General features: G+C 36.6%; 5 protein-coding genes and 2 long non-coding RNA genes across 13 annotated transcripts; 3 read left to right on the top strand and 4 right to left on the bottom strand.

The window, feature by feature from the left end:
• Nucleotides 1-10,727: 10,727 nt before the first annotated feature.
• Nucleotides 10,728-17,525, top strand: LOC125223942 (mitochondrial inner membrane protein OXA1-like). Of its 2 annotated transcripts, XM_048127261.1 has the most exons (9): nucleotides 10,728-11,241; nucleotides 11,310-11,400; nucleotides 11,797-11,844; nucleotides 12,020-12,078; nucleotides 14,668-14,743; nucleotides 14,869-15,000; nucleotides 16,484-16,582; nucleotides 16,826-16,880; nucleotides 16,984-17,525. In XM_048127261.1, exons 1-9 carry the CDS (start codon nucleotides 10,883-10,885, stop codon nucleotides 17,310-17,312), a joined length of 1,248 nt encoding a protein of 415 aa, XP_047983218.1. In that variant the 5' UTR covers nucleotides 10,728-10,882; the 3' UTR covers nucleotides 17,313-17,525. The 2 variants fall into 2 exon arrangements, with proteins under 2 accessions (XP_047983218.1, XP_047983219.1); XM_048127262.1 differs by lacking the exon at nucleotides 11,310-11,400 and having other exon boundaries at nucleotides 11,805-11,844.
• Nucleotides 17,526-18,885: 1,360 nt separating this feature from the next.
• On the top strand, nucleotides 18,886-27,099 carry LOC125219371 (mitochondrial adenine nucleotide transporter ADNT1-like). Of its 6 annotated transcripts, XR_007176121.1 has the most exons (10): nucleotides 18,886-19,034; nucleotides 19,564-19,610; nucleotides 20,134-20,297; nucleotides 20,441-20,478; nucleotides 20,558-20,670; nucleotides 20,797-20,904; nucleotides 21,012-21,356; nucleotides 21,837-21,923; nucleotides 26,111-26,324; nucleotides 26,404-27,099. XR_007176121.1 is itself a non-coding variant. In XM_048121337.1 (9 exons), the coding sequence occupies exons 1-8, from the start codon at nucleotides 18,905-18,907 to the stop codon at nucleotides 21,918-21,920; spliced, it is 1,029 nt and encodes a 342-aa protein (XP_047977294.1). In that variant the 5' UTR covers nucleotides 18,886-18,904; the 3' UTR covers nucleotides 21,921-21,923; nucleotides 26,111-27,099. The 6 variants fall into 6 exon arrangements, 5 of the variants coding, with proteins under 5 accessions (XP_047977294.1, XP_047977295.1, XP_047977293.1 ...); XM_048121337.1 differs by having other exon boundaries at nucleotides 26,111-27,099; XM_048121338.1 differs by lacking the exon at nucleotides 21,837-21,923 and having other exon boundaries at nucleotides 26,111-27,099.
• On the bottom strand, nucleotides 22,179-27,060 carry LOC125219370 (COP1-interactive protein 1). Its single transcript, XM_048121334.1, has 2 exons — nucleotides 26,812-27,060; nucleotides 22,179-26,712 (listed from the first exon to the last, which is right to left on the bottom strand). The coding sequence occupies exons 1-2, from the start codon at nucleotides 27,020-27,022 to the stop codon at nucleotides 22,481-22,483; spliced, it is 4,443 nt and encodes a 1,480-aa protein (XP_047977291.1). The 5' UTR covers nucleotides 27,023-27,060; the 3' UTR covers nucleotides 22,179-22,480.
• An 8,591-nt stretch (nucleotides 27,100-35,690) lies between the features above and the next one.
• On the bottom strand, nucleotides 35,691-37,594 carry LOC125223146. The gene is made up of 3 exons (XR_007176675.1): nucleotides 37,525-37,594; nucleotides 36,583-36,660; nucleotides 35,691-36,087 (listed from the first exon to the last, which is right to left on the bottom strand). It is a non-coding gene; the product is annotated as an uncharacterized LOC125223146 (long non-coding RNA).
• Nucleotides 36,062-37,540, top strand: LOC125223145. Its single transcript, XR_007176674.1, has 2 exons — nucleotides 36,062-36,856; nucleotides 37,320-37,540. It is a non-coding gene; the product is annotated as an uncharacterized LOC125223145 (long non-coding RNA).
• A 260-nt stretch (nucleotides 37,595-37,854) lies between the features above and the next one.
• Nucleotides 37,855-42,655, bottom strand: LOC125223142 (leucine-rich repeat receptor protein kinase HPCA1-like). The gene is made up of 19 exons (XM_048126145.1): nucleotides 42,471-42,655; nucleotides 42,077-42,197; nucleotides 41,940-42,011; nucleotides 41,793-41,867; nucleotides 41,646-41,717; nucleotides 41,415-41,576; nucleotides 41,241-41,315; nucleotides 41,101-41,172; nucleotides 40,932-41,003; nucleotides 40,788-40,856; nucleotides 40,640-40,714; nucleotides 40,490-40,561; nucleotides 40,277-40,414; nucleotides 39,708-40,189; nucleotides 39,480-39,641; nucleotides 39,079-39,215; nucleotides 38,788-39,007; nucleotides 38,477-38,718; nucleotides 37,855-38,402 (listed from the first exon to the last, which is right to left on the bottom strand). The coding sequence occupies exons 1-19, from the start codon at nucleotides 42,550-42,552 to the stop codon at nucleotides 37,947-37,949; spliced, it is 2,856 nt and encodes a 951-aa protein (XP_047982102.1). The 5' UTR covers nucleotides 42,553-42,655; the 3' UTR covers nucleotides 37,855-37,946.
• A 2,428-nt stretch (nucleotides 42,656-45,083) lies between these two features.
• On the bottom strand, nucleotides 45,084-47,705 carry LOC125223143 (probable inactive receptor kinase At4g23740). Its single transcript, XM_048126147.1, has 2 exons — nucleotides 46,225-47,705; nucleotides 45,084-45,871 (listed from the first exon to the last, which is right to left on the bottom strand). The coding sequence occupies exons 1-2, from the start codon at nucleotides 47,468-47,470 to the stop codon at nucleotides 45,267-45,269; spliced, it is 1,851 nt and encodes a 616-aa protein (XP_047982104.1). The 5' UTR covers nucleotides 47,471-47,705; the 3' UTR covers nucleotides 45,084-45,266.
• Between the last annotated feature and the right edge of the window lie 4,236 nt (nucleotides 47,706-51,941).

Here is a 51,941-nt window from a genome sequence, read left to right as displayed (position 1 = left end):
GAGCTCCTCTTGTGAATGTTATCAAACGAGACTCAGCTCGCGCACGATTCAATATAATAGCAATCCTAGGACCTCTAGATATTAATCTACACTACCCAATATGCCAGGATTCTTGGGTTACGAAAATCGATTACATAATAATCATGATCTATTTAGCAGATTATTTATATAAATTCTATTCGCGCAATTATCACATGTATCATGCTCATAACTTGAATTCATACACGTTTTAGCATAATTGAAATTCTAAAACATGTTTCTACGGTGTTAGCCAATTTACTTTTCTGATTCTCCAAAGAATCGAAGATGGCTCGCGCCTTCTCCACGTGAAGATCTTGATTAATAGACCACGGATCTTCTGACTGGTTCCCGGACAGTACGTTAATATCAGTGTGGGCTGATCTCACCAAAGTACAAGGACTCGAATAATGGAGGATAGAAAGAACTGCTCACGGAGGGAGCTGGAGGACGAAAATTTCGTTCTCTCCTACACACTGAAGGGGGTGAAATTTTAGTCACTAAAATTATGTGTCTTCTGTCTCCTTTAATACATACTTATATTCGAATATTACGAACAGCCACTACAGAAGTAATATTGCACTCCCCATCCAAATCTGATATTACAAGTAATTCGGGTTTCCAATATTTATTATTATTTATTTCCCGCGCTTAAGATAGAAAAGTTCATTAATTAATTAGTGTCTGCTATGAACTTAATTAATTATCATATTAACTCCAAGAGTGGACTCAACAAGAAACACTTATTTATTATTCATAGAGTAATCAAACTCCAACTAGCTAGGTTCCGAATAATAACGCCCTCGTTTCGAGCTCCTCTTGTGAATGTTATCAAACGAGACTCAGCTCGCGCACGATTCAATATAATAGCAATCCTAGGACCTCTAGATATTAATCTACACTACCCAATATGCCAGGATTCTTGGGTTACGAAAATCGATTACATAATAATCATGATCTATTTAGCAGATTATTTATATAAATTCTATTCGCGCAATTATCACATGTATCATGCTCATAACTTGAATTCATACACGTTTTAGCATAATTGAAATTCTAAAACATGTTTCTACGGTGTTAGCCAATTTACTTTTCTGATTCTCCAAAGAATCGAAGATGGCTCGCGCCTTCTCCACGTGAAGATCTTGATTAATAGACCACGGATCTTCTGACTGGTTCCCGGACAGTACGTTAATATCAGTGTGGGCTGATCTCACCAAAGTACAAGGACTCGAATAATGGAGGATAGAAAGAACTGCTCACGGAGGGAGCTGGAGGACGAAAATTTCGTTCTCTCCTACACACTGAAGGGGGTGAAATTTTAGTCACTAAAATTATGTGTCTTCTGTCTCCTTTAATACATACTTATATTCGAATATTACGAACAGCCACTACAGAAGTAATATTGCACTCCCCATCCAAATCTGATATTACAAGTAATTCGGGTTTCCAATATTTATTATTATTTATTTCCCGCGCTTAAGATAGAAAAGTTCATTAATTAATTAGTGTCTGCTATGAACTTAATTAATTATCATATTAACTCCAAGAGTGGACTCAACAAGAAACACTTATTTATTATTCATAGAGTAATCAAACTCCAACTAGCTAGGTTCCGAATAATAACGCCCTCGTTTCGAGCTCCTCTTGTGAATGTTATCAAACGAGACTCAGCTCGCGCACGATTCAATATAATAGCAATCCTAGGACCTCTAGATATTAATCTACACTACCCAATATGCCAGGATTCTTGGGTTACGAAAATCGATTACATAATAATCATGATCTATTTAGCAGATTATTTATATAAATTCTATTCGCGCAATTATCACATGTATCATGCTCATAACTTGAATTCATACACGTTTTAGCATAATTGAAATTCTAAAACATGTTTCTACGGTGTTAGCCAATTTACTTTTCTGATTCTCCAAAGAATCGAAGATGGCTCGCGCCTTCTCCACGTGAAGATCTTGATTAATAGACCACGGATCTTCTGACTGGTTCCCGGACAGTACGTTAATATCAGTGTGGGCTGATCTCACCAAAGTACAAGGACTCGAATAATGGAGGATAGAAAGAACTGCTCACGGAGGGAGCTGGAGGACGAAAATTTCGTTCTCTCCTACACACTGAAGGGGGTGAAATTTTAGTCACTAAAATTATGTGTCTTCTGTCTCCTTTAATACATACTTATATTCGAATATTACGAACAGCCACTACAGAAGTAATATTGCACTCCCCATCCAAATCTGATATTACAAGTAATTCGGGTTTCCAATATTTATTATTATTTATTTCCCGCGCTTAAGATAGAAAAGTTCATTAATTAATTAGTGTCTGCTATGAACTTAATTAATTATCATATTAACTCCAAGAGTGGACTCAACAAGAAACACTTATTTATTATTCATAGAGTAATCAAACTCCAACTAGCTAGGTTCCGAATAATAACGCCCTCGTTTCGAGCTCCTCTTGTGAATGTTATCAAACGAGACTCAGCTCGCGCACGATTCAATATAATAGCAATCCTAGGACCTCTAGATATTAATCTACACTACCCAATATGCCAGGATTCTTGGGTTACGAAAATCGATTACATAATAATCATGATCTATTTAGCAGATTATTTATATAAATTCTATTCGCGCAATTATCACATGTATCATGCTCATAACTTGAATTCATACACGTTTTAGCATAATTGAAATTCTAAAACATGTTTCTACGGTGTTAGCCAATTTACTTTTCTGATTCTCCAAAGAATCGAAGATGGCTCGCGCCTTCTCCACGTGAAGATCTTGATTAATAGACCACGGATCTTCTGACTGGTTCCCGGACAGTACGTTAATATCAGTGTGGGCTGATCTCACCAAAGTACAAGGACTCGAATAATGGAGGATAGAAAGAACTGCTCACGGAGGGAGCTGGAGGACGAAAATTTCGTTCTCTCCTACACACTGAAGGGGGTGAAATTTTAGTCACTAAAATTATGTGTCTTCTGTCTCCTTTAATACATACTTATATTCGAATATTACGAACAGCCACTACAGAAGTAATATTGCACTCCCCATCCAAATCTGATATTACAAGTAATTCGGGTTTCCAATATTTATTATTATTTATTTCCCGCGCTTAAGATAGAAAAGTTCATTAATTAATTAGTGTCTGCTATGAACTTAATTAATTATCATATTAACTCCAAGAGTGGACTCAACAAGAAACACTTATTTATTATTCATAGAGTAATCAAACTCCAACTAGCTAGGTTCCGAATAATAACGCCCTCGTTTCGAGCTCCTCTTGTGAATGTTATCAAACGAGACTCAGCTCGCGCACGATTCAATATAATAGCAATCCTAGGACCTCTAGATATTAATCTACACTACCCAATATGCCAGGATTCTTGGGTTACGAAAATCGATTACATAATAATCATGATCTATTTAGCAGATTATTTATATAAATTCTATTCGCGCAATTATCACATGTATCATGCTCATAACTTGAATTCATACACGTTTTAGCATAATTGAAATTCTAAAACATGTTTCTACGGTGTTAGCCAATTTACTTTTCTGATTCTCCAAAGAATCGAAGATGGCTCGCGCCTTCTCCACGTGAAGATCTTGATTAATAGACCACGGATCTTCTGACTGGTTCCCGGACAGTACGTTAATATCAGTGTGGGCTGATCTCACCAAAGTACAAGGACTCGAATAATGGAGGATAGAAAGAACTGCTCACGGAGGGAGCTGGAGGACGAAAATTTCGTTCTCTCCTACACACTGAAGGGGGTGAAATTTTAGTCACTAAAATTATGTGTCTTCTGTCTCCTTTAATACATACTTATATTCGAATATTACGAACAGCCACTACAGAAGTAATATTGCACTCCCCATCCAAATCTGATATTACAAGTAATTCGGGTTTCCAATATTTATTATTATTTATTTCCCGCGCTTAAGATAGAAAAGTTCATTAATTAATTAGTGTCTGCTATGAACTTAATTAATTATCATATTAACTCCAAGAGTGGACTCAACAAGAAACACTTATTTATTATTCATAGAGTAATCAAACTCCAACTAGCTAGGTTCCGAATAATAGCCCACCTCGACTGCTTAGATTTCAAGTAAGTTTCTCTTTTCCTTTATCTGACTTTGCAACCGAGGTTTCACCTTTTAAAAAAAAAAACACATAGGCACATACAAATCAAAATCACAACTCAAAGTCTAATTCATGCATGCCTCGACGTTTTTTTTTTCCTTTTTCCTAATGACTTAACTTAATATGGTCAAACATAAACATGTTCTATATATATATAATTCGTTCGCATAATAAATCTAGATCTAGCATTAATATATATCGCGCATGAGTATTTCACCAACACACAACACACACACATATTCGACACACACACACATAACACACACACCACATGCATACATATTTTCTATGTCCTTTTTATCCCACTCTCGCTTAATTAATATGCATGAGGGTTCAAGAGTACCGATTAATCGGTTAGAAGAAGAAAAAGAAGAAGTGGAAGAAGAACAAGCATAACTCTTAAACAATAATACCTTTTTGAGGAAAACGATCGGTAGAAAACAAGTATTAGCCTTGATTCTTCAAAGTTCTTGGATTAAACTTCAATTCTTCTCCAAAAGATAGCAAAATATTGGAGAGTAGAAGAAGAAAATTTGAGAGAGTGTATGGGAGGGTGAGGGCCGAAAATTATGGGGGCTAGGGTTGATGTTTCTCTTATTTATAGTGCTCAACAAGATCTTTAGGTAATTAGAATAGAATATTTGGTAAGATCTCATTCTCCCCAAATTAAATCAATAAAATAATATTATGAAGTAGGGAAGAAGAATTAACAAAAATAGAATAAGGCAAGGATCCATGATTTTCGAAAATTAGGCCTTCCAAATAGCCAAGATTTTGTTTTTGGTATTTTTCCGGAGTAGAATAAAATATCACGGGGCAAATTAAATAAACAAATAAAATTCCTCCAATTTGGAGAATGGAACTAGGCGTGTATTAGCCTATTAAATAAGGAATGAGTTTTTTTAATATTAACTAAAATAGGATATGACAAGATCTCTTGAGGTATGGAAAGATTTGGTAGAATAATTAAATTCTAGGTATGGAAGGAAATCAAATAAGGAATCAATAAAATAAGCAAAATATTATTTCCTTCCCAACATGGTGATTTTCGAAAATCACTATTAAATAAAAGGGGGTTTTTTTTCGATTTTCTCTAGAGATAAGGAATAATTGGGTCTTGGATTTAATTTGGATAAATATCCCAAGAATTAAATTAAATCCGGAAAAAAAATAGAATTTTTTCTTCAAAAAATTCAAGGGGGTCGAAAATTACAAAACCAAAAAATTTAGGTGACAAGTATTTATGGGAATTTCCTCTAATATTCTCACTCACCCTTAAACAAATAATTCACCTTATAAATTAATTAATCACATAAATCTCATAATTCAATAAATCACATGCCACATCATAAAATCAATAAGTTTGACTTTTCAAACTTTCAACGCAAACCCTAGACTCAACTCGGCCATAGCATCACATGCAATAAATGCATTCACGACTCCACGTCATCACTAATAATTAAAAGGGCTCTAAAATTAGGGTTCGGAAATTCGGGGTGTTACAGTTACTCTCCTGAAGTAGATAGCTCGGACGATTACGAGCCCTCGCAGTCAGAAGTTGATACCTCAGACGATGATGACTATGTTTCCGAACCGAGGTGTGTTAGATGACGACGGTTGCCCGACATTCATCGTGAACCTATCGCGGGCCAACATGAACCGCACTCTCAAAAAACCATTTCCATTTTGGCAACGCTACATTTGGATAGCGGCCCTTCACGAGCCCGTGTACTTCAATGGGCGAAACATGGTTAGTCACTCTCGGTCATAGCTTGACCAAAATTTGGGTTAAGCGAGGATGGCGTCGTTTCAAATATGGCAATAATTTGGTTGTGGGGGATCGGCGTCATTTCAAACTCATTGACACTAATGAAGTCATTGAATTAGTTTACATCTCACAAGGATTCAACACAATCTCTCTCTAGAATTTTTCCTCTCACATCTCTCTAAGATTTGGGAGGCAACCGAGCCGAGGACAAGCAAAGAGAAGGGGGGGGGGACGGGACATCAAGAGTTAAAGCACCAATGAAGGTGCAAATCCAAGTTGACGAAGATGGGTTCCAATTGGTGTCAAACCGACGGAAAGGAAAACCGACATATACCTTTCACCAACCACAAGGGGGTGCTCATAAAGCTAACTATTTGGAGACTCTCCACAAGGGGAGCAACATGGCGACGGTGTCTTTTGGGATAGGCAATGTTAAGGTGATCGATCCAGGAGGAAGTTCGACCAACCTCAATTTGTGAGGTCACTGGAAACCTTGGTTTTGTGATGCGGGCGGCATCATTCCAACTGTAATAGGGTTCGTTAAGAGTAGATAGGTGGCCACTCTAGTTGATAGAGTAGCCCTCATTGTACTCTCAATGGTCTTGGCGACTCGTCACTTTTGGGCGAGTCGGTGTTTGTTTTTATTGTCTTTGGTAATGCATAGGTGTGGGTCCGCCTTAACCCTCCACCCCTGGGGTGAATTTAAATTTTAAAAAAATTGACACTAATGAAGTCCAATTTTATGTGTGGTTTGATCGGTCTTAAGTTCGTCGGGGGCCATCGTATGCGTTTAGCAACTATCTTATGTTGTCTTGTATTGTTGGTTGTACGTAGCTGGGTTTTTATTGTTGTTGTGCATGGCGTGAACCAAATTTTCAGTCGGTATGGTTTAGGTCAAGGTATATCAGTTGGATGTTTGTGACGACGATAGTCGTTAATGGTTATGTAGTGCTATGAATTATAGTTTGATGTGTGTTGTTTTACGGTTAGCTCTCTCATTTTGGTTGTCAGATCCCTTGGAAATTAGGCAAGCAGCTATGCATATAAAAGTCGTTGCTATTGTGTTTATGTGGATTTATTTTGGACTACTGATAAATCAACAACAGTTGTTTAAACAATGTAGGATATATTAGTAGATGTTATAATACTCCACATGAATTAAATAAATTACCAATTTCCACTTAAATATTCATTCAGTATAACATTAATTTTACAAGTATAACTTTAGGAAAAGATAAATTATATCTTCATCACTGTATGTATTAATTGTTATATAAAACATTGATTGTTATATAAAACTAAATAAAAATGATAAAATTTACAAAATAAATAAATGTCAGGAATTTAACAGTACGCTTTAGAATGACAATATTTGGTAGTTTTAGAAATTTTTAAAATAAACGTGTTCAATTTAATAAATTTAGGTAATTTTTTTGTCATTGTTATTTATAATTTCATACCATACATAATTATGGTAATTTAGTATTGTTTGAACACATACATAATAAAGGAGAAAATTAGAGTAGAAATAACTTAATAAAAAACAACGGTCTAAATAAATAAACGCCTGTTTAAAAAATAGGGCTAATGTATATATACAATTGAAATTAATTTTTATATATTTACTACTCCCTCCGTCCCGGCTAAGATGACACATTGCTTAGCCGGCACGGGGTTTTAGGGGTTATTGGTTAAAGTGTTTAATTGGAGAGAGAGAAGGTGGATGTAAGTATTAAAGTAGAGAGATAAAGAAGGATGGATATTTAAATAGGAGTGAGAAAAAGTGGTTGAGTGTATTAATTGAAGAGAGAAAATTACCAAAAAAGGAAATGTGTCATCTTAGTTGGGACAAACTAAAAAGGAAAACGTGTCATCTTAAGCGGGACGGAGGGAGTAATTTTTAATTTGTTTTATGCCATATACTCCAGCACTCAATTAGATCATTATAATGAATTAGTAATTCGTATTTTTATTTAAATGGTACCCTAGTATAGTGGTGATTCATAACAATCAAGTATAGGGGCGACTATGTTAATTAGTTTATCTAGTAATTACTTTCCCGACCGAGGTGTAATTACGGATCCTATATATGTAAAATTAATTTCCACTCATATATTGAATTTCTGTGCAGAAGAATTACTAATTACAATCTCAACTATATTATCACTCATGTACTTCCACTAATTGCAAACAAACTTATAAAATCTCAAGACCACGGCATATAAGGACATTTTGGAGAATACTTCCAAAGAAATCATACAACATAAACTATCAATGAATAACCTACTTCAATTAGGAAACCAGTGATAGCAACATGAATAAGTGCAATTTATCAATTATGTTTCTAACAGAGGTCATAATGAATAAAATCCAACCCAAAAGTGTAATGTGAATTGAGAAGGACACAACTAGCTCACGACATACAGGGGTTACATATTATTTCTCTCCGCCCACATAGCTCTTGCAAGATCATCCCTTTTCTTGGTCCACGATGCCGAAGGCTCAACGCTGCTGATATGATCACCATTTGCCGATTCATTCTCACTTTCATCCTCATTGTTGTCTTCATTGCCCAACTCCGCCTCGACTGGATCCACCGCCATTTCACTTCGTATGTAGTTGTGCAATAAGAAAAATGTGATAATCAGGCCGGTTTGAACCTCTATCGAATAGAAACTTGCCGATTGGAGTATACCCCATCGCATCTTCAGCACGACAAACAAACATTCAATGACATTTCTGGCCTTGGTGTGTCTCAAGTTGAACAACTCTTCCGGCGTTTGCGGTGCTTGCCTACCAGGCCCCATTCCTTCAAATGATAGCGGACTCCTTTAAATGCGTCATAAACCCTCCAGCTTCTGCGTACGCATTGTCGCATAGGTAGTAGCAATCTGTCATGGGCAGGATTAAAGCAATTGAAGAACTACTTCATAATAGTACGGAAAAAAAAGGTTGGTTACTGCGCGCCACAAGCATCTTAGGGAGTATTAAACAACTTGATTACCTTTAGGCACTTTGAGTCTTAGAAGTCTAGTTACTGCATGGGGTAAAATTCTTGAATCGCCTGCAGACCCCTCCAGTCGGGCAGGATGTAAGTGAAGCAAAGGTGTGGGTCACATACAACTAGTGTGTTCATTGTGATTTGACCTTTCTTGTTCCGATAGCGTGGTGCATCAGCAACATAAGGAATATCAATAAACCTCATAAACTTCTACACATACTGAAAGGAACATATTGATAATATTTCTTGCATTATACATCTACACAGAAAACACAGAGAATAGTGATTTGCAAGGGAATGATAGATAATAAAATTCAGAAACGCATACACATTAGCCAATTGAACAACAAAAATATTAATAAACACATGCACTTCTACACTTTCTAACACAACATATTTACAATGGCCCCTGAAGTTACATTATGCATCTACATAGAGATGTGCAAGTGAATGACAGATCATTCACTTAACAGTGCCCTAAATGCTTCTTGGAACAAACACATGCATAACATCCAAATGAACGTAAGAAATGTCAATAAACTCAAGAACTTGTACGCAAATTGACAAGAGCTAATTCAAAAATAATCAAGGTTGAATGCCAATCTATTCATTACTGAATCTCAAATTACATTCGAATTCAAAAGCCACTGAAAATATGTCAATTAATTGAAACTAGTCGCACACAATTAGAAATAACCAACTGGGGACAAATTCCTCACATCAAATCAGCATTCATTTTTTGAGATCAAATACAAATTATTACAATTCAACTTATGAATATTAAAAACACCATAATTAAACCCACACCCAACCATTCCGCTAATGCCCAAGAATAGTTAAATCTACTTTCGCAATTGCCTTCAAATCGATGAAATTTAAAACAAAACAATGTGGATAAGTGGTGAAATATGCATACCTTATGAATGTCATCTTCACCAGCCATGGAGAATCGATAAGAATCGAGCTTATCCGACGATAATTGCTTCAGATAGGTCATCCGCACTGCAACAAATTAAAGAATTTCAATTGAACGACCTAATATCATACAACCAAAGTACTGACAAAATCGGTGGACCTAAATTCGTCGGCGGAGTTGTTAGGCATACAATCGACGGTGACCGTGGGTTTTGAGGACCGTCAACACTCTTTGAATGCAATTGGAGTTGACTTCGATGAAAGGGGAAAGAAGGAGAGGGGTGTAATGGACAATGGTGCTCTAAGTCCCCTAACCGGAAGAATGACATATTGAGTTATCGGGGAAAAAAGTCTAGGTAGCCTCATCTAGATTTGTGTGGTAAGTATCTTAATTTCTAGCGGGTCATGGAGTATATAACGGGTTCGTAGGGTTGTATATCAGGGCAACCAAAGCATTGATATAAGTTAGATAGCAGGCCTAATCTAGGGCCTATCCCAGTAAGGATCTTTATCCACTTTTCCTCCTCCACTCCTGCTCCACTCTCATAGGGGAATAAAATAATCCACCATCACTTGTTAAAATTGGTCATAATTATAATACTCCCTCTGTCCCAGAGAAGTTGGCATACTTTGAAAATGGCACGGGATTTTAGGAGGTTTTGTTTTGTGTGTTAAATGGAGAGAGAAAATATAATTTTTATATTCACGTGAGAGAGAACTTCTTTCAAAAAGGGAAATGTGACATCTTTTGTGGGACAAACTAAAAAGGAAAGTGTACCATCTTTTGTGAGACGGAAGAAGTATTATTTTATTTCATTGTGAGAGTGGAGTAGGAGTGGATGAGGGAAGCTGCAGAGAAGAAACGCGACTTCTCGAAAAATCAGTGCTGCAGCCGCAAAAAACCACTAAACCCTTGCAATGAAAGTTAAATCATCAACAGAAATTCTCTACTAATTTCGGAATTCTGCAAAAAAAAAGGAGATTTTTTGGCCTCACATTGTTACAGATTAATGGCTTTCAGGCGTAGCGTGACTGCGCGCGCCAGTTTTCTGTATCACCAGCAACGAGTCGCCGTTCCATTCTCGCATATCGATCGCAACAACGGCGACCGCGAAAATCTGCCTCGTCATAACGCTAATTACAATGGCCCGTTTGTTGCCGGACCAAAGTTAGGGAGTTTTTATGGATCGAGGAATCCGTTCCGAGATCGGAGATTTGCGATTCCAGCTACTGTGAGAAAAATGTCGACAGCGCCGGGTGTGTTGGGAGAGACGGCTGCACAGGTATCTCCGGTGGCTGACTCGTCCTCGCCGATGGCTGCAATACAATACATGATTGATTATGTGCACACTTTTACAGGGTTGAATTGGTGAGAATTATTTATTTAATTTCTTCAATTTTGATTATGGATTGAAATGAAAATCTGGCCGTGTTTAGGTGGACATCCATTGTTGTGACCACTATTTTGTTCCGTACGCTTATACTTCCTTTCTCAATACATTACACTAAATCTGCGTCAAAATTCACTGTAAGTTCTTCCATCGTTTTCCATTCTGTCTTCTAATTGCTACACTTGATTAAGACTCACATGACAACTTTAGCTAATTACATTCTTTTCATCAAATTGTGCAATTTTCTTCTATCATGTACATTCAAAGATCTACAACACAGAGAATTATTTCTCTACAATACAGCGTTTCCTCCCCTTCTCAAAAACATTGAGGGTTAGATATGCTAAGTAGTAAAAAGTGAAGTGAGGTATTGCGATGCAACTGTCTTCTGATAAGCCCCCTTTCGTTTTTCTGTTTCTTCTTTTGTGAAATCCAAATCCCTACGTTAGCATCATCTTTGACTCCGTTTGCTATGTGAATAATGCTTGGCCTGCTTCTTTTTTCTGATGCCAAAGTCATGTCTTATGATGCAGCTTATAAGGCCACAGTTGGAAGGGATTGTGAAACAAGTGAAGAGTAAGGTAAGTGCATCAAACTATTATCGGCTGTTGTGAATTTCTTATTTATTGCTTGATTGTGTGTCAAAAGGCAATATCCACTTGAGGAGCATTATGCAACAGAAACCCCTTTTTGTTGCATTTCTACTTGATTGTATTGCTTTAGAAACTTGATGAATGTTCATTGGTTTTTTTCCAGGGTATGACTCCTGCTGCTGTACATGAAGGCCGGGTCCAAAAGTCAAAACTATATGATACGTATGTAGCCTTTCTTTATCCTAATTAAAAATTTATTGACATTTTACTTTTTTTATTTATTTACGTTTTCTATTGGGTGGTTAAGTGGTCCAACTTTTCGACATAATTTATAAGACATGCAGCTTTGCAATTTTTGTAAGTCTTGATTGCACTTATTTCCACCTTCAAATAAAAAATGGATACTAATACCTCATATAGTTACATTAGGCAATATAAACAGATGAGATCCGCCTCTAGTTTTACTCTACTTGCATGCAACATGTCTGCACAGATGTCGGTATTATAGCATGCCATCCTATTTTCTTGTTTTTATGATAAATCTTTTAGAAGCATTTAGAAGTTTTCAGTACAAAAATGTTCCAATGAACTAAGAAGCACATCAAAGGAACTCCTAGTCCACTACTAAATTAAACCCAGGCACATCTATACTTGCACCTTCTCCCTTCTGGCATGAAGTTGAGGCGTAACAGATTCAGCCTTCAACAATGGCCGTTGTGCCTATGGCCTTCCATATAGCTTATAAAGTGCCACCCCTTTTGCATAGTTTTACTGGTTTAAATTGTTGGTGAGCTCGATAAGCTTTAATGCCCTTGGTTGATATGGTCATCACTCATCAGAGGTTTTGGATTGGGAATTGGGATGCCTCTTCATTTCCTAATGCAAATTGTCTGGATGCCTGATTTATTTTTCTAGAGCTTGCCCTTCCACATCAGTTGGGCCACAATAACTGAGGTTGGGATTGAAGCTTGAACCTACTGATACGGATAATCACGAACGTGGCAACAATAAGCGAGATGTGAGAGGATATAGTCGAAGTTGTTTCCTGGTTTTCTTTAGCTCTTTACTTTTGGTTGGAGTCTTGTAGTCAAGCATGTCTTTGTTAGTTTAGTTTTGTTGGGAGTGTTTAATTTTCGTATCTCTAATATTTGTTTTGGTTAAGAGTATGGGCTATTTAAGTCCCCCGAGGTTTGACCGGGGAGAGGGTCTGGAATTTTAGTTTGTATTAGCACTTGGCCACGGCCTCTCATAAGAGGAGTTAGTATAGGGTGCAGCGGTATAAATGAATAAAGAATAAAGATTTTCCATGGTTTGATGCATTAATGACTAAAATAAAATAAGTACACATTAATGTCGCCTATGGTGTCAACCAGTTGGATATGAAGAAAGAGAGAGATGTTGGGAGGTCCAACTTTATAATAGGGTGCTAAGGTCTAAATGAGTTTAGTAATGACAGTGACAGACAGAGATTGGGAGGATTAACTATAGCGGAGGGTTTGGGGTACTCCATAATCTATTACAGCACCCCTGCCGGTCGCAACAGAAAAGAACAATATAACAGAAATATGCTCCACCATGGTAGAGTTTTTTTGCTAGGAAGTCGTCTGATTTTTCGGCGAGGTTTGGTGTCTAAACTCAATGACCGCCCAAAAATGCAGATACCATGTACCATCGACACCAACTTCGCATCCTCATCTTCTGCCATGGTGCCACCACACATCTGCATACAACACCTCCCTAGTTTACGCACACGGACTTTGGGGCTGTGCAATAGGCTTTACCCCTCCATCGATTGATGGCACAAATGCACTAGCTTGGTTGACTTGGGCGACTCAGCTGCTCATACAACAATGCCCCCTGCTCGATCAACATGTTCCTTTCTCCCTGTCACCCTTTATGGTCCCGCCTTATTTTGTGTTCAGCTGCTCCTTCGGCGCGATCCATCAATATCTTGGAATAGTTATTGAAGGAGTTACTGGCTCGTTTTGGTGAGAACCAGGAAATCGATGATACAAGGCACTACACATGACTCGACAAGAGGGTCATTATCGTTGTACTTTGGCACTTTCAAAGCTCGTATTGCCCAAACCAACGATGTCCCAAATCATCAACATGTAGGCTTTTTTCTCGCTGGGTTAAAACCTGCCATTCGCTTGCAACATGAGGATCTGAGCATCACAAGTTATCTAATGCCGTTCGAATGTTCAAGTGGATTGATTGCTTGTTTTAACCATGTTCCAGTACCAATCGTATGTCTTCCAGTGACAAGCCAGTCCCATTGTATCACCATGTCTTCCAGTGACAGTCACATATTAGTTTGTGTATTTCTAGTCTTTAATCTGTGTATTTCTAGTATTTGTATTTGTTAGGAGTTTTGGCTATTTAATTCCCCCGAGGTTTGACAGAGAAGAGGGTCTGGAATTTTAGTTTGTATTGGCACTTGATCATGGCCTAGCAAACACTTTGCCACATTCAATTAGTGGTCTTTTCAGTCGCTGCTCTAAACACCTACCAGTCCTTCCCATAATTTGTATCTGCCTCATCATTGTAATCTTTACCCCATTGATTGACTGGTAGGATAAGCAGAGCCAAATATTCTCCACCATGCTATACCAACAAAACGTAAAAATATACTTGACTAGGTCATGTGCTTATCAAATGATCTCTGCACACGCATCAATTGTCATCTTACTGAATTAAAATATTTTTTGTTATGATAGTGATAATCATTGTCACTAGTTGTATTTTTAGTTAAAACACTCATATTAAGAACACGCCATTTACATAGATGGTTGCATCTTGCTGTTACAGATATGGTGTCACACCGTTCACCCCTGTAAAGGGAATTCTAGTTGGCGGACCTGTCTTTTTCTGTTTCTGCTTCGCAGTAAGATCACATTTCCTTTAAGTCTTCTCGATGATTCCTTCGGCTCCCAGTAGATTTGTGTTTATCCCTTAAAGTTTTCCACTTTTGAACTATTTGACACTCTTGGCTCATTACCTCATGTTCAGATCAACAATATGGCACAAAATGTTCAATCTTTCAAGGAGGGAGGAGCATTCTGGTTTACTGATTTGACTACTCCGGATGCAATGTATATTTTGCCAGTTTTGACGGCGGTGACATTTTGCAAAACAGTCGAGGTCAGCCACTTGAACTGTGTCATCGATTGCTTGATATCTATCAGTACATGTTATACTCTTTTAGGCTATGAAACAAAATGTCCAAATCATTTTACCTGATAATATGAAGTGATATTAATTTCTGTTTTATCTGTTGATGCATCAGTGTTTTGTTTAGTATGCTTTCTTATCATGATTGAAGGCTGAAGCACCATCTATCTATCTAGGGCACGGTTATACTATTAAAATTCCGAAAGTTATGTTGTTAAAGGGTTAGAATTTACTTGCAACTGAATAATTCACGTGTAATAAATTGAATATTTCATTATTTGACGTGTAAATTGTTTTGTATAAATACCACTCACTTAATCAAGATCATGCATAAATTACAAATTTACAACTAAGAAATTCTAAGGCAAAACACTTCTGGATCTGGATGTCCTTGTACTAATACTTTTTATTTCATTAAGTCATTCTACAAATTTTTCATTAGATCCTTGTATTAATGCATTTTGTTTCATGTCCGTCTCCAACCATTTATACCAAGCTCAATCCCATTTTTGAGTATATGTCACATCGAAAAGCAACCATTTACATCAAACTTAAATTTTACATAATTTTTTAGCATATATGTCGGAAATTTTTGCAGTAGCTACAATAAACACTCATATTTGGTGTTGTTCTGTTGAAAAACGCAAAATGGGTTTGAGTTTGCAGCATGATTGGGGAATTATGGTTGGGGAAGTTTTCTACACCAAAAATGAGATTTGGTACATGGTTGGTGATAGCTAACTCATTTTACATTTCATAGGTCCTTATACTAATGTATTTTGATTTATGAGGTTCTTTGGTTGAATATTTATTTAACGGACTTCATAAGTTAATTAACTTTTCTTGTGTTAATTATATTTATTCATTTTCCTTTTTTTCTTATTTATTTTGAAATTAATTTAGTTGCAATATCGGTTCAAGAATCATTGGAAAAATGATAAATTTATAAATTGACAACGGGCAATATCAATAAACTTTTTCATTTCCCCAATGATTATTGAGTTGATATTGCGACTGAATTTATTCGAAAATAAATATGAAAAAAAGAAAAATAAATAAATTTAATCAACACAATAAAAGTTAATTAAATTATATAGTCAATTAAATAAAGATTCAACCAAATTAAAAATAAGTATAAAAACCTCTTAAATCAAATGCATTAATATAAGAACATAGTGAAACAAATAATTTTTTAAAAGAATATAATGAAACCAAATCTTTGGTACAAGGACCTACTGAACCGAAAATTTATGGAAGCACCTAATGAAACAAAATGTATTAGTACAAGGATTTGTAGATGTGTTCTTTGCCAAATTCTATGGTATGTTAGTGTCTTAGGTGGTTGAATTAATTGATGAATGATAATAATATAGGTATTAGTCTGCTGTAGATATTATGGAAGTACACTGATGTTATTGACCAGATAATAGTACTTATCCACATCCTTTTTTAGCACAACGCTCAACAAGGTTTGGAAGGCGATCCAACTGCCAAGAACAGCTCTAGAATCATTGCAGTATTATCGATCCCTATCATTGCTCAGTTCCCGAAGGTATGTGTTATGTACTTCTGCCGAAATTCGGTTTCCAAGTTCATGGAAAAATAAAGAAATTGCTCTCCATGTACTGCAACTGTTCATACCCGGGATGATAATTTTTGGTACTTTTTATATGCCGTCGTTATCTAATTGTCTCCACAGCCAGAAAAGAAATGTGAATCAATGCCTCTTAATAACTGCCATGTCTTTACCGCTTTAACACTTTCGTACTTGCTCTCTTTCTCTCTTCATCTTCAGGCTATGTTTTGTTACTGGATTACATCAAACCTGTATACCATCGCTTATGAATTGGGTGAGCCTAGTCATGGCATAATTGACTAGTGTTCAATTTTCCAGTTTTAAAATCAACTTCTGTCAAATTCTTATGATTTTTCGAATGCTCCGCGACTTTGCAGTGATAAAGAAGCCTAAGGTGAAGCAGATGTTGGGAATACCGGATCTTCCACCACCATCGACTAATCAGGAACCTCTCCCCTCGTTTTCTGATTTGTTAAAGAATGTAGTTCACCAGCTGCAGCTAATAGGTCTTTTTCCTCCAACACCAGAGCAGCCTCGATCACCACTGCCAGAGCAGTCTTTATCACCACCTCCTGCTAATGAATCGTCGAAGCCAGTAAATCGAAAATTGAATTCAGTGCCATCATCGGCACCCAGCCAGCGGATTAAGAACTTAGATAAAGAGGTCAAGGGAAGGAAGAAAGGGAACAAAAGATCTTCCGGATGATGGAAAATTAGTAGAATTAGATGACTAAACAAATAAAGTTATTTAGAGCATGCAAATTTGATATCGTTCTTAGTAGTTCATTAGATTTTGGATTAAAAATGAAGTTAGTCGAAACTTAGCAGAGTTTTTGAACTTCTCTCTAGATGAGTTAGGATATGAGATTGAACGTTTTGGCATCGTCTGATAGATGACTTAACTTCTTCTGTTTACAAATTGTCTTTGATAAATAGTACTCCATTCGTCCCATAATAGATGTTACATTTCTATTTATGAAAAAAAGTTTCTCTCACATGAATATAAAAATTATATTTTCTCTCTCTATTTAATACAAAACAAAACCTCCTAAAATCTCGTGCTATCCTACAAGTGTGACATCTTTTGTGGGACAGAGGGAGTAGTATATAAATTGTATGGTGATGGATATGCTACTTATCACACTTGTTTGATGCACGTTTAGCATTGTTTGTTTTGATTTACATACTCCCTCCGTCCCATAATAGATGGCACACTTGGGAATTGATACAAGATTTTAGAATATGTTATTTTGTGTGATAGGTGGAGAGATAATATATTTATATTAATGTGAGTGAGAGCTTTTTCCAAAAAGAGAAATGTGACATCTTTTGTGGGACAAACTAAAAAGGAAAGTGTGACATCTATTATGGGACGAAGGGATTACTATTTAGTTTGATTCTAATACATTGAAAATTGTTATTGAAATTTTTAATTTCACAAAATTCATAAATATCAAAAGTTGAAGTGATATTATTTTTAGCGTTGTTTGTTTCGATTTATTATAGTTAAGTGATATATTTCCTTGGGGTGTATTAGAGTCCTCACAGCTGTTTAGTGTTAAGCTTCAAACAGATTACAGCCCTTGGATCATTGGATTTAGATGGTTGTGATCCAAATAGCCGAGCTACATTATTTGATGAAAAATCTTCTGACCGTTAGATGACAAAATCGTAGGGTTGAGATTCAGTTGAATGTTTGGACAATATTTACCTGTTGAATTTGAATACATCCCATATTTCCTATATGGAAATAATATTATTTGTTATTAACTTAAATCACAAAACAACATTATATAAAATTTCATTTTAGAAAACAAAATTTTCACATTCGGTGGGACAGTGTTACTTATCTTAATTTTTTGTTAAAATCTTAAGTTATGAGAATTTTTAAGGGTAAGTGACTCATTTCTAATATAGTATTACAGTGGGAGAATTTATCTTCATTTATAATATTTTGGTAAATTGTATGGTATCATAGTGGGAGACCCTCAATTAATGTACAGATTGTATAACTATGAAGTTTGGTAAAAAAAAGGGAAATTGGTCTCTAAAATGCAAAGTTCGTGATATTATATACCAATTTCAAAGTTCATGGGAAATACCAAATTTTAGGCAAAGTTCATGGTTTTAGAGACCAATTTCCCTAAAAAAAATTGTTCAAACTCAATGTTATTTTTTCAATTTTCCCTAAATGAAACCACTTAGCTCTAGGTGAACACGTGCGAGACACGTACAAATGGAAAAATATCTGAATTTGTAGCCCGCGCGGAATTTAGTTATTCTTCTGAACTTAGCTCAATGGCGTCGGAGAAAACCGCTGCAGTTTCAACTTCTGAAACTGAATCTAAGCAATTTCGTCAAGGACCCACCCGCACTTTGCTCACCATTTTTAAATCTCTCGTTGCAGGAGGCGTTGCCGGCGGAGTGTCAGATCCCTCTCTCTCTTCATAAAATCACTGGTTTAGTTGTATTTTTTTTGTTCGTTATACATTTGCGATCGTTAGTCGTACATAAAATCCGCAATTAAGTAATGTAGATTTCTGCTACTTACATTTTTTATTTTTGAAATTCTAGGGAAATGTGACACTGGACAAAATTTGGGGTTTTGTTCTTGCTAAACTTCTCAATGTTTAGTTAGTTATGCTGTAAGTTTAGAATGGCTTTAGAAGGTTATGATTCTAAGTTTTGCATTGTTGGTAGAGTATTAATTTGAAAATCAATTTTTATCATAAAACCATGAAAATTGTAAAAGTTAACTCTAGATTGTATGATTTTGATGTTATGTAGTTGTTTTATAGAGGAGATTTTGTGCATTCTGCCACACTTCTCTTTGACTAATGATTCAGCGCTCCTCATTATGTATCTCTTATTGAACACTACTTGCATAGAGGAGAGTTTGTGCATTCTGGCGCACTTCTCTTTGACTAATGATTCAACGCTCCTCATGTCACAGGTCACACGCACTGCAGTTGCTCCCCTGGAACGCTTGAAAATCTTGCTTCAGGTCATTATTTGAAGTTTCCTGGCATGCTTCATTTCCTTCACTTGTGCCATTGTTTCAATAGGTGCTTGGTGCTTTCGTACATTATAGTAATTTTTGTTGCTTTTCCAACCTTCCCTTTTGTTCTAACTGTTAAATTAAAGTTTGGAGAGGTTACCTGGTTTGGAAGTGCATCCAATCATTTCCGGTTTGTGAAAATTTGGACATTGTTTCAGAAAGACCTGTCCTAGACTGGTCAACAACATGTTGCTGATGAAGGTTTAATCAATTTGAATACATTACTTGTTCTTTTGATAGTGATTATGTTGGTGATTGACCCATTTTTCTTGTTCATTCTAAGACTGGATGCAAACAAAGTAATTTTTTTTATTAGGAATCTGTATGCTTGATGCTTTTTGATAAAAACCATTGCACTACTCCACATCTATCTGAATTTGTATTTAAAACTTTTTCCATCAGTCAACCTTGTCATATATTCACTTCCTGTTACTAATAATTTCGATATTCATACTCATGAAAATCACAGGTTCAAAATCCACACAATATGAAATATAATGGCACAATTCAGGGATTGAAATACATATGGAGAACAGAGGGTTTCAGAGGGTTGTACAAAGGAAATGGCACTAATTGTGCCCGTATTGTTCCAAACTCAGCTGTCAAGTTCTTCAGCTATGAGGAAGCATCAAGGTAGGTTAAAGTCATCAAATCTATTGTTTATCTTTTGACTACAAAAATAAATGTTTCCAACTATTGTTTGGAATTGTATGGTATTCCAGACATGTCCTAAATAACATGCCTCTCTCGGTTCTAACTTTACTCTCTTTACACAGACGGATATTATGGTTATATCGTCAGCAAACCGGGAATGGTAAAATTGGTTCACCATCTTTTCTCTTCTTATTGAATATTTAGAGAGCGTAGGAAACTATTCAATTCATGTGTTGCAGAGGATGCTCAGCTCACTCCACTTCTACGTCTTGGAGCTGGAGCATGTGCTGGAATTATTGCCATGTCAGCAACTTACCCCATGGACATGGTACGAGGTCGGCTTACTGTCCAGGTATTGCTAATAAATATATCTTCCTAGTTCCTACTGATTATATTCGATTTTATTATAGTTTCAATGTAATATATCAAGGTTCTCAGCAATAATTTTTAGCCTCAGCTCTTCAACTCTTCTTTTTAGACAGACAAATCACACTACCGGGGAATCTTTCATGGTCTTAAAACAATTTCCATGGAAGAAGGACCTCGTGCATTGTATAAAGGGTGGCTTCCTTCTGTTATAGGAGTGGTATGTAGTGATTTCAAGTCATTATACCAAAAGCATTAGTTTTCTTTGAGATTTTCTTGCAATATATAAAGCGCAAAAGCCTCATACATGTTTCATCATTTTCTCAGGTACCCTATGTAGGTCTCAACTTTGCTGTATATGAATCCCTGAAAGATTGGTTGATAAAAAACAAACCATATGGACTAGTAGACGACTCAGAGTTAAGTGTGACCACAAAGCTCGCATGTGGTGCTGCTGCTGGAACTGTTGGACAGACAGTTGCCTACCCTCTTGATGTTATCCGCCGAAGAATGCAGATGGGGGGATGGAAAGATGCCGCTTCTGTAGTCGCCGGGGATGGGACAACAAGAGCACCACTTGAATATGCAGGAATGGTAGATGCATTTAGGAAAACAGTTCGGCATGAGGGATTTGGGGCACTGTACAAAGGCTTGGGCCCAAATTCTGTCAAGGTTAGTCCTGTCATGCAGGAATATTCTACTGCGTTCACTACTTAGCATATCTTAGGGCTCTCTACCTTTTTTATCGCATGTTTTTTCTAAGGTGGAAAATTTTTCTCAAACACTTAAAACATGGGAAGATATAATCATGTTAATACCACATGATAATATTATCATGAATTGGAGTGAGAATGAGGGAAATGGGCTGCTCGGAAGACTAGTCACACGTCAGAACATGTGAAACGTGTAGGGAAGTGGCGAAAATATATATTTTTCACCCTAACACAGAAAGGTAAGGACGAATAACACATTAGCACACAGTAAAAGAATAAGACCCGCTTAAAACATGAAAAGCCTCAACAAGAGAGCAGCTACATAATTATGTTTGTTTTCTCAAACACCAAAATGCGTATACCATTTACTTGTGCAGTTTTGTGAGTGTTTGGGAAGACATTAGATCTTGAAATGTATAACGAATCATCTCTCGCTCAGGTGGTCCCTTCCATAGCGATTGCATTTGTGACATATGAGGTGGCTAAGGACATTCTTGGTGCAGAGATGAGAATATTAGATTAAAAGGTGCTACCTTTTTTATTCAACTTCATGTTGGAATATTCTTCACTCATATAGAGCAGATCGATAAATATTGAACCCATTTTTGTATTAAGCGATTATCTGCTTAATCTGAAACTGATAGTGAAATAGGTAGCAAGAATTCACTACCTAGAAACATACACGTCCACTTTAAATGTTAACCAGCATCTGTAGAAATTGCTTGTACTAATACTGGAAAACTTGATACACTTAGTAATTTACCATTTATGAGAGAGAGAGAGAGAGAGAAAAGAAGCCACACTTCTTTGGAATTTACTTTACAACAAATGTTTTGTGATAAAATCATGAAAATATTTGTTGTACCCAACCCGAAAAATAAATTGAATACTGACTATAGAAACAAAAACAAATTGGAATAATTATCCCCATACACACCACACCCTATCTTGACCTCAAAAAAATGAAAATTTATGTATATTACTGACAACATCTAGCAAATTTTCCTCAATGCTGACAAAGGAGCAAGGGAAAAAGACTTAAAAGTATAACAGTGCAGAGAGAGTAAATTTTTCTCAATGCATCTACCTTCTCATTGTTTTGGCAATCATATCTTTTAGCTCGTCGTTGCGACTGCGGTGGTATTCAATCCATATGCACAACTGTCTTATGGCCTCTCTTTTCTCCTCAATCAAGCTCTCAAATCCAGCCTCATTTTCCTTCATCTTCATCTCCAACTTTCTCGTTTTCTCATCCATTTCTATTACTATTTTCTCAAGCTCTCCCATCTTCGTCTCCCTCTCTCTAACAGTTTTGATCAAGCAATCCTTTTCGTCCTCGTCTTTTTGCAGTGTAGTTTCTAACTCACCAATCCTTCCCTTGAGGTGCATACTGTTACCCTTCTCATCACTCAGTTGCTGTGACAAAACAGTGATTTCCCTCCTAAGCTGATCTTTCTCGATGTTACTATCTTTGATGCAGTTTGTTGTGATCTTGAGCTCATTTACTGTTTCATAGATACGAGACTCTATGTGGCCATAGTCTTCCTCAAACTTCATGTGGAATGCATCTATGCCTGTTAAAGTGTCGTTCAACTTATGTGATATCTCTCCAACCACTCTCACTTGAGCCTCTTTATATGTTTGAACGATCCCTGAAAGTGTAGCAATTATCTCTTGTAGTGATTTCTGCTCTTCCAGTAACTTCTCTTCCTTTTTCAAGTAGCTCTCGTCTTTCTCAACCAACAACTGCTCTGTGACACGGAGCTTCTGGCTAGTTAAACGTTGCTTGACCTCAATGTTCCGAACATTGTCTTCCAGTGTACAGAAGTCATCTGTTTTCATCTCGAGATCTCTCTTTAGCCCTTCTATGTTTTCTTCCAGCTCATTCACTTCTTGATTTTTCGCATACATGTCAATTTCAAACTGCTGGGTCATCTCTTCTATCTTCTTTTCAGATGATCTCAGACGTTCTCCACAGCTTTGGAACTGATTTTCCAGTTTTTTGAGCTCCTCACACAATCTGCTTTGCGCATCTTCGTGTTCTTGCAGTTTCTTCTCCTGCTCGTTGATCTTATTAACTAATTCAGCATTATTATTCTCAGTGAGAGCCAAATATTCCGCGGCCTCTTGCTTGCTTTTCTCAATTTCCACTTCCAATCCTCTTTTCTGAGATTCCAGCAGTTCCAGGTGCTGTTGAAAAGCATTAATCTGTTCTTTCAAGGAAGAAATTTCGGCGGATGACTCATTCTGCAGATCATCCATTTTTTTCTGAACAGTTAAGAGTTCATTGCCTCTCTCTGCTAGTGTAGTCTCCAACTCACAAATCTTGCTGTCTAGGCCATCTATCTCCCCCCTTAGTTGCTCTCCCTCACTAACTTTGATGTTTATTTGATCTTCCATTTCACCATTTTGTTGGCGAAGAGTCTCCAACTCTAGATTCAGATCGTTTAGCTGTACTGTCAGAATTTCCTTCTCTTCAAGTAACTTTTCTCCATAAGCAGTTTTGCCTGATAGTTCTTCTTTTAGCTTTTCAATCTGTAGCTGAAGCTCTGATATTTCTCCAGTCTTTCTGTCGAGAATGATATCTGCCTCACTTCTTAGGGCAGCCAAAGAACCTAATTGCTCTTGTAGACTGCTTACTTCTGCAGTAACTGCAGCAATCCGAGCGAGTGCTTCTCTCTCTCCGTCTTCGGATTTTTTCTGTAAACTAGAGAGTTCATGCTCTTTCTCAGTCAATGCTCTCTCCATCTCAGCAGCTTTTTCTTGCAGCTTTCCGTTTTCCTCTTGCAACTCACTAAGTTCCTCACCTTGTCTCTTCAACTGCTCTTCAAGTTTGTTATTCTGGTTGCTCAGGGTGTTGAACTCCAGATTAAGGTCTTTAATTTGCGACACAAGAATCTCTTTCTCTTCCACCGTTTTCTGTTTTTCTGAACTCCTGTCTTCTAATTCTTTTTTCAAAGTCTCTGTCTGAATTACAAATTCTGAAATTTCTTGGCTTTTGCTATTCAGCTGTTCCTCTAATTCCAGTTTCATACTGCATGTGGAGTTGAGCTTCAGTTCCAGATCTTTTACTCGTCCCAGAAGAGTCTCCTTTTCTTCAATTTTCCCCTTTAGCTCCGAGCTTTTATTTGTCAGCTCTTCTTTCAGAGTCTCAATCTGGAGTAAGAATACAGAGATTTCTTCAACTCTTTTTTCAAGATGCACCTCTGATTCCATTTTTTGACTGAGCAAGGTTTCCAGTTCCACCTGCTTTTCATGGATCTTATCTTTCAAGTCCTTGACTTGAGCAGAGGATTCAATCTCTTTCTGTGCTAATTGTGCTTCCAGCTCGCCCTTTTGAATCAGCAAGGACTCTGCCTCAGCCTGGGTATTGTTGATCTGCTCTTTTAGATCATTTACATGTGATAATGATGACCTTTCTTGATCTTCGAGTTTTTGGAAAAGAGCAGAGATTTCATCATCTTTCTGTTTCTCAATGTCTCTTCTTTTCGTGTGTGATGAATCAAGTTCCAGCTCCAATTCCCTCGTACGAGTTGATGCTTGTACTGTGTGAGACTCGTGAATCTCCATGTGGCTTGACAACTCTCTTTCCTTTGTTTCCAACTTTTCAGTCAACAGGCTTGATTCAGTAAAAAGATCATGAATCTTGTTTTCAGCCCGTTTAATCTCATCCTCAAGCTGTGAAATTGTTGAAGACAAATTGGTTTTCTCCTCTTCAGCAGTCTTATGCATCTGACTAAGCTTAGTGATTTCTGCAGTTGCTGTCTTCAGTTTCTCCAGTGCTTCCATTTTGTGAGCTTCATAAATCTCAAGGTGACTTGAAAGCTCCCTCTCCTGCTCAGCCGATTTCTCCCTCAACTGGCTAGAATCGGTAATAAGATCTTGAATTTTGTTTTCAGCCTGTCTAATATCATCGTCAAGCTGTGAAATTTTTGAAGAATAATTAGTATTCTCCTCTTCAGCAGCCTTATGCATCTGACGAAGCTTAGTGATTTCTTCTTCTGCTTTCTCCAGTTTCTCTAGTGAATCCTCTTTGTACGCCTCATGAGTAACAATGTGAGATGAAAGCTCCCTTTCTTTCTCAATCATATTTTCTCTCAACATGCCCGACTCTGTAATAAGATCTTGAATCTCTTTTTCAGCCCGTCTAATGTCATCCTCAAGCTGTGAAATCTTTGAAGTAAGACTAGTTTTCTCCTCTTCGGTAGCCTTTTGCATCTGACTAAGCTTAGCGATTTCTTCTGATGCTTGCTCCAGCTTCTCCAGTGCGTCCTTTTTGTGGGCCTCGTGAGTCACAAGGTGACTTGACAGCTGCCTTTCTTTCTCAGCCAAATTTTCCCTCAACTGGCTGGATTCGGTGTTGAGATCTTCAATCTTGCTTACAGCCTGTTTGATCTCTTCCTCGAGATTCAAAATTTTTGAGGAGAGACTACTGTTCTCCTCTTGAGAGGCCGTGTGAATCTGATTTAGCTCGACCATTTCTCTTTCTGTGGATTCCAGTCGTTGTTTTGCTTCTTGTTTGTGAGCCTCGTGAGTCTCCAGATGACTTGCAAGCTCCCTTTCTTTCTCTCCCAGTCTTTCTCTTAACTGGTTTGATTCAGATAAAAGATCCTGAAACTTGGTCTCAGCTTGTTTTATATCATTCTCAAACTGTAAAATCTTTAAGGTAAGATTAGTTCTCTCGTCTTTATCATTGTCTTGCATCTCACGCAGCTTACTGATTTCACTTTCCGCGGAGTCCAGTTTCTCCTTTGAAGTAGAGAGTTCCCCCTCGATTGCTTCCACCTCTAGCTGTATGGCTTCTCTCTCCTTTTGAAGCTGGCTATTGATGGTTCTCACCTCTTCAGCAATTCCCTTCTCCTCCTCATGGATGGCAACGGCTGCATCTCTGTCGATCTTCATCTCTTCCAGCTTCTGGTTCAACTCGGTGTGTATCTTAACCGAATTCTCCAGTTCCAGTTTCAAATTTTGACATTCCTGATGCAGCGTTTCCTTTTCGTAAACAGTGATTGCAAGCTTTCTCTTCAAGTCAGCAATCTCAGCCAGTTCTTGCTCGACAGCTGTTGCTTTCTTCGAGCCTCTTTTTCCCCTGTGCGAAGAACCATCTGAGTCCGAGGAATCAGAGCTGGACGAAGAAGAACTGCCCTTCCCATGTTTCCCGTTTGCCTTTTTTCTCAACTCCTCAGTCAGATTATCATAACGCGCGTACAGAGACTGGTACTGATTGTGGAAATCCTCAATCAGATCAGCCAGTGGTTCTTTCCCACCATCGTCTTTAAGAATCTGTATGATCTTCTGCACGTTTCCCTCGATTACTGTAAGCAATAAGGCCATTCAGGAAAGAAGTAGAGCCATTGAAACATCATGCTTATAACAGATCACTAAGTTTGATGAAATTATCAGAAAATGCACACCTGCTTTGGTTTCTCTCAGCTCCTCGTCACGTTCGGGATCAACATGATTTCCAAAAAAGACCTTGACCGCTTCGCGCCATCGATGCTTGGGCATGTTTTCTGTGTTCTCAAGCAGCTTACCTGTATATGGTAGATCACAAGTCGAATGAGAGTTGATTTTGTCGAGCATGCTAAAAGCATATTTGTCCACATGAAATGTGTAATCGGGCATTTAGACCTAATTCCTTTTGTAAATATATTGAAATGAATTAAGATGCTTTTAATGTAGGAGTACATCATTTTACTTTTTGTGTAGAGAATTCAAGTTCCAAAAACGTGGGTTAATTTTGCAGGTTGAAAGTTATTCACTAAGACTAATATGAGTATCAAACGCTAGATAAGACTTTGTAATTTGCTCTAATATACCTCTACTATATTCCGTAGCAACTTAGTTCGCTCTATTAATGCGTTCGAATGAAAAAAATACATCATTTCTATTTTTATATACTCCCTCCGTCCCAGTTTTATAGTCACATTTTGCCATAAAAGTCCGTCCCATATTTATAGTCACATTTATAATTTTCTATATTTGAACATAAAATTTTACCCCATTATTCACTAAAATTACATTCAAATGTCATTATCAATACCAAAATAAACCAAAACAAAAATAAAAAATCAAAAAGTCAATAAGGGACCCACCTTCAACCAACTTACTTCATTTATTACACACTGCACCATTTCACTTCATTAATTACACACTCCATCAATTCCTTAAAATCCGTGCCATAACTAAATGTGACTATAAATATGGGACGGAGGGAGTATAAGATAAGCTTTTTTCAATTCTCACTTTTTCTGACAAAATCAAACATTTCTTTTTATAAATTAAACCAAACACCTAAGTCAAAATTGGTAATTATTACTCCATCCGTCTATCAATAAATGTCTCATTTTTTTAATTATTTTTTATAATAAACCCAATATTACACTAACTTTATTTTAGACACATTTCACTATAAACCTATTATATACAAATAGGGTCCACCTTCCACTAACATTTTTCACTCACTTTCTATTACATTTCTTAAAGTTCGTGCTCGATCAAAATTAGCCTTGTATTGGTGGACGGATGGAGTATGAATTGAAAGAGAACAATTTGGAGTAAATCACTAGCCGACCTATAGTTGAGTTCTGTTATAATATGGGTAGACACTACTTATAGTTTATAGTAGTCCAATTTCTATATACTGCATCCGTCTCAAGATAAACGAGTCATATTTTTTTTTTTGGATATCCCAATATAAATGAGTCATTTTCCTTTTTAGCAAAAATTCATCTCTCTTTACTTTTCTACTCTATTCTCTCCTTACTTCTTTACATTTCTCCCTTATTTACTCTCTCTATTTTAATTTTTTTTAAATCATTTCTACAAATCTTTTGACAAAAAAAAAGTGTTTCACATGAGCCAAAGAAATATGTGATCAGAATTGCTACAGCTCACAAAAACAGGTCCATTCACTTAAATGCCTATAAACATCTCATATTTGCACAAATCACGCTAATTATCACATATTATTGCACGACAATTTTGTACATTTTACTGACTATACGTGACAAAAATTCTTCATACAGGGCATCAATTAGTATACAACTAGGCAGACCATGTGAATCCACATGATCACGTGGGCCATCATTTTCCAGTTCACCAAATTAAATGAAAACACTCAAAATTGCTTACATTTTCCATTATTGTAGACTTGTAGTCTAATAAAAATAGGATAATTCATATTTTAAATTAAAAATACTGAATTAGTTACTATTTTTTGTAACCACCATTCCAATTCATTTTCAATGATACAATGGATTACTAAAAATAGTCAATCAATTAATCAATAGTAAAATATTTAATTAATCTACTCTTCATAGTTAACGACCCTTAAGAAATGATGACTAAATTTGACGATTGATAGTTGATACTAAAAAAACGACAACTAGACCTTGGGTTTGCATAATCTCTCGTCTTCGTGATAAAAACAAAAGCAGAATATATGTATATCCAGGTAGGGAAAAAGGAGTAAAAACAAGAATAATAGACAGTAATGAATTTTTGTTGATCAAATTTCTCTTTATTATCATTAGTTATAATCGGAGGGAGAGAGAAAGAAAAAGACAAAATCATCTCGATTTTGTTTTCAATTTCCAATTCTCGCAACTTGAACTAGTCAACTACGTTCAATATCTACGTTAATGGTTTCCAAACAATGATTGTTTATCCAATTAAACCCTACAAAATAGTAGTAACAACTAAATATAAGCAGAAACGAAAAAAACAATCATGAATCCAAGATGAAGAAGAAGCTTAACGAATCTGAATCGATCCCAATCAGAAACGTTCATAATATATGGTGATCAAGCAACTCTAATTATAAATTATAAACAGATCATCTAATTCGATTAATTAAAAGAAATTACCTCGAAAATAAGCAGCTGACTGTGAAATCACCAAAATCTTCTAGCTTTGTGAGAGAGATGAATGTGTATTATTATTATTTAAATTTGAATGGGAATGGGAATGGGAATGGGAGCACAATGGTGTGCTATCTATAATTGGCCCAAAATTAAAATGAAACAAAGAAAGGAAAAGTGAATTTGTCATCTAGTCTATTTATTATGCACAGATAGATTCACAGCGACCTCCACTCCAATTTTCAAATGGAATTTCTATGTTCTATTTAATTACCCATTTATTTGCGACAAATTTCGGAAATACCAGTCTTTATGAAATTCTGAGCTGTCAAAATAATTGCACAATTATTTGTCAACATCTATACTTTTTGTGCTTATATGTAAAGCCAGATCATCATATGACCTATACAAATAAAATTACTCTCCAAATATTATGCATCTTCATTAGAGCATCCTCAATGCATATGCATGCAGATGTCCCATAGCCTTCTCGACGGACTTCCTAAAAACACCTTCTGCCACGTCACTAAGGACATCTCATAGCCTTCCCAGCACTGCCACATCATACGGACTTCCCACTGCACAGTGACGAACACCCCATAGTCTTCCCGCGCAGACTTCCCGCAATAAAAAAAATTCACAAATTCACCAAATTTAACAATTCACTGAATTATAAACAATGTACAGTATTAAAATTTCGACACGAATACGGAGAAAATGCAACTACTTTATTTTAAAAAAGTACAAAATTATTAATATAAAAAAAACTTAACCAACCAAAAAAAAAAAAAAAACTACCCCAAGCTTCGACAAATTGGCTCCCCGTCTCATTCCTCGCCATCACCAGACTCGTCCTCCCGGTCGGCGGTGGTGCTATCAGTATCGGGCAGGGGTGACAGCCTCAGATTTCTCCTCAGAGTGTCGATCCCATCCTTCAACATCCGCTTAGACATGGGATTTGTCACTGCATGCCACTTCTCCGTTGTTTCGATCATTAACTGCGCCATCTGCAGTTCGGCCATTTTGTTGAGCTCGGGAGTGATCGCAGAAGGAGCTTCCGATTGGACCTCTTGGGACCTGCTGGAACCTCTCCTAGCCTGTCATATCGCGGCCTTTTGCCCAATCGGGCGACGGCGGCGGGAAGACGACTGAGGTGTCGGGATCTCTGCCTCGGCCTCGGGTAGTTCATGGGAACCGGCACTGCTGCTGTACTCGCCGGAGGCGTTGATCTTCGTCCGCTTCGGCCACCCAGCTTCAACACCTGCCATAAACTTGGGGGAATTCTCCACCTCAAGATAAACCTCCCAATATTTGAACTCCCCGAACCCCTTCTCACTGTTGGGAAACTGCTGGTGAGACAGAAGCTTCACATCTTTGGAGGTCATGCCGCTGGTTTCCAACCGGAGGTTCTTTTGGTAGAGGGCGGCAAATCGGCTGAGTTGCTTCCTCAGCCGCTCCCACAGTTTCCGACATTGCTCTGCATTGTGAGCCTTCCCACCGGCCGGTTTCCAGTCGATGTAGTTTTGGCTAATACGGTACCACATTCTGTCGATGACCTGGTTGGACGAGACGTATGGATCCTCGACTACACTGATCCATGCCTTTGTAAGCGCGACACACTCCTGAATGCTCCAGACTGTCCTCTTTCTCTTGCCGCCTCCCTCCGCCCCCGCCCCATCATCGGTCGCTGCACATGAGCTAGTGGCCTTGCTCTTTGCGTCCTCGCCGGTGGCGCTGCTGGCTGCGTTGCTGGCGACATCCGCGGAGCTATCCCCAACTCCTCATAAGAGAACATCTCGATGCCAGCGAACTGAGTCTACAGTGTAGTACGCTAAGGAGAATCACTAGACAATAAATCCATATAGGGGCGATAGACATTGTCCTCGTGTGGTTGGGGGACACCCTGCCTGCTCCCTCCCGCAGCGGCAGTGGATCCCTGTTGCAGCTGCGGCATCATCATCCCCGGTTGCATTTGGGGTACCATCCCCGACATTTGTTGCATTTGGGGCATCGACCCCGGCATTGCGGCAGGCATCCCCAACATCTGTTGCATCTGGGGCATCATCATCCCGGACATATTGTAGTAGCCGGGCATCATCCCCGGCTTGCTGCATCATTCCGGGCATCATCCCGGACATCCTTGCACTTCCGCCGGCATTTCCCCCAACTCGAGAGTGAATATTCGGCGAGGGAATATTCATCGTCCGTGACTCGCTTGTGGCGGGGGAATCACTATCGTAATGCGACATTTTTCGGATGAAAAGATGAATGTAGAGAGAGAAAAACTTGTTAACACAAATGGTGCGAGTGAAATGAAGTTCAACGAGCCGTATATATGGATTTTGAAAAAAAATAGAATTATCGGACGTCCGTCCGCATGCCACAGCGGTGCACGTCCCGCCGTCGTCGCGACGGACGTCGCTAGATACCCGCGGAAATCCCGTGTCCGCACGGGATGTCCGTCCGCCCCTCTTCCTTGCACAATGGCGGACGTCTGCCGCGGACGTCGGGGACGGCGGTCCGACGCCCGGCGGAAGTCCGGCGTTGATGATGCTCTTAGAGGTCCAAGACGAAAACAATAATTGAAACCATGCTTACGTCAAAGATAGCATGCTTTGATTCTTCTTACTCACCATTCACCTTGCATACAAACAAAAATACAGCATGTCACCACACGAAATTTAATTACTCCAATCGTCCCATAAAAGATGCCACACTTATGAAACGGCTTGGAATTTTAGGAGGTATTATTTTGTACGGTATGTTAGATAGAAAGAGAAAATATACAATATTTACATTATTGTGAGAGAAAACTTTTTCTAAAAGTGGAAATATGACATATTTAGTGGGACAAACTAACAAGAAAAGTGCAACATGTTTTATGCGACCGAGGGAGTACTATTCATTGGTTCTAAAAATAATACTACTGCCTTCGTTTTCCCATTAAATATCTAATATTTGACTGATGCAGTATTTAATAAATTGTTTGACTTTGTTAATAAAAGTGAGTAGAAAAAATTAGTGGAATGTGGGTCTCATTTTTATATATTAGTTTTATAATAAAATGTGAGTTAAAATGAATTAGTGAAATGTGTGATATCAGAATTTGACAAAAGTTTTTGTTTTAGAGACCAATATTCATATTATTAATTTAATACGTCCCCCATCCCACTCAAGATGTTCATCTTTTCTTGGTTTTTTTTCCCACTTAAAGTGTTCACTTTCTATATTTGAAAATAAATCACTCTCTCTTTAATCCTCATTAAAATATTCAACTACCTTTTTTTCTCTCTATTTACTTCACCCAACAACTCCTCCTAAAATCTTACCAAATATATGATTAAGAATTTAAGATTGTGAAAATTTATTACATAAATTACACTAATACTATATATAATTCTGATAAAAATCTTATTTCAAAAACTAAGATGAAATTATAGTATTTTTTTTCCTTAGATTATCATGATCAACGGTTTAGATTACGATGCATAATAAATCTTTTAAAATTTATTTTATGCAATAATGGAAAATTATTGAATAAAAATTTGGTAGTTATGAAATAATCTACAATATATAGATGCAATATATATATATATAGGAGTGCGATCATATCATAACTCATATTTATGTGATAACCTAATAACCCTATCATTTTATGGGTCAAAAGTATCATTTTTTCTAAAAATGATATTTATACACGATAAAATGATATTTTTTCAGCATGCATAAAATGATACTTTTATTCCATAAAATGATATTTTTCGTCCATAAAATGAGGGTTATTAGGTTATCACCATAAATATGGGTTATGATATATATATATACACGATGGGGATGCGTTAAAATGACAACACTCTTAAAATGACACTGTGACACCACGCTAGACTGCAATATTATATATGCTAGACTGCAATAGTATAAACGCTAGACAGCAATCTACAATAATCTAAGATTGCAGTCTAGCGTATTGGATATTGCAGTCTAGCGTATTGGATATTGCAGGCCGCGTCACCTTTTAGTCTAGAGTATTGGATATTGCAGTCTAGAGTATTGGATGTTGCAGTCCGCGTAAATTTACCCTTGCGAATTTTTTATGATTGTCACATGGCAGCTGATTATTGGTCCACGTGTACAAATGATTGGCAAGGAATGGTAGTATGGTGTTATTTTAAGATGGGTTGTCATTTTAACACATCCCTACACGATGTATTCATAATTCAGAGGAATGTTATGCTACATACTTTACATGAGCTCCTTATGTGAGCACAACTCTCGTTTGACGCATGTTTAGCGTTGTTCGTTTCAATTTACATATTTAGTTTGATTCTAATACATTAAAAAATGTTATTGACATTTTTAATTTCACAAAATTCATAAAAATCAAAATTTGATTTGTTCGTTTTCTCTATAATTTTAAATAAATTAATAAAACAACAAATTAAGCCTTGATTTTTATGAATTTGTGAACTTAAAATTTTCAATAATATATTTTAATGTATTAGAATCAATCTAAATATATAAATCGAAACGAGCAATGCTAAATGTGCGTCAAACGAGAGTGTTGCTCATATAAAGAGCTCACATAAGGTATATAACATATCAATCCTCTTCATATTCATATGGTAAATAACCAAGTCGATTCACTATTATAGTCTTGTAAATTTTTTAATTCTTTGTTTCGCATATCATTTACAATAACAGTTGGCAATCCTAAAATATTTCAAAAAATTACAATTTTATTTTAAGCCTGTCCACAAAAAATAGTCTCACTTGTATGTGGCACGGGTTTTAACGAAAAAATTGATAAAGTAAGAGTAGATAGGATAGGAGAGGGAAAGAGAAAAAAGTAAGAGATAGAAGGAAAAAAACTTAATAAAGTATGAGATAATATTTGTATTTTTAAAATAAGACCAATTTTTGTGAGTACTCCGAAATGCAAAATAAGACTATTTTTCATAGACAAAGGTAATATAACTCTCAATTTTGAAATTGCTTTTCCACGACCATATGTAATAATAGAGTTCTATAATAATGTAATTTGTATTATGAGAACTTGCAGTACAATGTTGTTCATTGCAGTGCCATAATAACTCGAAGTTCAATACTTTCATAAAAATATGTATATTTGAAATGACACGAGAATTAATGTACAATTGCTAAAGTAAGAGAGATAAGAAGAATAATAGCTAAAATAATATTAGTGGTTAGTGTGACCCACATAATTATTAGTGTTTAATGAATTGTAATGGTGGGCTATAGTGATAAAAATTGTAAATAAGTTGATATATATGACTACTGAGTTGGAGATAACTTTCCACAAATAGAAAATAGAAAATGCACACATTTTTATGGGACATATGAGAATATATAATAACTTATGTTAATGTATATAATTTTGTTTTCAAAATTGCAATGATGAAAATAAAATGTCATATTCAAATAATTTTCCTAGGATAGTGTTAATGAATGTGAGACCAACATTATTATTAGTATTTAATGAATTGTAATGATGGGTCATAGTCGTATAAGTTGTAAATAAATTGATGTATATAAGTAAAACGTAAACGCATTTCCGAATTGTATATGTATACACAATGCAGCTGTTGTCGGTCAAAATATTTTACTTTTGTAATGTCATGTTTTCAGTTCGTATATACTCTCTTCCTCCCATAATAGATGTCGCACTTTTCTTTTTAATTTGTTCCATAAAAGATGCCACATTTTCTTTTTTGGAAAAAGTTCTCGCTCAATGTAGAGGAGACTCTCCTATATATTATTCTCTCTCTTACTTTACTTTTTCTCCACTTTAACTGTTTATTATGATTTTATTAAAAACACGTGCGAAAAAGAAATGTGTCATATGAAATGGGATAAATGGAGTATCATTTTTTTTAAAAACGAGTGAAAAAATGAAGTGTCACGTTTAATATGGGACGAAGGGTGATGGTCAGGCGGAGAACACAGTACATTTCTATGTTCATAGATCCCAGGTCAAGAGATCTTAACCGAGAAATCCATGGTCGTCGGACTCACTCTCAGCCAATGGCGAATCCAGAACACGGACCCCGTGGAGTTGAATATAAAAAAATAAAAATAACTATAAGAATATTGTATATACATTAGCAATTCAAAAAATTTTAACATCAAATATTTAATACTCTCTCTATTCAATAAAGTTTGTCCCAATTTAATCCGCCACAGGTTTTAAGAAATTATTTGACTTTATATTAAATAGAAGTGTATAGTGGAATAAGGGTCCCATGTTGGGGAAATTGAAGGGTATATTTAGTATCTATTTTTGGAAAGATTTCAATTGAGACAAACTTTATATGATGGACGAAACTGATAAAATGGGACAAACTTATGAGACGGAAAGAGAACTTGATGATTAAATAATTTATAAATATAATGAAACTATAGTTATGAAACGAAAATTATACTCCAATTAGGCTTAGTATTTAATTGCTACCAGCTGGCCCAACAAAATAAGAGTAAAATAGGCCCATAATTTTCAATATTTTAACCTAACTGATAAGGGAATTAGGCATCGTCGTTTTCATCTTTGAACGCAGATTCCCTGAAATTTCTGCAACCCCTCCTCAATGTCTCTCATCTATTTTTATTACTAGTATTTATTGTTCGTTCTTCCTCTCATTATTTGGAAAACGTAGGAGGCTTATGGAGTTGAAGCCTGACGTGGGGTCGGAGGCGGAGCTGCTGCTGTGTCAAAGGTCGAAGTTGATGTTTTCTGACAGTGTTCGGTGGACTGCCGGTGGGGTCGGCCGACCCCAGGGGATCCCACCTGGATCCGCCGCTGCTCTCAGCCAACTGTCAATAAAAAAACCTCAACTCACTACACTTTGGAACTAGTATAGAGAAAGAAATTAACGAAGGTAGAGTTTAGAGGACTTGGGAATAGGAACGAAGGTAGAGTTTAGAGGACTTGGGAATGGGTTCGCTGCTGCCACGCAAACTTGGGTTGAGAATTTTAACTACTAGACTTGGAAAATTGTAGAATTATCTAACAGCTAGATCTAAGAAACGGAAAATACAATGCAAGCATGCATGATGAAATAGAGATCAGACAGAGAGTAAAACTAAAAAACTGAAATTTACTAGACCTAGTGAATGGACTTCCTAAAAACAGCTAGACAGAAGAAAAACATGCAGTGGGGACTATTTTCCCAAAACATAAATAGTACGGATGAAAAGCTGCAACAACGAAAATCTGGCTCTAATTAACAACGACCTTCATCTCTTCCAACAATCTAAGCGTAAACATGTAGAAAACAGAGCAACAAACTAGATCGGAACAGAGCATACCTATTCGTCTTGAAGAGAACTGTGGGAATAGGCAGAGGATTGAGGATGTGTATGAGAGGGCAATAGCAAATCTGCCTCCTGCTCAGGAGAAGCGATACATATACATGTGGTAAGAATGCTTTAACCTTACATAAGCATGCCCGTATTGTATGTTGATCAAAGGGCTTGGCTGAGATTCATATCTGTTTTGAATTTGTGATATTTTGAGAATTAATTATGTTTTGTATGAGGAGCTTGATGCCCAGGATGTTGACCGAACAAGAGACATATATAAGTAAGATCCCATTTTCTACTATCCAGTAGCTTATTGTGTCTGTGCTATTTATGAAATTGTTAATTGAGTGTATGATCCCATTTTCTGTTATCCATATAAGTTAATGTTATAAAAGAGTTCATTGAGTTTATTATCCCTTATATTTTCACCCAATCACCCTCCTGGATTGATGACTACAGTTAAAATACATGGACATGTTGTAAGTTTACTGTCTATACTGTCTTGGAAGCTTGATTAGTGGAAATACGATCTATGTGAGGAACTCCCCTGAAGCTATAGGGCATAGTATATGCAACCAATATTCTGGGAAAAGTCTGTTTGTATTGGATGTATTGTAAGCTTGATTAAGCTCATTCTGAGAAATTCAGTAATAGAATTGCCAGTGTGTTTATAATTTTTCTTTAACCGTGGTCATTGATTTTATTCGAATGTCAGAAATTCTGATGTTTTTGATATGGTGCAGTTATGAGGAGTATATAGACTACCTATTCCCAGTAGAAACACAGACCACCAATCTCAAAATTTTGGAAAGAAGCAGAAGGCCATTTGATCTTGTTGTTAATATTGTCTTTGACATTTCTGTATGTATGTATAGCAATTTGCCGATGTACTAAGCTGCAAACACGAAATTTGAAATTAACCATTGATATGGGAAAATAGGAAAGTACCTCAACTTTATCTCTAGTTTCTTTTAGTATTCTTTTTCCTAATTCTCATAATCCTGTGCAGTTGTGTTTTGTATTGTACTTCCTGCATCCGCAAAATATCCTATGAGTAGGTGTCCTATGAGAGAATGACATGAATTTTAAGAAATTTAGGTGAGTTTACTTGTAATGAGCCATACATGGTAGTATATGGAGTATACAGAAAGTTGGATGTATTTCAGCTTTCATGAATCATGATTATTTTGTGGATGGAGGAAGTAGGGACTGTAGGAGTATTATTTAAATTTTTGTATACGGAAAAAATTTAAATTGAAAATGATGATTTGGCAGGAATAATGGAAAAAACTCAAATCATAAATAAAAGTTTTCATCTCCCATTTACAAGAATAAACATGAAAGCAGAGAAAGATACGCATACATTTCTTCTATTTGGATTCTGACCCACTGTATGAAAGCAGGCTCTCATTAGCATAAGGATCCTTGGATCCTTTACTAGTTCCTTCATAGTTGTCTGATGTTGTTGCAGATTCAATACTTGGATTCAACCCTGCAAGATCCATGATCTTCTCTATCTCTTTCACCACCTCACTCATGTTCGGCCTACTACTACCCGACTCCTGGACACACCTCAGCGCCATCTCAACGAACCTCTCCACGCTCCCGGGCGCCATGTTGGACGCCACTATGGGGTCCACCATGGCCTCCAGGTTGTACAAGTTCTTGCTCCTGTCCAGCGCCTCCTTGATCTCCCTCACGACATATTTCCCTTTCACGATGGGGGCCTTGGACGTCAGAAGCTCCAGCATCACCACTCCAAAGCTGTAGACGTCACTCTTCTCGGTCAGTTGCTGCGTCATGTAGTACTCGGGGTCCAAGTAACCCTAGACAAAGAAATCAAACGGTCACAATACTGAAGTTAGTCAAAATTTGAAATGTACCAGTACATGATATTCACCATTGTGCCTTTGACATTAGTGGTGAGATGACTCTTGTCCTGTTCAGACATTGGCTTACACTTAGAGAGACCAAAATCTGCTACTTTGGCATTCAAACGATCATCCAATAAGATGTTGTTTGATTTGATATCTCTATGTATGATGGGAGGGTTTGCTTCCTCGTGCAAATAGTGCACACCTCTCCCTGCCCCGAGTGCTATTTTCAGCCTTCTGCTCCAATCCAACCTGATCCCCGTTTTCCCTGCAACTCGAATCTAACCATCAGACATCTTAACGTAAAGGAAAGAAAGCTACATCAATCATCATGTACCTGTGAGACTATCCTTCAACGTTCCGTTGGTGATGTACTCGTAGACCAACATCTGTTCTCCCTTGTCAAAGCAAAAACCGACCAAACCAACTACGTTTTTGTGATGAACCCTTGAGAGAAGCTCAATCTCAGTCTTGAACTCCAATGACCCCTGTGTTGACCCCTGCTGAGCTCTTTTTATTGCAACTAGCTGTCCATTCACAAGTGTTCCTCTATACACCTAACCAAAATTAATACAAACATCAAATCATCATTTTTGAGCAATGAAGTAAAATCATGAAACAAACATACCTTTCCATAGCCACCGCTTCCAATCTCATTGCTTGTAGAGAAGTTGTTGGTGAATTTCTTGATTTCCTCGAACGTGAAGTTTCTGCCTCCTTTCAGCTGTGGGACTCCGCCACTGTCTGTTTTGGGGTCCCATGATCCTGCAAGAACCAACTCACCAATATTGTCATATTCATACACATACCCTGTGTATGAGGATGCTATATATTGTACAAATTCCAAAATATGATCGGAATCGTTAGATTTCAAGATTTGATGTCGGCATATGACAAATAACGTCAACAGAAATGTAACACAACATCAACATTTTCTGTTGATGTTTTTTATCATCTGTTGATATCAAATCTTAAAATCTAACGGTTCAGATCATAGTTTGATGTATGTGTGGACATATGTTAACATACCAAATGGATCACTCCTTTTGGAAGCTGATTTGGCTATTTTCTTCTGACGGAATGCATAGACTCCGGCCACCACCAGCAACAGAAGCAGAATGAATGCACCAAGTGCGGCTCCAATAATGACACCTATGCTTATGCTTGATTTACGCGAAGCTGCAATGTATCCTGCCATCCCAAACACGCATTCTTAGCATGCATGTATGCCATGATCAATTTTGTGTTACTGTTTACCTGCAAAGTATTGGTATGCGTTTCCGTGGAAAACAAAGGGTCCAAACTCATGTGGGGGCTTGAAAGTTTGATTACTTAGCATGAATCCTATTCTTTCAATCCCTGTCCAGTTGAAGTAAAGCTGACTGTAGGGGAAGATCTCAAGATGCAACTGAAGATAGCCAACGGAATCCTTCACTGGACTAGACAGTGAAACTGAGTCCACTGGTTGGTTGTGAGACTTGAATGAGTTCATCAGTGCTTTCTCAAGTGATTCATAGACACTCTTGTTCCCGTAGTTGGAGAAGGAGGGCGCCCGGAAGGTCAGGGTGCCCGAGTAAGGATATGCACATTGGCAGGTTGGGCTCAGAATCTGATACTTGCTGCATTGAAGAGGTGTGCAGTTTTGCTGTGGCGATGTGTATGTGTCATTAGACCGGTCGTTAGAGATGGTGCAGTAGACCTCTGTGATCCCTTCTTCACATATCGGGTTTCCAACAAGTCTGAGTTCAATTTTTTTTTAAATCTTATCAGTCAAAATTATTGGCAAAAACAAGAAGAAGATAGCAGTCACAAGTAGAGATGCTTACATAATTTCAACATTACTATAATCATCACTTGCAGGGAATGCATCAATGAAGTTGCTCTGCAGATCGATCAGCTTCAGCTGGTTGTTGCGGTTGGAGCCAATATTCAACGTTCCGTTTATTTGATTTTTCCTCAATACGCTAATACGGTACAAAAGAAAAGTTGCATAAATTTCCCATACAAGGCCTAAATTATGCAAAAAGTATGATACTCACACAGTTTGCAGCTGAGAAAGGCTAAACAAAGAATCAGGGAGTTCCCCTCTAATGTGTGTATTCTCCATTATCCTGCGAAATTTACCATACTGTCATCGTATCATCACGCAAGGAAAGAAATGATCGACATCAAAATTCAGAGAAACGTACAGTGAAGTCAAGTACTGCAGAGATGAGAACCACGGTGGAAAATCTGTTGCTTCGAAAGAGTTATTGCTCAAGTCCCTGCATTACCATGTACATTGTCACAACAAGGGTACGTTGATCATTGAGAACATAATTTAACCGGGAGACGTACACGTAGTTGAGGGAATCCATGGAAGTGAGGTTGGGAAGAGGTCCTGTCAGCTTGTTGTTTTCCAAGTGCCTGTAAAGGCTCGTTCCAATGGATATTTTCGATGCTAATACACACACGAACCATGGAAAGAAAAGATTTACATACAGTGTTTGGACAATACTGAGGTTGTTGAGGTTGCCTGGAACAGCTCCACTCAACAAGTTCCTATCAAGCCGTCTGTTCACCACCAAGATTTACTTTTTACTAATTTTCATCAGAAACTATATATTATGTCTGCTGTATAAAATGGGATATTATTGTTAGTTTCACTTACATAACCTCCAAACTTCGTACTAGCCCCAACGTGGTAGGAATTCCACCAGTAAACTGGTTGTTTTCGAGAAGTCTGCTCGAGATAAACAAAGTTACATAAAGCTCCACAAGAATTAGAACCTTTTTATTTCAAGTACTTACAAATGCTTAAGAGTTAACTTTGAGGTAAATAGCTGAGGTGGTATTTCACCAGACAATAGATTCCCTCCAAAATGGCTGCATTGTTTTTGGTTGAGTTAAAAGGCTCTTTCAAGCTAACCAAAATCTTACAACATAAAAAAAAGTTTCAACAGCAGAAGATGACGATGGACATACAAATGCTTAGTAGTGACAAGCATATCAAGACCTGGCGTGCTTCCCTTGGAGACGGGGATGCTCCCGGTGAGCTTGTTATCAGCCAAATCAAGCCAAAAAAGATTCGGTATATTACCAATGGAAGCTGGTATTTCACCAATGAAGTTGTTCAAGTTGAGAGACCTACAAAGATGAGGATTGTCAGTTTTCATCTAATCCTAGAGTTGTAAACATCAAGACATATATGCTCACAGGTAAACCAGCTTTTGTAGGGATCCGATTGAGGGTGGTATCTGACCGCTAAATCCACAACCTACGACGATCCTGCAATACGTATAGATAAAGAATAGTGAGATGTCATAAAATATATGCACAAGTCAAATGGCATTATTTTCTTACAAGCTGGTCAAGTTATTCAAATTTCCTATTGATGAAGGAAGCTCTCCTGTGATGTCTTTATTATAGGAAAGATCCCTATATATGCAAAGAAATTGATGATCAGAAAATGAATTAGTATGTAGAACAAATCTGGACAAGAAAACTTACAAAATCTGCAACTCAGATAGTTTTTCAATGTCTGATGCTAGCTGACCACTTAGATTTAAGCTTGCCAAAGTTCTGAAACAGAATAGTATGAGCATGTCAGGTATTTTTCAATGGTTATTAAAGAAGCTAGTAATTACATGGATTGAACTCGATCATTTGAGCAGGTGATCCCGTCCCAACCACTCCCGCATGGATCGGCGCCATCCCAATTAGGTGGGTGGTTATCCCAGTTAGACATCAAGGCCTTCAGAGCAACAACTGCATACCATATCATATATATGGAAGTTTATATTTGTTGAAGAAGCAATGTTTATAATCATCAAAAACAAATGAGAACTGAACAATAACTCCACAAAGTGCTATAGTAAAAGCTCACCGTTGCAACACCACAAAGTTATTCCAAACAAGGTAACATAAGATGATAAACAGAAAGTACAAAGAACATTTTGAATAATAAATTTGGTTTAATACAAAAACCACTACTTTTGCAATCTCCACACTAAAAATGGAGATAAAAAATATAGAACTTACAATCGTTTGTATTCGTCAAAGCTACTACACCAAGAAGTGGAAGGAAAGCAAGGAGACAAGAGAGATGAATTGCCCCAAACATGATTGGTAATCAACAAAATGCAAAAGTGAAGGACAAAAGCTTCAACTGTTTGCTACAAAAATTTCTACAGAATGAGATTGAGTTTAGTACTAGTAGTAACTAAGCTGTGCTATGATAAGATTCAAGCCAAATTTTTTGATGTGTAAAATGGGCCACTGCATTCATTAACTTGTCACAATACTAAATGCCAACTTGTCAAAAATTAGTTGAGCCCCTTTAATACGAAATGGATATTTTCAAGAAAATAATCATTCATTTTTAGAGGGAGACTTTGAAAAGTATTTTTGTCAAGTGGGACACTCTCATTCGTACCTCCTCTTCACCATTCTAAAGTAAGACTTAGTACCACTGCGCATGCTTTCTTTTTCTTCCACAAAAAATTAGTTGCATGCTGTGCACGCACAAAATAGTTAATCTATAGCAGAGAATGTGGTTTGCTCTTTGTTTTTCTACTTCAAGGATGTTTTTATAATATAGGGATATCAATCAGGCCAATCCATTCGGGTTGTCAGACTATTTGGGTGCAGATTATTCGGGTTGAGAAATCTTTTATTATAAATTTTCAACTCCAATCTTTTAACTTTGGTGCTAACTCATCGAGTCAATCGGGATCAAAATTTTTTGAAATATATTTTAACTAATATATTTCTAATTATAATTTTATATGTATATGATAAATGAATACACACAGAAATGAGGATTATTTCAATCCGAAACGAATATATAACACTTATGGGTAGTGATCAATGGCTAACTCATCATTTAATTGCTAACTACAACTAATTTAAGGCCATAAGATTTTGGAAAACGTGTGGTCTAAGTTGAAGAAATTATTTATCACACCCCCAGTCCAAAATTACTACTTCATTCGTCCACCATTAATGGTCACATTTTGACGCCACACCCCTCGCCTTTTTACTCAGCCAAAAAACTCATCCGTAGCAGACTCCTATTTTTCGTAGTACTCGGTTCTCGTGCTATCTTACAAGAAGATGAAAAAAGGTCCAAATAAACATTCCAATAATCGGTGGAAAATTAACACCTGCATTAGATTGAAGTTTATGGTATTGTTAATTATGTGCCAAGTTTGAAGTTTGTCAAAACAAAAGAAAGTTGCAATTTTCGAACATTCTGTGATATTTGGCGCAATAATCCATAGTTTTATAATTAACATGAAATTTAGAACTAGTACTTCAATATCAGGATTCGATAAAAATTTAGAAATTTAGATGTAAATTATACATAGCAATCATCTTAATCATTAGATTAGAAAATCTAGTAGTTAAAATAATGTCATGTAAATTATATTTTTAATTAAGAAAATTAATAAATAAAATTAGAGGGTATTAATGTAAATTCACTTTCATTAAAATCATCTTAAAATTTTAAATTTACGTAATTCTCTCGATTTAAATTATCTTTTCGCAAAACATATATCAAATTAAAGATAATTTTATAAGGATTCCAACGAGATCTCAATTGCATATGTTCCGACGACGTTCGGATGATGAAATTTGATATTTTTTATTTTAATTTTCGTAAATGTTGATAACCAGATTTTTATCAACAAATATATCAAAAAATCTCAATAAAACTATGTAAAAATCTCAATAAATATATGTTATATTTTCTTGTACTAGTGTAATATTCTTATGTCATATTGTTGATATTTGTAATACACTATGTTGATATAAAAAAATATTTACGAAAATTATCATATGATAACATAATGACGATATTACCCTTTTGTTGATATTTTATCTACTATTTATTGAGATTCGTAAGATTTAATCTCATCCACTCATTTTAGAATTTAAAAGGAAAGATTTGGTCTTGATTTTGAATTAGGATGCTATAAACATTAGAGGATGACCAATACTTAACTAAACCTAAATTCAGACATACTTAATCGTAACTAATTCATACTTGTCTATTATGTATTCTGGCTAACCATAAAATTCCACATAACATACTGCAAAGATTTAGACCGAAAGCAAATTTACTAAAATTTGAAAGGCCATCTTGAACTTTGAATTATGGTTTGTCGCAATTTTCTAATTTTCATACTCCCTCCGTCCCCTATTTAGGAGTCACACTTTGACCGGGCATGTGTTTTAAGAAATATAAAGAAAAATTGGTTGAAAAAGTTAGTGGAATGTGAGACCCATTTTTCTATATTGGTTTTATAATAAAATATGAGTGAATTGAGTTAGTGGAATGTGGGACCTACTTACCATTTATGGTAAAAATGAAGTGTGACTCTTAATTAGGGACGGACCGAAATGGAAAAGTGTGACTCTTAATAGCGGACGGATGAAGTAATTCTACAAATCGAATTTAATAACTTTGAATTTTGTTAATTTTTATAATTCTACATAAATATTTTATTTTATCTTACTATAATACTTGCTACTGTACACTGCATTGGCCATCGAGATCAGTGGAAACAACAAAGAGATCAATTGATTAACGGCAGTTAAAAAACGTTCAATTCAAGATTGAAAAAATAAGGTAGTGAAGAACACACTGGATTTAAGCACTAAATAGATCAATATCAAATGTAATGTAGTAAATAATTGACCAAGAATTGATCAAGAATATCAGAATAAAATCGATGAACATCATCAAGTGTCAAATTATAGTCCAAACTTCCTTTTCAACTGCATCCACCAAGGCGGTGAACCCAACTCCTCAGACAAGACAAGGTTAGCTACTCAGACGACGCCCGGTGATGAAGGCATTGGGATGGTGCCCTCGCCCGGCCTCACATTCTCAATCATCTTCACAACTTGTGACATTTTAGGCCTCTGCTCTGCCATCCTCACCACACAAGCTATAGCTATCTGCAACATCTCCACCAACTCCTCTATATTCGGATACTTGAGTAGTTCAAGGTCGAAGACCTCCGCTGTCCACTCCTCCCGGACCACTGAGTGGACCCACCGCACCAGATGGAGGATCTCGTCCCCATTGGTCGTGTGTATTGGGGACTTGCCTGTCAGGAGCTCCAGTAGGATCACTCCGAAGCTGTACACATCCGACGCCTGTGTTGCCTTGCGCGTGTCTGTCACCTCCGGGGCGCGGTACCCTGCAGCACGAGCTACTGGTGGAGGCACCGAGCTCATTACTGCTGCCAGACCAGGATCCGACACACACCCATAGTATTGAGGGTTTAGGAATATGTTGGAGGATTTCACGTTGCCATGGACGAGCTTCCCATTGTTTTCTTCGTGGACACGGGCAATGCCCCTTGCAGCTCCGAGGGCTATCTTTACTCGCCTTTCCCAGTCCAACGGAGTCTTGTTTTCTCCTCGTTTTCCTGCAAGTTTCAACAAGAGTCACAACTACTTAACCGCTTTGATCATCCATCTATTAGCAACAGCTACATCCATAATAATCAACAATAATGCAAGACTAATAATTGTAAGAACAAAACAAGAATCAATCATCCCAAAAAGAACATATATAAAAAATGGTAGTAGTTAGCAAACAAAAAGCTAAGAGATTATTCTTCTACGGCCCATTAAGATGCTTTTGGTTGATACAACTGCCTATGCTGTAAATATCAAAAACAAATCACTAAGGCTTTCTTCATCTTTCCACACATCAAAAATCACAGTTGTTTGCCAAGAATTTGAGAAGCAAAAATGGAGAAAAGTTCTAAAAAATTACCATGAAGCATCGAAGACAAACTCCCTTGAGTGTAATAATCATAAACCATGAGCTTCTCATCCTTTGAGTAATAGTAAGCCCTCAACACAGCCACATTCTCATGCTTGATGCCTCCAATCAACTCCATCTGCTGCTCGAAATCCCTCTTCCCGACGTTCACATCCTTGAGCCTCTTCACCACCACTGTCGTTGCGTCCTCCATGATCGCCCTATAGGCCGTCCCAAACGTGCCCTTACCCAACACCTCAGCGGAAGCCCTCAACAAATCCTCCAAATCAAAGGCATAGTTACACCCCTCGAAGAAGGTCAACTTATTACTCCCATCTTCGCCCCCGGAGATAGCTCTCTCCCCCTTCTCGAGCTTCCCGGTAAACACATCATCATCGTTGTCAGCCTTCCTCCTAAGCAAGCACACAAACAACAGGAAACCAAAACCAACAAGCCCTACAACAGAACCACCTACCACAAGCCCAAGCATTGCATTTTGACTAAGCTTTCCTACATTCTTGATTCTTGAACCTTGATCACGCGGTGCTAACACTAAAGGTGAGCTAGTGACAGTGTAATCCAACAAAGATTGATCATTTCCCAAAAACACAGATTTGGGAAACCTCTGCAACGACCTAGGAACACTACCCACAAGATCATTGTCTGATAAATTAAGCTGCTGCAAATTAGGTAAATTCAAATCAGGAATTTCACCGGAAAGAGAATTCTTGGCAAGATTCAATGCAGTGAGCTGAGACAAGCTAGAAAGGGAGGTAGGGATGGTGCCGGTGAAGGCATTGTGAGACAAATTAAGCACGGTTAGATTCCTCCAAAGAGAGAAATCCAAAGGGAGTGGCCCAGAGAAACGGTTGTAGTGAAGATAAAGAAAGGTTAGGTTTTTCAAGCCCCCAAAATCAAGCGGGAAAGACCCATTAATGGCGTTGGATCTGAGGCTCAAGATCTGCAGAGCTGATAAGCGGCCGAGCGTGTTGGCCGGAATAGGGCCGTGGAGGCCGATTCCCGGCAGCCTCACTGAAATTACTCTGTTGCCCTCATCGTCGCAGGAGATTCCGGTCCAGTTGTGGCAAATTGGGGAATTCGCATCCCAGTTCAAAGAGCGAGAATGAGGGAGATTGTTTGCAAAATCTAGCAATGCTTGCTTGTCGCTTTCAAGAAGAGTTTTTTCAGCAGCATTGCATTTCAGCACCAAAAAAATGGCACCCGCCATGAAAACGGCAAGGCCCAGCTGCCTCTTCATCTCAAAGATGGGATTTTTTTTTTCTGGGGTTGAAGAATTTGAAACAAAAAACTCAACTTTTGAGCAAAGGATGAAGATTTCAAGAACTGTGTTTGGGAAAAGTAGAGAGAGACGAAGAGTTGTTTGTCTGTGTTGGATTTTTGGAATTGAGTGCCATTTGTAACAACTGCTCTCACACAGAAATACTGATGATGAGAGAGAAAGAAGAAAGTTTTAATAGAGAAATGAAGTAAACTCTGGAAAAGGCAAAGTGAATTAAGAAAGATTTAGTTATGGTTTCAAAATGTTGTTTTTTATGTTTCTCAACGTTATTGTTCGTGTCTTTTTTGTTGGATCTCTTTTTCCAGTTTCGAAACTTGAAATTGGAATTCGAAATTGGATCTCATTCTCTCACAGAGATCAACGCTTAATGCGCTCCAAAAAAGCACATTGATATTATGCATTTAATTTAAAGGGCTCTGTCAATTCGAATTAATATTCGTTAAAGAATGGGGTATTATGCATTTTTTTGTTTACATAATTACATATGTTAGCTGGCTCGTATTGGAGCAGATGTTGTTTTATACTTTTACTATGGTTGAAAATTAATTAAGTCCAACTCAAGATAGTAAGTTTAAATAGTTAATAAAAAAGGTACGAAGAAGAATCCAATGAAAAGTTAAAATGGTGAAGATTTGATACTTGAGCTTATTGAAGCTTATGATTACAAATATCTGATTGTTTGCATGAACAGTGAAAGTGGAGTTGAACATTGACAAATGCTAGTATAGTGCCTAACTATCATAATGGCAAGTTTAAAGTCAATTACCTCTAATCATTGCAACTAAAACAAAATAGCGGATGACCACAAAGTAAATTTAATAAAAAAAAAAAGTTAATACTACCATTGTTTATGCTTTTGACTAATAACGAAAACAAGATTGTGCCTTTTAGTAAATCTGCTTGTATTTGCTAGAGCAATATATATTTGAATTTGAAAAAGCTGCAACCAAGGCATAATTTCTTATGCATAGTCGAGGCTGTATATTAGTATTAAACTCTTACAAGAAGCTGCATATAATGATATCGAAATTGTGTGCATTAATGATTTCCAGAGGTTTCCCATGTCCAAAACTATGGTATATTAATGGTGCACACTACCGCTCATAAATATTTGGCCGTTTACAAGCGTGGCACATTTCAGAAATCATCATAAATTTACTTACTAGCTAATAATGTTAAATAATATATTAAGTAATCAAAAAAATCAGTTGTATAACAATATTAGTGTCGTGTGTCAATTTATTTATATTTTCAGTCACATGATTCAACACTTTCTCAAATTAAAGTATATTTAAAAATCATTATGAAACACCACGCCTAAGGTGCGTGAAAAACAACCATTTGTGGCTCATTCCATTAGACCTACTCCCTCCGTTTCTTCATAGTTTTGTATATTGAGTAAAGAGAGAAAATATAGATTTATATTAATATGAGAGAAAAAAAAAATTTAAAAAGAAATTTGACATTTTTTATAAGACAAACTAAAAAAGAAACTGTGACATCTATTATGGAATGGAGATAGTACTATTATTTAATTACTCAAATAACCTTTGATTCTACATTAACTTATTGCAATGATTCTTCATTAACTTATTTTGCTTTATTTGAACTAAACTAATAAGTGGTTATAAATTCATAGTTTGATGGAGTATTAAAAAACTTAAAACAATACATAAATTTTAACCGTGTGTAAATGAAGGTGATTTTTCTTTCTAACATAAATGTATTACCTTTATTTTAATCAATCCTACATGGGCAGCAGTCTAACCGGATTAAAAAGTGCTTACTCTAATCCTAAATATTCAAATTTCGGGCTAGCCCATTGACTATTAAGGCAATTTATGATGGGGTTGGTAGCGAAGCACAAATAAATCAAAGAAAAATATCTATTTAGCAGATTATTTAGACAAATTCTATTCACTTATCGCATATATCATGCTCATAGCTTGAATTAAAACATCCTTTTGATTAATTGAAACCTAAAACATGCTTTTCTATGGAGCGGAATAATACCTTCTTGATTCTCCAAAGAATCGTAGATGGCTCGCTACTTCTCCACGTAAAGATCTTGAATACTAGACCACAAATCTTCTAACTGGTACCCACGTGAACTGTATTCTGAAATCAGTGTGGACTGATCTTGTCAGGATACTAGAACTTAAATAAAGAAGACAAAAGGAAAGGAAGAAAATCATCCACTCCTTAGAGACAGAGGGGGACGAAATTTTGTGTAAAAAATAATTGTATTTATGTCTCTCCTTTATTCTCCTATTTATATTAGGCTCAGTCAGAGATCTATGGAGGTTTGGATGTGACCTCACGCAATTAGCTTTACTAATTAAATTGAACCCACAAATTAACAAAAGCTTATTTTGGAATATTATTATCAGCCAATACAGTAATAATATTGCATTGTCCATCCAAATCCGAAATTACAAGTAATCCAGGTTTCCATTTTGTTTTAAAAAAAAAATCCCGCACTTAAGATAAAAATGTCCATTAATTAATTATTGTTTGTTATAGATGTAATTAATTAACATCTTATTAATTTTCATAGTGGACTTAGCAAAAAACACTTATTTATTATTCATAAAATAATTAAATTTCAACTACCTAGGTTCCGAATAATAAAACCTTGTTTCGAGCCCCCCTTGAGGACATTATCAAACGAGACTCACCTCGTGCATGTTCCAACATAATAGCAATCCTAGCACTACTAGATATTAATCACCACTACTCAAGATATCAGGATTATTGGGTTGCGAAAAACCCGCACCATTTGATATGTCAAAGTAGTGCGTAATTAATGTCATATACTCAATGCTAACATATGTTGATTAAGAAATACTAGTTATTTATCAAGACATCGTCTTTCAGTAGATAGCATAAAGACATGTCTTGCTGTTAGATCCGTTCAGTGCTATACCACACAAATGTCATCTTATTTCAGTAAGGCTTAGAAATATGCGGACTGACATTGTAACCTTTTACGATAGGTAGCCAACCCTTATCTAGGTTGTGAAATTCTATTTTTTCTTTGTTCAAAACTGACCGTGTTATATTAAAGTGGACGTCGCCCACAACCGGTCTAGTAAAACTAAGACTTTGAATTGTTACATTGATTATAACATTTAAATATGTAAAAACACATTAAATTAACATAACATCATTATGACAAAAATAATTTGTTTTATTCATTGGAAAATAAAATAAGAGTTATTACAGTATTCAATCACTCGAAAGGTGATTTATACAAAACTCTAACCATCTATACATACTTCGTTGGTTTCATAAGTATATAAACTCTTTTCATTTTTATCCGTCCCATAAAAATAATACACATCTATTTTTGGTAACTTAATTCTTTGTAATAAGTTGTGCCTCATTTTTCACTAACAATAGCCAATTACTTTTAACTTTTTCTTTCTATCTCTTTTAATTTACCAATTGTGCATTAAATATATGTAATCCCAAAAGTTTCTATTTTTATAGGTACGGATGAAATATACTTTCTCCGTTCCATAAATTTTGGCACATTTTGACTGGGCACGGGTTTTAAGAAATGTAATGGAAAGTGAGTTAAAAAAAGTTAGTTGAATGTGGGTCCTACTTGTATATACTCCCTCCATCCACTTTCGGAGTCACATTGAGTTCGACACGGGTTTTAAGAAATGTAAAAGAAAGTTGGTGAAAAAAGATACTCCCTCCGTCCCGGCTAAGATGACACATTGCTTAGCCGGCACGGGGTTTTAAGAGTTATTGGTTAAAGTGTTTAATTGGAGAGAAAATGTGAGTGTAAGTATTAAAGTAGAGAGATAAAGAAAGATGAATATTTTAATAGAGTGAGAAAAAGTGGTTGAATGTATTAATTGGAGAGAGAAAGTTACCAAAAAAGGAAATGTGTCATCTTAGTTGGGACAAACTAAAAAGGAAAACGTGTCATCTTAAGCGGGACGGAGGGAGTAGTAGAATGTGGGTCATGCTTTTATATATTAGTTTTATACTAAAATGTGAATGGAAAAATGTTAGTGGAATGTGGGGCCTATTACTATTTGTAGAATATTTCAACCGGGACTTCTAAATTGGAACACCCAAAAATGATAAACCGGAACTCCTAAAGTAGGAGGAGGGAGTATTAGTTTTATAATGAAATATGAGTAGGAATTAGTTAGTGATAAAAATGTGACAAACTATTTGGGACAGAAGGGTATAAAAGAAAAGTTTAGAAAAAAAACAAGAATATCATTGTAATTAATTTAAATTCATATAATAACTTTAGTTTCATTTTAAATGTAAATGTAAAATTGATGAGCTTTATTAGGGATAGGTGATACGCCCGGATTTTGCATTGTTTTAAGGCCATTATTTGGTCCGTTTTTGTCATCAAAATCACTCTACATGTCAATTATTTGCATATTCTATACATTTT

Source organism: Salvia hispanica, chromosome 4 (assembly GCF_023119035.1).
Source record: "Salvia hispanica cultivar TCC Black 2014 chromosome 4, UniMelb_Shisp_WGS_1.0, whole genome shotgun sequence".
NCBI lineage: Eukaryota > Viridiplantae > Streptophyta > Magnoliopsida > Lamiales > Lamiaceae > Salvia > Salvia hispanica.
The sequence above is the reverse complement of the archived record's forward strand: the minus strand, read 5'-3'. Positions and strand labels throughout refer to the sequence as shown.

Bases quoted from the DNA above. Each gene is read 5' to 3' on its own strand.
- LOC125223942 (XM_048127261.1), top strand. From the start codon at position 10,883: ATGGCTTTCAGGCGTAGCGTGACTGCGCGCGCCAGTTTTCTGTATCAC. The intron at 11,401-11,796 runs GTAAGTTCTTCC...CTTATGATGCAG, and splicing joins AATCTGCGTCAAAATTCACT to CTTATAAGGCCACAGTTGGA. The intron at 16,881-16,983 runs GTGAGCCTAGTC...GCGACTTTGCAG, and splicing joins TACCATCGCTTATGAATTGG to TGATAAAGAAGCCTAAGGTG.
- LOC125219371 (XM_048121337.1), top strand. From the start codon at position 18,905: ATGGCGTCGGAGAAAACCGCTGCAGTTTCAACTTCTGAAACTGAATCT. The intron at 20,671-20,796 runs GTATTGCTAATA...TCTTCTTTTTAG, and splicing joins GAGGTCGGCTTACTGTCCAG to ACAGACAAATCACACTACCG. The intron at 21,357-21,836 runs GTTAGTCCTGTC...TCTCTCGCTCAG, and splicing joins TGGGCCCAAATTCTGTCAAG to GTGGTCCCTTCCATAGCGAT.
- LOC125219370 (XM_048121334.1), bottom strand. From the start codon at position 27,022: ATGCCCGATTACACATTTCATGTGGACAAATATGCTTTTAGCATGCTC. The intron at 26,713-26,811 runs GTGTGCATTTTC...TATTGCTTACAG, and splicing joins GCTGAGAGAAACCAAAGCAG to TAATCGAGGGAAACGTGCAG.
- LOC125223142 (XM_048126145.1), bottom strand. From the start codon at position 42,552: ATGTTTGGGGCAATTCATCTCTCTTGTCTCCTTGCTTTCCTTCCACTT. The intron at 40,415-40,489 runs GTGAGTATCATA...GTACCGTATTAG, and splicing joins CTTTCTCAGCTGCAAACTGT to CGTATTGAGGAAAAATCAAA. The intron at 39,642-39,707 runs GTAAACAGTAAC...TTGGGATGGCAG, and splicing joins CGCATACCAATACTTTGCAG to GATACATTGCAGCTTCGCGT.
- LOC125223143 (XM_048126147.1), bottom strand. From the start codon at position 47,470: ATGAAGAGGCAGCTGGGCCTTGCCGTTTTCATGGCGGGTGCCATTTTT. The intron at 45,872-46,224 runs GTAATTTTTTAG...TGAAACTTGCAG, and splicing joins TTTGTCTTCGATGCTTCATG to GAAAACGAGGAGAAAACAAG.